Source organism: Panthera leo, chromosome B4, assembly GCF_018350215.1.
Source record: "Panthera leo isolate Ple1 chromosome B4, P.leo_Ple1_pat1.1, whole genome shotgun sequence".
In the NCBI taxonomy this organism is placed as follows: Eukaryota; Metazoa; Chordata; class Mammalia; order Carnivora; family Felidae; genus Panthera; species Panthera leo.
The window spans coordinates 42,322,783-42,378,221 of record NC_056685.1 but is presented as its reverse complement, the minus strand read 5'-3'; the positions used below and the strand labels follow the sequence as shown (position 1 = coordinate 42,378,221).

The window sequence follows — 55,439 nt, the reverse complement described above, 5'->3', positions numbered from 1 at the left end:
GAGAAAATATCTGCTTTAAAAAGAAGAAAAACCACCTCTGATCAAAAGAGCTGGGTCTGAGTTGGTCAGATTTCAAGATATATGTTCGAAAGGATACATTCAGATTTTATTTTGTTTTGTTCTCATTTTCCTTTTTAAAATCCATTCTGTCTCTTCATTCATTATTAACAGAATAGTGGTATGTGATCTGAATTTAGGAACACCCTTACTCAACACACATACTATTGGTAAACGTTAAGCATTACTTTACGATGATGCCATAGTTCTCTGGTACTGACTGGAACCACAATATTCATAGCTTATTTTTTATTTTTTATTTTTGGAAGAGTTCTTTGATGTTGAACACATTCTAGTGGTGAGTCCAGAAAAGTTTTTAAAATTAGATCACTTCTGGGGCGCCTGGGTGGCTCAGTCGGTTAAGTCTCCAACTTCGGCTCAGGTCAATGATCTCACGGCTCATTAGTTCGAGCCCCGAGTCGGGCTCTGTGCTGACGGCTCAGAGTCTGGAGCCTGCTTCGGATTTTGTGTCTCCCTCTCTCTCTTTGCCCCTCCCCTGCTCACACTCTCTGTCTCTCTCAAAAATAAACATTAGGGGCGCCTGGGTGGCTCAGTCGGTTAAACGGCCAACTTCAGCTCAGGTCATGATCTTGCGATCCGTGGGTTCGAGCCCCGCATCAGGTTCTGTGCTGATGGCTCAGAGCCTGGAGCCTGTTTCAGATTCTGTGTCTCCCTCTTTCTCTGACCCTCCCCTGTTCATGCTTTCTCTCTGTGTCTCAAAAATAAATAAATGTTAAAAAAAATTTAAAAAAAATAAAGAAACATTAAATTTTTTTTTAAAAAAGCTGAAAAGATCTGACCCTTCTCTAAAAAGCAAATTAAAAAAAATTAGATCACTTCTCCTATGCAATACTTTGTGCCGTAAATATCACCATGCCCATTATACAGATGTGCACCTGAAGATTAAGTCTTAGAAAACCTGAACGTTTGGGGGTGCCTGGGTGGCTCAGTCTGTTAAGCGTCTGTCTCTTGTTTTCGGCTCAGGTCACGATCTCACGGTTCAGTTTGTGAGATCAAGCCAGGCGTCGGGCTCCACAATGACAGCACAGAGCCTGTTGGGGATTCTCTCTCTTCTGTCTCTGCCCCTCCCTAGCTTGTTCTCTCTCTCTCTCTTTCTCTCTCTCTCAAAATAAATAAATAAATAAACTTAAAAAAAAAGAAAAAGAAAAAGAAAAAAGAAAACTGGAACATGTGCCTTAAGTCACATAGCTAGGAAGTAAAGAAACTAAAACCAGACCTGATTGTTAAAAAAGATTATGCTACACAAATTCATTCTCTGAGACAACCTCTAAAATATGTGTTTGGAAGTCAGGAGATGGGTTGTGCAGACACTATCTTGTCCAGATGGGGTACGTGATACTACACAATCTCATCGCAACTGTTTCTGTGATTAGGAGGCTCTGCTACGAATTCTTCTTCTTGGAAATTAAAAGGGTTTGTCCATTCTTCAGATGCCATCTTCCAGCAGCTGAGAAACGTATCCACCTTTTCTAATCCTGGGACCAAATAGAGAGGGAGTTTCCAGTGATAAGAACCTGGATGATCTGAACGAAAGGGAGGCTTAGAGGGGACTGTGGAGGGAAACAGAATTCCAGAGACAGACTCGGGTAGAGTGTGAGCCAGGAAAGTGATATCTAATACTATTAGAGAGTGCTTCTCAACAAGGGGCAGGTCCCCCCGCCACCCCCCCGCCACCACCCCCCTCCTCCCCCCGCCCCCGGTCATTTGGCAGTGTCTGGAGACATTTGGGGTACATATGGGAATGGGCGTTACTGGTACCTAGTAGGAGAGGAAGGACAGGGACTAGTAAAGGGCAAGACATGTGGAGAAGGCACTTAAAACCTCAGCATTCCAGATAAATGTTTTAAAGGGTTATTTTTAGGTGTGCCTGGCTGGCTCAGTCTGTAGAGTATGCGACTCTTTATATATATATATATATATATATATATATATATATATATATATATGATGTTTATTTTTTTTTTGAGAGAGATAGAGGGCAAGCAGGGGAGGGGCAGAGAGAGGGGGGACAGAGGGTCTGAAGCAGGCTCCCTGCTGACAGCAGAGAGCCCGCTGTGGGGTCTAAACCCACAAACTGGGATCAGGACCCCAGCTGAAGTCAGATGCTTGACCGATGAGCCACCCAGGCACCCCTAGAGCATGCGACTCTGGATCTAAGGGTTGTGAGTTTGAGTCCCATGTTGGGTGTAGAGATTACTTTAAAAAAAATAGAATCTTAAAAAAAATATAAAAATAAAGGGTTATTTTTAAAGATCGAAATTAATGCAAAAATACACGATGATAACAAAATATAAAAATTGTAGATAAAGACAGGATCGGTAACAATGCCGAGCAGAGCCATATTGGAGCCTGCGGCTGAAGGGAAAGTCAAAAATACTGATCCTTTTTTGGGGGAAAATAAGTAGTTATGCACCATACAATGGCTGAAGGGACTAACATAAGCTCTAGTTCCTAGCTTAGAGACTCCTCCTCCGAGTTCTTCTTCCTGCCCGGCTTGCTGTGTGGACCAAATTACTACTAATGCAGAACGCAGAAGTAACAGACTATAAATTGTCCCCCTCGCTTGTGCTCGGGACTCAGACCTCTGGAGAATGACCTCCTCTGAGCCCACTGGTATAAAATAAACCTCCTGCCTTCCAAGATCTCCAAGTGCCCCTTGGTTCTTCTGCCAGCATTCCAGCCTGGTTCCGTAACACTTTCTTTATTTAAGGAATTTTAATTAATTAAGCTTGTAAATAGAGTTAAAGGTTGAGGGAATCTTTAAAGCATATCATTTGAAAGCTAATTAAGCCAAATAAATAAGTGCTAATTAAACATTAGTCAAGGAACAAGGGAAAGTGAATGTTTTAAATTTTATCATAAAAAGTATTAAATTTATAAATATACGATGACAAGGGACGCCTGGGTGGCTCAGTCAGTTAAGCGTCTGCTTTCAGCTCAGGTCATGATCTCACGGTTAGTGAGTTCAAGCCCCGCATGGGGCTCTGTGCTGACAGCTCAGAGCTTTGAGCCTGTTCGGATTCTGTGTCTCCCTCTCTCTCTCTGCCCCTCCCCCACTTGCTCATGCTTTCTCTCTCTCCCTCTCTCTCTCTCAAAAATAAATACACGTTGGGGCGCCTGGGTGGCTTGGTAGGTTAAGCGTCCGACTTCGGCTCAGGTCATGATCTCATGGTCCGTGAGTTCAAGCCCCGCGTCGGGCTCTGTGCTGACAGCTCAGAGCCTGGAGCCTGTTTCAGATTCTGTGTCTCCCTCTCTCTCTCTTCCCCTCCCCTGTTCATGCTCTGTCTCTCTCTGTCATAAAAATAAATAAAAACATTCAAAAAAAATTAAAAAAAAATACAAGAAAAAAAATAAACGTTAAAAAGATTAAAAATAAATAAACAAATACACAAATATAAGATGACTCGTACATTGAGATTCAAGCTGGTTTTTTTAAGTTTATTTATTTATTTTGGCGGGGGAGGGGCAGAGAGAGAGAATCCCAAGCTAAAAATCAAGAGTCAGATGCTTAACTGACTGAGCTACCCAGGCTCCCCTTGAGATTCAAGTTGTAAGAAAACTAAGTTTTAAAAACGTACAACCACAATAAATTGAATATTAATTTAAATGCAAGAAAATGTAAAAGGTTTTTTTTTTTTTTGTTTTTTTTTTAATTTTTGAGAAGCGGGCTCCATGCCAACAGCAGAGAGCCCGATGTGGGGCCCAAACCCACAAACTGGGATTGCAACCCCAGCTGAAGTCAGATGCTTAACCGATGGGCCACCCAGGTGCCCCAAGTGCAAAACTTTTTTCTTTTTTTACTGTTTATTTATTTTTTGAGAGAGAGAGACGGAGTGCGAACAGGAGAGGGAGCCACAGAATCCGAAGCAGGTTCCAGGCTCTAAGCTGTCAGCACAGAGCCCGATGCGGGGCTCGAACTCACGAACCGTGAGATCATGACCTGAGCCGAAGTCAGACGCTCAACTGACTGAGCCACCCAGGCGCCCCCCAAATGTAAAACATTTTAAAGCAAAAAGCCCCACTCTGCCACTAAAAATCAAGTACAGGTTTGAGATGTTCTCTGGCTGGGGAGTCCCAGTACATGTAGGTATAAAGCTTCAAAGGGGACAGGCTCCTCACAGATGGTGGCGTAAGCCGCAGACCGTTATCTGGGCACGACCCGTGCGTCTTCCCTTGTGCTCTTCTGCGAGATGAATGACCGGCTCATAACCAGGTAATTGTAATTGCAGGCGAAGGTGATGGGTTACTGGCTGGTCCTCATGATGCTGTGGCAGTGTGACACGACCTACAGAGAACTCTCTTTCCTGGATGCTGCCAATTCAGGAATTATATTCCTGTTGAAGGTAGGTCTGGTCCAATAAGAGAGAGGGGAAAAAAAAAAAAGGCAAAATTAAAGCAAACTAGAAAAGAGCCAGCAGTTCAAAGAATGGGATACCAACACAATTAAACATGTGAGTTTGGGGATAATTTCTTTGCCAAGGATAGTTTCCCTGGATGGAATCATTCGACTTAGCTAAAATCATTGATCTCTGAAAGGCACTGAAAGCATAAGCCTTCATAACTGGATAGATGATTAATAACCTAAAATAACTCAGGATAGCTTCAGTTGGTGTTTAAAAATACAAAATGTAAGAATCTTGAAACGAAAGATTCCTGAGCATGGGGGTGGCTCAGTCAGTTAAGCATCTGACTCTTGATTTCGGCTCAGGTCATGATCTCGAGGTTTGTGAGTTCAAACCCCACATGAGGCTCTGCGCTAACAGTGTGGAGCCTGCTTGGGATCCTTTCTCTCCTCTCTCTGCCCCTCCCCAGCTCTGCTCTCTCTCTCTCTCAGAATAAACAAGTAAACTTAAAAAAAAAAAAAGAATCTTGGGGCGCCTGGGTGGCTCAGTCAGTTAAGCGTCTGACTTCGGCTCAGGCCATGATGTCGCAGTCCGTGGGTTCGAGCCTCTCATCCGGCTCTGTGCTGACAGCTTGGAGCCTGGAGCCTGCTTTGGAGTCTATGTCTCCCTCTCTCTCTGCCCCTCCCCTGCTCATGCTCTGTCTCTTTCCATCTCTCAAAAATGAATAAACGTTAAAAAGAATTTTTTAAAAAAAGAATCTTAATACGAAAATAGGAATGAAGGATTAATGATGTTCTGATTGCAGAAGTGAGTGGGAAATAGATCTGAGAAATGATCTAGACTTTATTGGCCCTAACTCTCACTCTGGGGGAAAAAAATAACACAATAAAAAAAGTAATATTAAAATAACGAACTTGTTTTGGTATAACATTACCGATCAACTTTATAATCATGTGATTGTGAATTGACTTCTAACAATACGTAAAGCCATTAAGTTAGTCCAATGTATCAGTTTCTAGAAAGCTGATTGATTTGGGAGGAAATTTAATTTATGAGACCATAACTTCATCATTTATTAGTGCTATCAATAGTTTATAAATATTTAGAGAAATACACTCAAACTGTCCCACATGTGGCCAGTGAGAGCCGGTTCAACCTTCATACTCTCTCCTTTTGACATGTGGCCATCATTCTTTGAGTATTTCCTTTTTCCTTACTTTCTGGTACCACTAGATATCCCAGGCTCATCTTGTAACCTATAATTTATGGAATTACAGAAAGTAAATCCATCCATGGTAATTCTTGTTTCAGTACTTTGTTTTCCTGCTGGTGCAGTTAGAAAGCTAGATCACAGGGGCGCCTGGGTGGCTCAGTCGGTTGAGCGGCCGACTTCGGCTCAGGTCACGATCTCGCGGTCCGTGAGTTCGAGCCCGGCGTGGGGCTCTGTGCTGACAGCTCAGAGCCTGGAGCCTGTTTCGGATTCTGTGTCTCCCTCTCTCTGACCCTCCCCCGTTCATGCTCTGTCTCTCTCTGTCTCAAAAAATAAATAAATGTTAAAAATAAATAAATAAATAAATAAATAAAAAAGAAAGCTAGATCACAATAGGATATGCCAAAGGGAATTTATCAGCTACCGGTACCTTTTTTTTTTTTTTTAATATGGAACACTCTACAAATTTGCATATCATCCTTGAGCAGGGGCCACGCTAATCTTCTCTGTATCTTCCCAATTTTAGTGTATGCGCTGCTGAAGCAGGCACAGTACTTTTTACCTTTCCAGAAGATAATTTTAGTCAGTGTCACTCGGCTTTTTCCTATTTTGCTTCCTAACTTAATTCCCTAATTAGTTCTTTTTAATTTTTTTTTCCCATGTATTTATTTTTGAGAGACAGACAGAGCACGAGCAGGGGAGGGGCAGAGAAAGAGGGGGACACAGAATCTGAAGCAGGCTCCAGGCTCCGAGCTGTCAGCCCAGAGCCTGATGCGGGGCTCAAATCTGTGAACCTGTGAGATCATGACCTGAACTGAAGTCGGACCTGTGCTGGAGCCGGACGCTTAACTGACTGAGCCACCTAGGTGCCCCATTCCCTAATTAGTTGTTAATCATTTCTAGCATCTAGGTCATTTTTTAAATCTCCCTGATATTTGAAATGCTTTTTACTGGGGCGCCTGGGTGGCTCAGTCGATTAAGCATCTGACTTCTGTTCAGGTCACGATCTTGCGGTTTGTGGGTTGGAGCCCCACATGGGCCTCCCTGCTGTCCACACGGAGCCTGCTTCGGATCCTCTGTCTCCCCCCCTCCTCCCGCCCCTTTCCCACTCACACACACTCTCTCTCTCTTGCAAAAATAAATAAAAAAATAAGAAGAAGAAATAAAATGCTTTTTACTAAAGTATTGGCTAGCACAAAGAAGAAGCACCCGGACTCATGGAAAACAGGAGTGTCTCAGTATTTTGGAATCAGTGAGGAAACGAAAGGCAATCTCAGAAATGAGAAGCAGAAACTTCCTGTTTGGATTGTGGCTGAAGAGCTTGTGTCAGGCTGACTGTCTGCTGAGAACCTGGAAAGCTAGATAAACATAAAAACAACTACCTGAAGTATCAGAGAGCTTTCTGTTTTACTTTTTGTAAGATTAAAAAAAATATGTTTTGGGCGCCTGGGTGGCTCAGTTGGTTAGGCGACTGACTTCAGCTCAGGTCACGATCTCACAGCTCGTGAGTTCGAGACCCACGTCGGGCTCTGTGCTGACAGCTCGGAGCCTGGAGCCTGCTTCAGATTCTGCGTCTCCCCTCTCTCTACCCCTCCCCTGCTCACGCTCTCTCTGTCTCTCAATAATAAATAAATGTTAAAAAAAAAATTTTTTTTAATGTTTTGTTATTTTAGAGACAGAGACAGTGCACGTGCTCTGGGGAGGAGTAGAGAGAGAGGAAGAGAGAGAATCTTAAGGAGGCAGCGCAGAGCCCAACTCAGGGCTCAATCTCATGACCCTGAGGTCATAACCTGAGCTGAAATCAAGAGTCAGTCCCTTAACGGACTGAGTCACGCAGGCCCCCGCATCAGAGAGCTTTCAATGCAGTGGGGAATTTAAGAGGCCAACATCTCACAGAGAAGGGAAGCTTGGACACATTTGCTGACTCTTAGCAGCGCCTGTAAGACTGGGTCTCAGCTCAGAAAGTGGCAATGGGTGGCTGGTAAGCTCCATAGTTTTAGGAGACTCACAGGGCAAGAGGGGGAAACTGGAGTGTAGGACGGACCCACCCAGAACTGCCCTACGAACGTTGGAGGGCTGAAACGAGACTCTGACCTCACAGGTACAAAAGTAAAGTTTTCTCTGGAAACAGGTAAGACGAGCCAACACGTTTCTACAATTTTTTTTTAAATAAACTTAATTTTTATTTTTTTAATTTTTTTTTTTTTTTAACATTTATTCATTTTTGAAGGTGAGAGAGACAGAGCATGAGTGAGGGAGGGACAGAGAGAGAGGGAGACACAGAATCCGAAACAAACTCCAGGCTCCGAGCTGTCGGCCCAGGGCCTGACATGGGGCTGGAACTCATGGGCCTTGAGATCACGACCTGAGCCGACATCAAGAGTCGGATGCTTAACCGACTGAGCTACCCAGGGTCCCCTAAATAAACTTAATTTTTAGAATAGTTTTAAATTTATATTGAGAAAATAGTACTGAGAGTTCCCTGTCTGTACCACAAACCAGTTTCCCCTCCTATTAACATCTTACGTTAGTATGGTACGTTCGTCACAACGAATGACCCAGTAGTGCTGCATTATCATTATTATTATTTTAAGTAGGCTTCATGCCCAGTGTGGAGCCCAATGAGGGCTCGAATCCACGAGGCTGATATCAAAACCCGAGCTGAGATCAGGAGTCAGACGCTTAACCCACCGAGCCACCCTAGTGCCCCAGTGACACATTATTATTCACTAAAACCTATACCTCATTCAAGTTCTCTTATTTTATAACCTAACGTTCTTTTTTTTGTTCCAGATTTTTGTCCACCTGACACTGTTATCAGGTCTCCTTAAACTTCTTCAGGCGATGACCATCCAGGAATATTGGTCATGTATTTTGGAGAATGTTCCTGTATTGAAATTTGACGTATTTCTCCCGATAAATTGGGTTGCGGGTTTTTTTTGGAGCAAAGCCGGGTGCAAAGTGCCATTTTCATCACATCATATCAAGGGTGCATACCATCAACAAGCCATTGCCGTCACGGCAGACCTTGATCACGGCGCTGAGGTTGTGTTTGTCCGTTCTCTCCACTATAAAGTTACTCTTCTTTCCGCCTTTGTATTGGAAAGAAGTTCCCATTCACAGCCACAGTTAAGGAAGAGGGAGTTAAGTTTTTATACATAATACCTAGTATTCAATGGACAATAATTGGACATACAAAAAAAAAAAGAGTTGACCTAAAACAGAAAATCAAATTAATTAATTAATTAACTAATTAACAAAAAATTAATAAACAATTTTATTAAATTATAAATAATTATTAAATAGTTATAAATATAAATTAATATTTATAAATATAAATTATATTTATAATATATTTATAAATTATATTTATAAATATAAATTAAATAATTATAAATATAAATAATTATTAAATAAATAAATAATTAATTAAATTGATAAAAAATTAATTAAAAAATAAAATAAAATAAAATAAAGCCCAGGTTAATAAAGCTCAGTTAGAGTTTTTAGAATCAGACTTAAAATACCTCTGATTAATATGCTTAAGAATGTAAGTAATAAGGGGCTCATGGGTGGCTCAGTAAGTTAAGTGTCCGACTTCAGCTCAGGTCACGATCTCCTGTTTGTGAGTTCAAGCCCTGCTTTGGGCTCTGTGCTGACAGCTACGAGCCTGGAGCCTGCTTCAGGTTCTGTGTCTCCCTCTCTCTCTGCCCCTCTCCCCCTACTCACACTCTGTCTTTTTTTCTCTCTCTTTCTCTCTCAAAAATAAACATAAAAAAAATTAAGAATATAAGTAATAAGATGAAAATTTTCAGGGCAGCACGGGTGGCTCGGTCGGTTAAGCGTCCGACTTCAGCTCAGGTCATGATCTCATGATCCATCAGTTCAAGCCCTGTGTCAGGCTCTGTGTTGACAGCTCAGAGCCTGGAACCTGCTTCAGATTCTGTGTCTCCTTCTCTGCCCCTCCCCTGCTCATGCTCTGTTTCTCTCTCTCTCTCTCTCTCTCTCTCAAAAATAAAGATTAAAAAAAATTTTTTTTTAAGTTTCAGCAGAGCACTAGAAACTAAAAAAGTTAAATATTTAGAATTGAAAAAAAAAGAACTCTTTCTTTTCTTTTCTTTTTAACTCTGTGCCCAGTGTTGGGGCTTGAACTCATAACCCCAGATCAGGAGTCGAATGCTCTACCGACTGAGCCAGCCAGGCACCCCAACAAATTAAGAACTTAGTAGATGAATTTCACGACAGATTAAACACAGCTGAAGAAGAAATTAATTGGGAGCCTGGCTGACTCAGTCAGTAGAGCATGCGACTCAATCTCCCTGTTGTAAGTTCGAGCCCCACATTGGGCACAGAGCTTCCCAAAAAAAATAAAAAATAAAAAATAAATAAAGGAAATTAGTTCACTGAAAGATAGGTGAGAAGAAAATATCTATAAAGAAGAACAGAAAGACAGACAGAAGGATAGGAGACATTCTAGAGGATCTAGTCTCTTCAGCATTTCAGTGTCATGAAAAAAAGACTGTTCTAGATTAAAAGAGTCTTAAGGGATGTGACAAACAAATGCAATGCATGGTTTTAGATTGGATACTGGGCAGGGTAGTGGAACTACTGGACCAAGGATTCTAAGCAAGGCCAAGCTCTAAGAAACAACCAATCTTCTTCAAGATCAAAGAGTAGTCCGATTTCTCATTCTTTCCTGACTCACTAAAACTAATATTTCAGATGAGTCAGAAACAGTAACTAGAGGGGCGCCTGGGTGGCTCAGTCGGTTAGGAGTCCGCTTCGGCTCGGGTCACGATCTCACGGTTCATGGGTCCAAGCCCTGAACTGAGCTCTGTGCTGGCAGCTCAGAGCCTGGAGCCTGCTTCGGATTCTGTGTCTCCCTCTCTCTCTGCTCCTCCCCCGCACTCTCTCTCTTTCTCTCTCTGTCTCTCAAAAGTGAAGAAACATTTTCTCAAAATTTTAAAAAAAAAAAAAAGTAGAATAGTTATTAAAAAATCATTATATCCTGCAGCTTCCATGAAACACTCCATTTCTTGGGCAAGTGAAATAGACATAGGAGAAACAGTCATCTATTAACCTTTGCAAACCACCCTAGGAGATGGGTAGTTATTCCCCTCTGCAACCCCAGTGGCCACCATCTACTCTGAGATCTTCCTCCCCACCCCACCACCCCCCCCCCCCCACCTCATCTGGTCATCTGTTTCCCTGTATAGATCTTTCTTATTGTACACTTAGGCTTTATGACAGTATATTGTAGTTCATTTTGTTTAGTTTTTCAGCTTCTCATTTTTGAGACTGAATCTTGTTGACCCTCCTCTGGGCCAATCTTAAGAAATATCATTTAACATATCAACAAAGGTCTCTATCTTTTCCTGGAATCATCACGACTTGGATCCTCTTTCTCTAAAAGACATTGCACAGATAGTCAACCACACAGGAAACAGAAAATTCTGTCTACTCCAGTGGTTCTCCTATTTGGCTGCACATTGGTGTCACTGGAAGGAGCTTTAAAAACGTAGTGACTCCTTGGGGCCCTAGCTGGCTCAGTTGGTACAGCATACAACTCTTGATCTCGGGGTCGTGAATTCAAGCCCCACACTGGGCGTAGAGCCCACTTAAAAATATATCGGCCCATGGACTCCACCCACTCCCACAGAGATTGTGATTTAATTGGTTTGGGATGTCCCCTGGACATCAGGACCTCTTAAAGCTCCTCAAGTGATTCCGGTGTTGAGAGCCACTGGTCTAGGTTGGGGCTTTTCAAACTTTTCTGCAGCACATAAGGATCTTGCTAAAAAATGTAGATTCTGCTTCAGTGGCTATTTCACGGGAGCCAATTTTTTTTTTTTTTAACACTGATTTATTTTTGAGACAGGGAGAGACAGAGCATGAACAGGGGAGGGTCAGAGAGAGGGAGACACAGAATCTGAAACAGGCTCCAGGCTCTGAGCTGTCAGCACAGAGCCCGACGCGGGGCTCGAACTCACGGACTGCGAGATCATGACCTGAGCCGAAGTAGGCCGCTCAACCGACTGAGCCACCCAGGCGCCCCGACGGGAGCCAATTTTGAGACCGAGTTTCTTATGAACACAGTTCCATTAAAATTTCAATTCTCAGGGTGCCTGGGTGGCTCAGTCGGTTAAGCATCTGACTCTTGGTTTCAACTCAGGTCCTGATCTCACGGTTTGTGGGTTCGAGTCCCACATCGGGCTCTGCGCTGGCAACGCAAAGCCTGCTTGGGATTCTGTCTCCCTTTCTCTCTGCCCCTTGCTCGCGCATATACTCTCTCTCTCTCTCTCTCTCTCTCTCAAAAATAAATAAATAAACAGCAACAACAACAACAACAAAAAGAATTTCAATGCTCTTGCTTTCTAGAGCCAACGAGAAGTTCTTTACAAATAGATTAAGGAGTTTTAATGACCTATCAGAGATCCCCCAGACGGGTCTAGAATTCTGCATTAGTAGTATGTTTGCAGGCTTGACGGGAAAGATCAAGTACTGAGAGAAAGAGTAATGATGCAATAGAGGGCGGTAAGAATTCCCGGAGTAACAGCTGTGAGCAGTCCAAGAGATGAAATCAAGCACAAAATAGGAGGTACTGGCCTTAGAAAGGAGCAGGGATATTTCAAGCGAGGACAGTTTTACGATGTCAAACGGTAGCAGCTTTTCTTGTAGTTTCAGGGGAAGAAGAATACATTCTTCCATTTCTATTTTCTTTCTTTCTTCTATTTTCCTTCCTAACTTCTTGTTCGGAAGACCTGCGGTCTCCAAGCTGAAGGCAGGAAAAGAAGCAGTTCTGAGACACTCAAAACGGACCAGAGGGAAAAAAAAATTAAAATCGAAGAGAGTGAACAACCGGAACGGAGAAAGAAAATGTTCGTCCTTCGCTGAGAAATGAGAAAATGGTGGTTCTGCGTTTTACACTGAATGCTGAGACGATTTATCGATAATTGAGAAAAAAAGGAAGATTCTGCACCTCCGTGAGCACAATTCTCCTTGGCACTGTGTTGGTGTTCTCTGGGCTGAAACAAGCATCTGGGCAGGGGATCAAACCTCGCTGCTTGGAACTGACGAAGACCTGCAGATCAATTTGCTTGAGGCTTGCTTCTCAGATACATTACTTGCTATTTCTGCTAATGGTATTTCTGGGAAGATAGCTCCAACTTGTGTCCTAAATTCAATTCGTGTCAAGAAATAAAAAAACATGACGTCTTTATGACTATAAAAAAATAAAACAGCAACAGTCAATAATAATCCGTACATCGTGGGGAAGCTTCCTTGAGGTGTGCAAACCTTCTTTCCCAAGTCACCGCGAATGGGTACAGTCTGTTATCTCCTTGAGAGATTCCTCACAAAGCAGTAAATTAACTTTGACAGGTGCACAAACGCAATAGGTCTGAGAAATCCTGCACTAAAAGGAATAGGAGCCATTAAACAGTCTGCTTTTACATATTTTACCTGGTGGGATAAAACAAACGGAAGTGGGTATTTTTGTGTATAAGCAAAATCTATACACTTTTTTTTTTTATCAAATGTATGTGTCTATAACAAGTCATAACTATTAACATTTTTATACTAAATAAAAAGTATATTCTAAATCCTAACTGTATCTAAGGCAATGAATAAAAACAACATTGAGATAACATAACTAATGTGTTTGATAAGTAGCTCTTTTACTTTGTCACTCATTGTTTCAGTGAAGTTGGCCTTCGAAAATGTGATTGAAAGAATGGGTCTTGACCTTTCAAAGAATTAGGTCAGCTTGGGATCTAGGCTTCTGGTCCTGTCTTCTGTGAATTCAAAACTGGGAAAGACAAGGGAGATAGCTCCCCAACCCCCCCCCCCCCTTTATTTTTAAGTAAAAGTGAAGACAGTGTAATCAAAGGGAGGAAATCTACTATCAAAATCAAGTAGGCACAACACCTACTTTTTAAAAACTAAAAAAAAAAAGTGGGGACAGGGGCATCTGGGTGGCTCAGTCTGTAGAGCATCTGACTTTTGATTTCAGCTCAAGTCATGATCCCAGGGTCGTGGGATGGAGCCCCATAGTGGGCTCTTCACTGATCATGGATCTTGCTGAAGATTCTCTCTCTCCCTGCCCCTCTCCCTTACTCATGCTCTCTCTCTCTCTAAAAAATTTAAAAAAAAAAAAAAAACTTTTTTTTAATTAAAAAATAAATAAAAATAAAAAATAAAACTAGGGACAGGGTACGTGACTGGCTCAGTCAGTAGAGCATGTGACTGTTGATCCTAGGGTCTTGAGTTCAAACCTCACATTGGGTGTAAAGCTTACTTTAAAAAAAAAAAACCAAAAAACTTTGAATTTAATTTACTTATTTTGAGAGAGAGCACATGTGCATGGGGAGGGGCAGAGAGAGAGGGACAGAGAAGAGAATCCCAAGCAGGCCCTACACTGTCAGCTCAGAGCCCAATGCAGAGCTCGATCTCACAAACCGTAAGATCATGACCTGAGCTGAAATCAAGAGTCAGACACTTAACTGACTCTTTTTTAAAAAAAAATTTTTTAACGTTTATTTTTATTTTTGAGACAGAGAGAGACAGAGCATGAACAGGGGAGGGGCAGAGAGAGAGGGAGACACAGAATCGGAAGCAGGCTCCAGGCTCTGAGCGGTCAGCACAGAGCTCGACGCGGGGCTCGAACTCACGGGGTGTGAGATCATGACCTGAGCCGAAGTCAGACGCTTAACCGACTGAGCCACCCAGACGCCCCTTAACTGACTCTTAAGTAGCAGACACATAACTGCCACCCAGGGACCCTTGCACTGTTGCTTTTATATTCAGTGTAAAGACACATTTGAGAACAAAAGGACTTTAAAGAACATACTACCTCAAATCTCTCTCTCTCTCTCTTTTTTTAATGTTTTTATTTATTTTTGAGACAGAGAGAGACAGAGCATGAGCAGGGGAGGGGCAGAGAGAGAGGGAAACACAGAATCTGAAACAGGCTCCAGGCTCTGAGCCGTCAGCACAGAGCCTGACGCGGGGCTCAAACTCATGGACCACGAGATCATGACCTGAGCTGAAGGCAGACACTCAACGGACTGAGCCACCCAGGCGCCCCTCAAATCTCTTAATAAACACAAATGTTATTAAGGCCCTAAGGCTTAACTATTGTACTAATGATTTTGAGAGCCACACCAAATATGAAAATGAGATTAAGATTTTTTTTTTAATTATAGATATGAAATTGCTTGCTTCTGCCCCATGACTTTCATCAAGTTATAGAATGAGTAACCAGTGATAATATCTGATATTATCAAGCTCTTATCTGCCATTTTTTCAAAATTTTTTTAATGTTTATTCTATTTTTGAGAGAGAGAGAGAGAGACAGAGCATGAGCAGAGCAGGGGCAGAGAGAGAGGGAGACAGAATCTGAAGCAGGTTTCAGGCTCTCAGCTGCCAGCACAGAGCCCAATGCGGGGCTTGAACTCATGAACCATGTGATCATGACCTGAGCCGAAGTCAGACTTTTAACCAACTGAGCCCCCCAGGGGTCCCTCTGCCATTTTTAACTTATTTCACAGAACACGTCCTCCTTCCTGTGAAGCCCTGCACAACTGTGTCCCCAGTCCTAATCTATCAGGACTAGTCAAGGCCTTCTTCTCAATGAACTGCAGAACCTCACTGCGTGGGCAAACGTTCATTATGACTTATCCTGTCCGAACTACCAGGAATGAGAATCGAGACGACAAAGACACTGCAAAAAGGTTCTAGTACCAAGGATAACCCAGTGGACCGCACCTTCTTGAAGCATAAGGCAGTCATAATCATACAGCCAACACAGGCAGCACTCACAAAGGCCTGTGCACGCTGGTTACCGTGCAATTTCCTGGCATCTGGTTTACACCCGGGCTTTTCTGCGGTTTTCACTTCAGTCCGGGAAACAAGGGTATGCAATGACATGAGCTGTGTATGGAGTGTTCCCGCTCCTGTGTCAGTTTGGACCATGTCTAAGAGAATGTGATGGTTAAGCCCAGGAACGCTGTCAAATCATAGAAAACAGCTCTCATTTGAATTACAGATTCAGATAGTGGTGCCAGGCTGGCTTAATCAGTGGAGTGTGCAACTCTTGATCTTGGGATGGTAGGTTCGAGCACAGGTTGGGTTTAGAGATTACTTAAAAAAAAAAAAAAAAAAAAAATATATATATATATATATATATATATATATATTTAAAAAATGAATTATAGGGGCATCTGGGTGGCTCAGTTGGTTGGGCGTCCGACTTCAGCTCAAGTCATGATCTCATGGTCCATGGGTTCGAGCCCTGCATCGGTCTCTGTGCTGACAGCTTAGAGCCTGGAGCCTGCTTCGGATTCTGTGTCTCCTTCTCTCCCTGCCCCTCCCCCACTCGTGCTCTGTCTCTCTCTATCAAAAAATGAATAAACGTTAAATTTTTTTTTAATTTTTAATGAATTATAAATTCGTATAGTATAGACAGCAATGCATGTGATAGGTAATTATATTGTTTATTAAAAATTGTAGATAACACACATGTCATTATAAGGAACTAATGGATGATGCTAGAGATCTACACAATAAATTATTATGCTCCTATTAAAACTCATATATTTTGAAAAATGTTTAATAGGAAATATACTTGATGTAAGAGGTGAAAAAAAGAGAAAATTGCTAGAGGGTTTAAGAAAGTAAAGAAGTAAGCCCTCAGTAGTATTCCCAAAAAAAGAATTGAAAATTTTCTCAAAAAGCAGTATACAAAAAAGCATATACGTGGTTTTCATAACTTTGCTTATATTGTGCATACCAACGAGTGTATATATATTAAAAATAATATAAAACCCACAAACGTATGGCTAGCTAATTTTTGACAAAGCAGGAAAGAATATCCAATGGAGGGGCGACTGGGTGCCTCAGTCGGTTAAGTGGCTGACTTCGGCTCAGGTCATGATCTCGCAGTTCATGAGTTCAAGACCCGTGTCGGGCCCTGTGCTGACTGCTCAGAGCCTGGAGCCTATTTCAGATTCTGTGTCTCCCTCTCTCTGCCCCTCCCCTGTTCATGCTCTGTCTCCCTCTGTCTCAAAAATAAATAAACATTAAAAAAAAAAAAAGAATATCCAATGGAATGAAAACAGTCTCTTCAGCAAGTGGTGCTGGGAAAACTGGACAGCGACATGCAGAAGAATGAACTTGGACCACTTTCTTACACCACACACAAAAATAAACTCAAAATGGATGAAAGACCTAAATGTAAAACAGGAAGCCATCGAAATCATCGAGGAGAAAGCGGCAAAAACCTCTTTGGTCTTGGCCGCAGCAACTTCTTACTCAACACGTCTCCGGAGGCAAGGGAAACAAAAGCAAAAGTGAACTACTGGGACCTCATCAAAATAAAAAGTCTGCACAGCGAAGGAAACAATCAGCAAAACTAAAAGGCAACCGACAGAATGGGAGAAGATATTTGCAAATGACATATCAGATAAAGGGTTAGTATCCAAAATCTATAAAGAATTTATCAAACTCAACCAACACCCAAAAAACAAATAATCCAGTGAAGAAATGGGCAAAAGACATGAATAGATACTTCTCCAAAGAAGACATCCACATGGCCAAACGACACATGAAAAAATGCTTCACATCACTCATTATCAGGGAAATACAAATCAAAACCTCAATGAGATATCACCTCACACCTGTCAGAATGGCTCGCAGTAACAACTCGGGCAACAACAGATGTTGGCGAGGATGTGGAGAAAGAGGATCTCTTTTGCATTGTTGGTGGGAATGCAAGCTGGTGCAGCCACTCTGGAAGACAGGATGGAGGTTCCTCAAAAACTAAAAATAAAACTGCCCTCTGACCCAGCAATTGCACTACTAGGCATTTATCCACAGGATACAGATGTGCTATTTCGAAGGGGCACATGCACCCCAATGTTTAAAGGTATGGAAAGCCACAATAGCCCACAATAGCCAAGGTATGGAAAGATCCCAATTGTCCATGGGTAGATGAATGGATAAAGAAGATGTGGTCGGGGCGCCTGGGTGGCTCAGTCGGTTAGGCGGCTGACTTCGGCTCAGGTCATGATCTCACAGTCTGTGAGTTCGAGCCCCGCGTCGGGCTCTGTGCTGACAGCTCAGAGCCTGGAGCCTGTTTCAGATTCTGTGTCTCCCTCTCTCTGGCCCTCCCCCGTTCATGCTCTGTCTCTCTCTCAAAAATCAATAAATGTTTAAAAAAAAAAAAAAAGAAGATGTGGTAAATATATACAATGGAGTATTACTCAGCAATCAAAAAGAATGAAATCTTGCCATTTGCAACTACGTGGATGGAACTGGAGGGTATTATGCTAAGTGAAATTAGTCAGAGAAAGACAAATATCATATGACTTCACTCATATGAGGACTTGAAGAGACAAAACAGATGAACATAAGGGAAGGGAAACAAAAATAATATAAAAAACATGGAGGGGGACAAAACATAAGAGACTCATAAACATGGAGAACTATCAGAGGGTTGTGAGAAGGGGGATGGGCTAAATGGGTAAGGGGCACTAAGGAATCTACTCCTGAAATCATTGTTGCACTATACGCTAATTTGGATGTAAATTTTTAAAAAGAAAAAATAAAATTAAAAATAAATAAATAAATAAATAGATAATAAAAACAATGTAAAGAAAGGAACTTCTGAATTAATATTTTTGTATCTGAGTGGGGTAAAGGTGATTACAGAATTTTCTTTTCCTTTTGTTCTCCCCATTTCCAAATCCTATTTCCTTTAATACCCACTTATTATTTTATTAGCCACAAATATGTCACTACTTGTTTTTAGAGCTCTTGTCTGACCTAGACCTGGTCTTTACCTCAAATAATTCCATAACTGAACACACCCCACTTTGCAGTCACAACCTGGGCATATCAGTTCTCAGGCAGTTATTTCTTTCAGTAATTTTTCTAACGAATCAAGGTATGAGAAAACAAATAAAGAGCACAAATTATTTTAAGATGTGCAGTGCAGAGCACCTGGCTGGCTGACTGGGTGGAACACGCCACTCTTAAACTCGGGGTGGGGAGTTCAAGTCCCACGTCGGGCATGGAGCCTAAATCATTCATTCATTCATTCATTCATTCATTGAAAAGAAGATGTGCAGTGCTTTACCTCTGCCTGTCCTCCATTCTTGACGAACTTGTCAATCCCTTCTACCTCCTGGTCTCAGTAAAGCCTCAGTATTACCCTCTAACTGATCTTCTTCAGATCAGGGGTTTCTTCCCCTTGAAGCCAAATCCCTCACTCACCTTTCTAAACTGAATCGAATCTCCCGAGTCTAATAACTGAAAAAGGGGGGCTGAGCGGAAACCACTCCGAGGGGCTGGGCATTGCAAGGAGAAAGTGCTACAGTGCTTTGAGGGAGATGTGTCTTTAAGACAGAATTGCACTTTCAACAGATGAGACATTTGAGCATGTTTAAATACTTGTGGCAATAACCCAATATTGTTGTAAGTTGCCTAAACTCAATGTCCAGTGAAATAAATTGTGGTATGTTGCATTTTCTTATTAGTTCCATAGACTATCACTATCCCAACCCAACCCTAATAGTTACGTTAGAACAAATGTGGGGCACCTGGCTGGCTCAGTCAGTAGAGTGTGACTCTTGATATCTGGCATGAGTTCGAGACGTTGGGTGTAGAGATTATTTTTTTCAAAAAGTGGGGCGCTTGGGTGGCTCAGTCGGTTAAGCGTCTGACTTCAGCTTAGGTCATGATCTCATGGTTGGTGAGTTTGAGCCCCACATCCGGTTTTGTGCTGACAGCTCAGAGCCTGGAGCCCGCTTCCGATTCTGTGCCTCCCTCTCTCTCTGCCCCTCCCCCGTTCACACTCTGTCTCTCTCTCTCTCAAAACTAAATAAACATTAAAAAAAAATTTGTTTTAAAGAACGAAAGAAAGAAAGGAGGGAAGGAGAGCAGAAGGAAAATTTTCACAAGGACTTGAGCACTAGAGCCGCTAAAATCAAAACACCGGTTTCTTGAAAATAGCATTTCCTAAACAAAATTGTTCTCAAGGCTTAAGTCTTAGAACAAATACATGTCTCTGTTATTCACACATGATCACAGTGAAAATGTGTGATAGCTATAAGCAAGAAATAGGCAGGAAAAATGGAAAAGAGCGTTAAATGTTTTCATGATTTCACATTTAAAATGGTGACAGTTTTTTTTTCTTTTAAAGTTTAGTCATTTATTTTGAGAGAGAGAGAGAGAGAGTGAAAAAGCGCCAGTGGGGGAGGGGCAGAGAGGGAGGGAGAGGGAGAATCCCAAGCAGGTTAGCACCCTTAGCGCAGAGCCCCATGTGGGGCTCAAATTCACGAACCTCGAGATCATGACCTGAGCTGAAGTCAGATGCTTAACTGACTAAGCTATCCAGGCACCCCCAGTGCCAGTTTTCTAGAAAAAAAAATCCCACCTATTAATTTAAAAATTACTTAGAAAATTCTCAGGGTGCCTGGGTGGCTCAGTGAGTTAAGCATCGGACTCTTAATATTGGGTCAGGTCGTGACCTCTCAGTCGCAAGATGGAGCCCACATTGGGTTCTGTGCTGAGTAAGGAGCCCGCTTGCGATTCTCTCCCTCTTTCTCTGCCCCTCCCCTGCTTGTGCTCTTTCTCATATATATATATATATATATATATATTTTTTTTTTTTTTTTTTTTTTTTTTTTTTTAATTACTTAGAAACTTCTCACTAATTTCTAAGGGTTAACTATGTTCCTATGCTTGTCATTTCCTGGAGAAAATCTCATAGTCTTGCAAACATCTCCCTTTTCTCAATACAACGTAAGCTCCCCCAGTTCTGTTCCTGGTCTGCTTTGTTCATTAATGTGTCACAAAGCCCTAGATGACCACGGAGCACATAACAGGCCTTCGGGAAGGACTCGATGAATGAATCTCTCAACAATGACTTCCAATGCAACTCTCCCCTTCTTGCAACATTTAGAAATCTGCAAACGTGGCACGATCAACCACTAGGTTTTTCCTGGGACTTTCCTTCACTTTTTAGTGTCAACATCACATACACAAAAGCTCTCTTCTTCCCTTTACTTCTCCTTTTCAGGCTTGGGGAGTCTGGACTAGCTTGTCATTTGGACTTGTCCAACTGAGCTTAGACTAGCAGGTATGCTATATTGAAAAATAGGTGTAGGTGAGGGGCGCCTGGGTGGCTCAGTTGGTTAAGCGTCCGACTTCAGCTCAGGTCATGATCTCATAGTTCGTGGGTTCTAGCCCCGCGTCAGGCTCTGTGCTGACAGCTCAGAGCCTGGAGCCTGCTTCGGATTCTGTGTCTCCTTCTCTCTCTGACCCTCTGTCTCTCAAAAATAAATAAACGTTAAAAAATATTTAAAAAAGAAAAGAAAAATAGGCGAGCTTCCCAGCACAGCAAAGTCCTACACGTGTGTTGCCCAGAAGCCCAACGTCCCCTCCACATACATGTTCATTCTTCTGCTCAGTTTTTGCTGTGCCCATCTTCTACTCGGTGATTTCTTAGGACGGTGAGCCAACCCTACCATCCAGAAAGAGTCCCCACTCCCCCACCCCACCCCCATTACCAAATATACTCTAATAGAAAGTCTTGCCCCCAGCATTTCAGAATGGTAGCTGGAATTGCTGGTACTTTCCCAGCCTGCATCTGCAAGAGGGATGGTGAGAACTGATATAGTGTCCTTCAACTGGGGGCCCTTTCTCAGCTTTTGAAATCCCCAGAATTTCACTACTCCAATGGCAGCCGATTACTTCCTGACACCCTACACTTATGTCCTCTCTGATAGTCTGTTTCCCTCAGGAGTTCCCCCACCCCTTTGGTCGGTTTCAGTTGAGTTTTCACACTGCAACTTGCTTCCTGCCCATCCCTTCTAGTTAGGTTAGAGGAAAAGAATTTCGTCACCTTGCATAGACTCCGTGACACTAAAATGGTGAGTTAGCAGCAGTGGTAACATGCACGAGCTTGTTAGAAATGCAGATTCTTGGGTCCCGCTCAACATTTGCATTTTTTTTTAATGATTATTCATTTTTGAGAGAGAGACAGAGAGAGCATGAGCAGAGGAGGGGCAGAGAGAAAGGGAGACACAGAATCCGAAGGAGACTCCAGGCTCCAAACTGTCAGCACAGAGCCCGACACGGGGCTTGAACTCACGAACCGCGAAATCATGACCTGAGCTGAAGTCCGACACTTAACAAACTGAGCCACCGTGCCCTGAATCAGAATCTGCATCTTAACAAAACCCCTATGTGCCACATAAAAGTTTGAAAAGCACCAAACTGGATCAGTGGCTCTCAACACTGGTATCACTTTGAGGAACCACTTCGAGAAATCCTGATTTGGGACATACCCCAAACCAATTACATCAGAATGTCTGGGGATGGAGTCCAGGGATCAGTATTTTTAAAGCTTCTTCCAGTGACCCCAGTATGTAGCCATGTTTGAGCCACCGGAGTAAAACTTTTTCTTTTCTTATGTGGTTGACTATTCGTGTAATCTCTTTGGACAAAAGGATGATTGAAAGCATGATAACTCCAGGAAAACACAGAGACTTTTTCTGGAATACTGATATCTTATCAGGCACATGCTTTGGCCAGAAAAGACACAATCCTGACTTCCAAAGAATATTTCTGAAGATTGGACCAGGAGGTGGTAATATAGTGTAATGGTTAGATCGGGGTTCAATTTCTCCCCTAGCTATGTGACTTTATCGACACAATTTCCACCTCTGTGAAACAGCGATCATAATATGACCCATCGCAAGCTTTTTATCTTGAATGATCACCTGATTAGTTTTTCTCCAGATTAGGACTCAACATCACAAGCTCATCTAATTTTCTTAAATAAAAAGATTATGAAAACGACAAAGACCAGAGCAGAAATAAATGAAACAGAGCAGAAAAATAAAAATGATTAACAAAATTAAGAACTGTTTTTTTTTTTTTTTTAAAGATTAATAAAACTGATAGACCTTTATTTAGCTAGACTAAGAAAATATGAGAGGGGTGCCTGGCTGACTCAGTTGGTAGAGCATGTGACTCCTTTTTTTTAATGTTTATTTATTTATTTTGAGAGAGAGAGAGAAAACAAGCAGGGGAGAGGCAGAGAGAGAGAGGGAGAGAGAGAATCCCAACCAGGCTCCACACTGTCAGCACAGAGCCCAGGGCAGGGCTCAGTCTCATGAACCATGAGCTCACCACCTGAGCTGAAATCAAGAGTCGGGTGCTTAATGGACTAAGCCACCCAGGCTCCCCTAGAGCATGTGACTCTTGATTTCAGGGTTATGAGTTGGAGCCCCACGTTGGGCGTAGAGATTACTTAAAAATAAAATCTTAAAAAAAAAAAAGGAGACAACTTAAATATATAAAGTCATAAATAAAAGAGGAGATATTAAATTGGAATAAATGATTTTTAGTTGCTCCCCTCCCAAAAAAAAAGGCTGTGGATATTATATTTTCTTTTTTTTTTTTAATTTTTTAACATTTATTCATTTTTGAGAGACAGAGACAGAGTGCGAGTGGGAGAGGGGCAGAGAGAGAGGGAGACACAGAATCCGAAGCAGGCTCCAGGCTCTGAGCTATTAGCACAAAGCCCAACGCAGGGCTCGAACTCACAGACCGCGGGATCATGACCTGAGCTGAAGTCAGACGCTTTACCGACTGAGCCACCCAGGCGTCCCTGGATAGGATATTTTCAAGATAGGCAGTGAGGGGTGGGGGGCACCTGGATGGGTCAGTTAAGCATATAATTCTTGATTTCGGTTCAGGTCAAAATCTCATGAACTGTGAGATTCTCTCTCTCCCTCTCACTCTGCCTCTCCCCCATTCTTTCGCGCGCGCGCTCTCTCTCTCCAAATACATAAATAAACTTAAAAAAAGGTAGGCAGTACTGGGGAAGTGTGTGGCTAACGCCGCATCTCATTCACATGCATGTTATACACCTGCATGTCTGTCGGGTGAGGACATTTCTCTAGCCATAAAGAATTGAAAATATGCTTACTTAATAAAGAGTTTATTGACACTATAAACTGATGCATCCTTGTTTTTAACAAAATACCTTATATGTTTTTCTCTAAACTAAACAAGGATGCTCTGATCAGTTGAACTGGCTACAGTGAGTCTATACGGGAGTGATTTTCCTCTAGGGATAGCATTTATTTCGTTTTCCTTCCATATCACCCACCTAAGAATGTGCATGTGTGAAAGCAGTTGTGAAAACATCTCTTCTTTACATTGTGTATGTGTGTGTGTGTTCCGACTCCTTTGCTGACTCCTTTCCCGCTTGCAGGGAGCTAAAAACTCCTGGTGAAATTTTCTGGGGCGCCTAGCTGGCTCAGTTGGCTGAGCGAGCGTGTGACTCCTGATAGCAGGGTCATAGGTTCAGGCCCCACATTGGGCGTAGAGACTACATAAAAAATAAAGTCTTTAAAAAAAATTCTACTGTTTTTGGTGAATGGATAAAAAAGCGCCCATAAGTCACAGGGTTTAGGAAACAGATGACTTCCTTGCTTCCTTCCTCTCTGGGCCCCACTGACTTTTCTTTTTTTTTCTTTTTAAGATTTTTATTTGTAAGTAATGTCTACAATCAATGTGGGGCTTCAACTTACAACCCCAAGGTCGAGTCGCCTGCTTTACTGGCTAAGCCAGCCAGGCTCCCTTGGACCCCATTTTCTAATAGACTTCTAGCTCTTGTGTGCTATTCACAAAATGTCCCAGTTCACATGTGCCTGTGAGACAGATGTACACAGACGGGAGAAGTCCCATCAGGTCAGATTTCTTTTTCAATGTCTATTTATTTTGAGAGAGAGAAAGAGCAAGAGCAGGGGAGCTGCAGAGAGAGAAAGAGAGAATCCCCAGCAGGCTCCATACATCAGCACAGAGCCCGACTCAGGGCTCAATCCCAAGGACTGTGAGATCATGACCTGAGCTGAGATCAAGAGTCAGATGCTTCCCCGACTGAGCCATCCAGGTGCCCTGAGTCAGATTTCTTGGTAATTTTAAATTTTTTTAGGTTTATTTAGTTTGAGAGAGACAGAGAGACAGAGCATGAGCAGGGGAGAGGCAGAAAGACAGGGAGACACAGAATCCTAAGCAGGCTCCAGGCTCTGAGCTGTCAGCACAGAGCCAGACTCCGGGCTCGAACCCAAGAACTGCGAGATCATGACTTGAGCTGAAGTCAGACGCTCAACCGACTGAGCCACCCAGGTGCCCTCACGGTAATTTTAATCTGTCCTGGAAACTGGCCTGGGTGGAGTTAGCTTTGCCTTCTCTCAAGGCAAGCTCTTCATGTTTCAGTTGCCAGGTTTACTGCTTGGGAATGAGAATCAGCTGAACTATAATGCACTCCGGCTGCAGAAAGAAACAGCATTTATTCAAAAATACCTGCCCCATTCGGCTGCCGTTTACCCAGAAGCCTCTTGAATTGTATAAACGTTATTCGTGGTCAATAGTTTGCTGTTTATGTTCTGGTTAGTTGCTGTTTTAATATTTCCCAGGCCAGGGGCACCTGGGTGGCTCAGTCTGACTCCTGATCTCAGCTCAGGTCATGATCTCACAGTCCATGAGTTCGAGCAGCGCTTGGGAGTCTCTCTCTCCCTCTCTCTCTCTCTCTCTCCTCCCCCACCTCAAAATAAAGAAATAAGCTGAAAAAATATGTTTCTCAGGCAATTTTTAGTACTGAAATCTGGATGGTTATGGGTTCAGAACAATCATGGCAGTAGGGTTCTCTGAAACCTCAGATGCAGTGTGTGTAACATTCCTGGGGGGGGGGGGGGTGAGTGGGAGGGGGCGATTGAATAAACAAGTGAAAGTGATATGGGCTTTTTTGGTTGCGCTGAGACGTGCCAATGTTTATATTTTGTCCAAAGGGTCCTTCCAAATTGCAAAATTTATCAGAAGCAGTGGCACTCCTATCAAACAATAAGTCATAGCCTTAAAAAAAAAACAACAACAGTATTTTCTCTTAACTTTAAAAGTACTACATTTTCATCATGGAGAATTTAAATATCACCAAGAGTGAAAAAAAAATCATCTGTAATTGAATTACTCAGAAAGAACCAGTCTGAACTTTTTATTGCATTTCTTCCCAGTCTTATTACCTATAAATATACAATGTAATGTTTATATCATCATATACTTCTTAGAGCTTTCAAGGGAGGGATGCACTTAGAAATGAGACTGTCCCAGGGGCGCGGAGGTGGCTCAGTCGGTTGAGTCGGGCTTTGGCTCAGGTCGTGACCTCGCGGTTCACGGGTTCGAGCCCCGCGTCGGGCTCTGTGCTGACAGCTCAGAGCCTGGAACCTGCTTCGGATTCTGTGTCTCCCTTTCTCTCTCTCTCTCTCTCTCTGCCCCTCCCCCGTTCATGCTCTGCTTCTCTCTGTATCTCTCAAAAATAAACATTTAAAAAAAAAAGAAAAGAAAAGAAATGAGACTGTCCCAGGCACATCTGTAGAGCTACAGTCCTGATCCGAATAAGCTATTTGTGCTTGAGACAGAAACAGAAAGGTAGAAGCTTCTCCGGCAGGGCCAGTCCCAAGGTGGAAAAGAACATTATATCTGTCCCTGGGGTTTTAAAAAGAACACTGCATTTGACATGCAGATGACAGTCCAGTGTCTTTCATCTAAGAGGATTTTTCTCAAGGAACAAGATGGTGACATTCCAGGCTCCCCGTCCTTTTTGTTTGTTGTGGGGGGGGGGGGGGGAGTTGTTGTTGTTGTTAATCTCAGACGTTAGTATCCTCTATGGCATAGTTTACATCTCCATTAAAAAACAATATTGTAGGGGCACCTGGGTGGCTCAATCGGTTGAGCTTCTGACTTCGGCTCAGGTCAAGATCTCACGGTCTCTGAGTTCGAGCCCCGCGTCGGGCTCTGTGCTGACAGCGTGGAGCCTGGAGCCTGCTTTGGATTCTGTGTCTCCCTCCCTCTCTGACCCTCCCCCATGAATGCTCTGTCTCTCTCTGTCTCAAAAATACATAAACATTAAAAAAAAAACAAACAACAATATTGTAGATCCTTCCCTCCCGGCCCTCCCAAGAAGGCAACCCTTCCATTTTATTCTCCTGGCCTCCAGAACCATATAAGACACAAACTGTTGTGCCTGCCGCCGAGTTTATGATACTCTCTTACAGCAGCCCTGGAAAACTAATACACAAGCCAAGTTTCAGTTTTCAGAAAAGAGATGAAACATACATCTCGTGTCATAAACTACCATCGGTTTTGTCATACTTTGAAAATAAATACAGGTGGCTTGGGTGACTCAACTGCTTGGGCAGTGGAGCATCCGCTATCAGCTCAGGTCATGACCTCGGGGTTCATGAACGAGTTCGAGCCCCGCATCAGGCTCCCCCGGCTGTCGGCGCAGAGTCGGCTTCCGGATCCTCAGTCCCCGGCTCGCTCTGCCTTTCCCCCACCCCGCTCTCTCTCAAAAAATTAATTAAAAAAAAAAAAAAAAAAACATTAAAAAAAAAAGAAAAATAATTGTCCCTCTTAAAAAATATTTTAAAAGCCTTGGATATAAAGACACTGTGAGTGCCTCTCCGCCAATGCATCTCTGGGAATGTATAATTCATGTTTAAAACTTGCCAGCACCTTCCAATTTGCCACTTTTTCCAACTTTTTCCGACTTTCCACTTTTCCAGGTGAAAATAGGCTTACCATTATTATTTGAATTTTTTTTTTTTTTTTTTACACAATACTTTTGCCAGAGTTGGAGTTAATGACAGAACGTGCTCGAAGCAAATTTCCATCAGAAGCATCAGAGGCAGACCACTGCAGTGTTTTCTTCTGATTATCTTACTGTTTAAAGCACTAAGATGTCCATGTGCCTGGGTGGCTCAATCGGTTAACCGGCCGACTTCAGCTCAGGTCATGATCTCACGGTCAGTGAGTTCGAGCCCTGTGTCGGGCTCTGTGCTGACTGCTCAGAGCCTGGAGCCTGTTTCAGATTCTGTGTCTCTCTCTCTCTCTCTCTCTCTCTCTCTGACCCTCCCTTGTTCATGCTCTGTCTCAAAAATAAATAAACTTTAAAAAGTAAATAAATAAATAAAGCTCTGAGGTGTCCAGAAATTTATTTTGTAGAAAATACCTAAACAGCAGCTCTTTATGATTCTTAAGGACATCAGTGTTTAAAAAAAAAAAAAAAAATTTTAACATTTATTCATTTTTAAGAGACAGAGAGAGACACAGCACAAGTGCGGAGGGCAGAGAAAGAGAGGGAGACACAGGATGCGAAGCAGGCTCCAGGCTCTGAGCCGTCAGCACTCAGCCCTACGCAGGACCTGAGTCAAAGTCCTACGCTTAACCAACTGAGCCACCCAGGCGCCCCAGGACATTAGTGTTATGATGCAAGAGAATACTGTCGTAAAAACCTGATGCTTTCAGTTAGTTAAAATTTAAATGAGCTGAATTCTCAGCTATGCATGTAATCCCATTACGTTTCAGCTGCTAGGATTCCAGAACTCATCATTTTTCACTCTCTGTTCTCGGAAGCAAACTGTAGGCAGTCCCTTGTGGCCAGCAGAGAGTCAACTGTCACTCAGGCATTAGCTTGAGGACTGGGACTTCCAATCTGACCCAAGAATCTACCCTTTGCAATATTTCAGCTAAGCATGTGATGTGAAACAAGCCAGAGTAGTGATTCTCCAAGGGTGTTCCCGGAGGAGCCGCTTGGCCTCACCAGTGAGTTTCTCAAACGGGCAAATTTTTGAGCCTCTCCCCTGAGCTACTGAATCAGAAGCTCTGGGGATGGCCCCCAGGGGCCTCGGTTTTAACAAGGACTCCTGGGGATTATTATGCATGCAAAAGTTTGAGACCCACCTGTGGGGTAGAGGTGGAGGGGTAGGCTGGGTGGGGAGGTGATGGAAGTAGGGGGTGGTAGGGAATTTTGCCAAAGGGTTTTGCTAATCTCATTTCGTTTGTCTGTTCCTCTCCAACAGAAGGAGCGTTTGCAAGAAGGAAAAAGTACTAGAACTTCTACACGAAAACTCTGCCTCCCCCCTTTAACCAGGTTGTTGCTAAGCGGACTTGTCCTTTCGATAAATGGGTCCTACAGAGATTTTCGAAGGTTTGCTTATCTGCATTTTGTCTGGAACTGTCCCGGCTCATCTCCTTGTGTCACTTATCGGTCCTGTTCTTTTTCACTCTGGAAATGCAAGCCTTCTGTTAATGTATTAAGTACAGATGGTTATTATTCTCAAGCAGCGAGGTAATCATGGTTCTCAGATACCCTCCCCCCCCCCCCCCCCCCCCCCGCCCCGGGGATGATCCCTTTAGCTTTCCTGGATGACATTATTACTTCTGCAATTTGGAGTCAGATAGCCCTTCTTCCTCTCCAGGCTTTGCCACTTCCTGAACCGTGACCTAAGACAAGCGACTGATGTGCTCTAAGCTTAAGCTTCCTCATTCACAAAATGAGGATTTTCGTAGTTTCTATCTCACAGGGTTATTTGAAGTGTTAAATAAAACCATGTAATATTCTTATTTTAATAGAATATTATTTAAATTTTTTTAATGTTTCCTTATTCTTTTTTTTTTAATATGAAATTGATCGTCAAATTGGTTTCCATACAACACCCAGCGCTCATCCCAACAGGTGGCCTCCTCAATATCCATCACCCACCCTCCCCTCCCTCCCACCCCTCCATCGTTTCCTTATTCTTGAGAGAGAGAAAGAGAGAGAGAGAGAGAGAGAGAGAGAGAGAGAGCATGAGAGGGGGAGGGGCAGAGCCAGAGAGGGATACAGGATCCTAAGCAGGCTCCAGGCTCTGAGCTGTCAGCACAGAGCCCGACGTGGGGCTCCAACTCATGAGCCGTGAGATCATGACCTGAACTGAAGTCAGCCGCTTAACCGACGGAGCCACCCAGGCGCCCCTAATAGCATATTATTAAATAGCCAACATTCAACAGTGTCTGGGTGGTTCAGTTGGTTAAGCCTCCAACTTTGGCTCAGGTCATGATCTCGCAGTTCGTGAGTTCGAGTCCCGCGTCAGGCTCTGTGCTGACAGCTCAGAGCTTGGAACCTGCTTCAGATTCTGTGTCTCCCTCTCTCTCTGCACCTCCCTGCTCACGCGGTCTCTCTCTGTCTCAAAAATAAACATTAAAAAATTAATAAATAGCAAACATTCAATAAACAGTTAATATTGTTATTCATTAATCCTCATGTCACCCATGGAACCCTGCCCCACTTTCTGTAAGCAGATAGCCTCTCTCCTTGCTCATTGACAAAAAATAAGGCCACTAAGTATGACTTTCCTCAACCCACCCACCCCCAACAAAGTTACCTGGTATCTGTCACTTCTGGGGTCTAATATAAAGGCTGAAGGACTCCTCCTTTTCTTCCTTCTGTTCAAGGCCAACCACTCACCTGAGCCCTTAACTTTTATTTTTCCTTGTCCAGAGATGATTTCTGCCTTTTTCTATTTCCTTTAAACTTGCTCTAACTTGCTCTAACAACAGCTTCATCTGTCTCTCTCCTTTTTCCACCCAAACTTCTGACAAGCGTTATCCATATTTCCTTGTCCATTTTCCCCCAATGCCACAGAAGATGTTTACATTAAGGTTGTCAGGTGGATACCGGCTGGCCCGGTTGGAAGAACGTGAGACTCTTTGTCTCAGGGCTGTGAGTTCAAGCCCCATGTTGGGTGCAGGTATTACTTAAATTTAAAAAAAGAAAAAATGAAAGAAAAGACAGTCAGCGATTATCATCATCATACAGATGATTGATTTCTTCCCCTTTAATTCTATTGTTCCCCAAATATCCATCTTCTCAAAAATCAGATTTTCATGGGGGGTTGGGGGGATAAGTTTTGACCTTGAAAAGATAACTGGAAAAAAAAACCCCAAATTCATAGATGGGGGGGGCGGGGAAGAAAAGGAGGGAGACATTCGCTAGTTGAGATGTAGATGGTGATGGATTGTTACTTTTTTCACCCTGAAGTAACTCCAGAAAATCCATTTGCTGTTTTAAGCAGTTCCTGGATGTGTCTCATCCAAACAAGTCATCTCAGTGCCGTGATGATTCAGGCTCCCGCGTTCTCTAGCTCCAACCTTTCCTAAGGCCTTTAAGGTCGAATCTTCAAGTGGCAGTGATAGGTCCTCATTTGTATCTGCAAAATAACTAATTCACACACCTATTTCTCTCCAAAATTTTGTTTCCGCTGGCGGAACCATCCTTCATCAAGCTAGAAGCCAAAGAAATCCAACGTTAGCTCCGCCGCGGTAGGATGATAGGCAAAAAATCAACAGATGTGTCCCTTCTGTGTGTCCCCTCAGTGCCAGTTCATTTACTTAGACTGGCATGGCAAAATCAGACTACAAAAATGTCGAAGCTCTTGGCTTCTAAGTCCACAATGTGCAGCCTGGTTTCAGCTACCAAGGACTATAGGCAAAATGCAATTAAACGGAACTAGCTTTCTTCCCCTCTCCGTTACTGCATGTGGATCAAAGCTGCTTTCAAGTACAGGAAGGAGTTTGCAGTCTGATTTAGAGAATGTAGGGGAGGAAAAAGTTTTCCTTAACTCCCTGGGGTCCCTGGCTGGGTCTGAAGATCAACCTAACAAAGACGGATTAATAGGGAACAAACGCATCCGCATTTAAGTTTTACATGACACTGGCGAGTCCATAAGAAAATGAAGACCCTAAAGAAATAGTTAAACCTGAGTATTTTTATGCCTGGTGTGATGAAAAGTAGACGGTTGAGAAGAAATATGACCTGTCAAAGATTATGAGGTAATTGTAGTAAACTGGGAGAAACTCAGCCAGGCCTGTTTGTTAGGATTCTTTTTGGTGCCTCTTTGTCTCCAGAGATAAGGATGGTTTTTTTTCTTCCCCCTTTGGGTATAGGGAAGGCACCTTTCCCATGAGGGTTTTTTGGTTTGTTTGTTTTTTTTGGCCTATTTCAGGAGAGAAGGAAAGTGGGGGAGGTCAGAGTGACCTTACTGCTTCTGTAGTTTTCTCAAACCAGTTCAGCTTAGAATATTCAATATACCAACATGCCATATTTTGGAGTATAATGTGAGTGAAGGAAACCTTGCATCTATACTCTGCCTTCAGCAAAATCTAACACTTGGGACTATGAGAGAATACCCCTTTTTAAGATATGGAGAATAGAGAGAACCCCATGTCCCACTGTCTAAGTAAGTTCTCCCAAATAACAAACCATTAAGTAGAACTGGGTTTATTCAGTGTCTATACCCTAGAGGGCTAAGATAGTCCCCACAGTTTCCCTAGAAGACAATAGATATTTTAACTTAAATGCATAAAAAAGAACACTCATGATACTGCTCCAGAGTGTCTGATGCTCCCCCTCAGCACAGGTCAGGAAAAAATAAGCATTAGTTCATTGCAAACCTCAGTTCTGTAATTTAACTATGCCTCTAGGATGCCTAGGAGTTCCAAGGGTCTCTAGCCAACTTTCATACTTCAATCACAATAGTTTAGTTTTTACCAGGTTTTCGTGGGAGGTTGGAGGGACAAGTGTTTTGGTTTTTTGTTTCTGTTTTGTTTTGTTTTTAAGTTGGCTTCATACCCAGTGTGGGGCTTGAACTCACCACCCTGAGATTAAAAGTCACATGTTTCACCTACGGAGACAGACACGTGCCCTGGAAGGACAAGTTTGGGCTTGAAAATACAATTTGAGGGGCACTTGGGTGGCTTAGTGGGTTGAGCGTCTCTCTCTCTCTGTTTTTGTTTTTGTTTTTTATGTTTATTTTTGAGAGAGAGAGAGAGACACAGAGTGTGAGCAGGGGAGGGATGGAGAGAGAGGGAGATACAGAAGCTAAAGTAGGTTCCAGGCTCTGAGCTGGACCATGGCTCAGAGCCCGACATGGGGCTTGAACCATCAAACTGTGAGATCATGACATGAGCTTAACCGACTGAGCCACCCATGCACCCCAAGTGTCTGACTCTTGATTTCAGCTCAGGGCCATATCTCACTGTTCGTGGCTTCGATCCCCGTGTCGGACTTCGAACTGATAGCAAGGAGCCTGCTTGGGATTCTCTCTCCCTTTCTCTCTGCCCCTCCCCTACTGTCTCTTTCTCTCTCTCAAAACAGATAAATAAACTTAAAAAAAAAAAAAAAAAAGAAAATATAATTTGAAAAAAGCAACTGACTGGATAGGAAAAAAAAAAAAAACAGGAACTCATTGGCTAGTTGAGGTAGAGATGATGATGATTCATTACTTTTTTCACCTGGAAGTAACTCCTGAAAATCCAGAATTTCTATTGGCTTTTACAAGTTTGTCACTATACAAGTTTCAGCGTAATTAACAAAGCGTCAAATTTGTGAAGTTAGTTGATTCCTTAATCTTACCATGCAGCATAGATGACTGTTGGAAGATCGCAAGCATAGGCACAGGACCAGAAAAGGAAACTATCTCCAAGTATGTTATCTAGTTGTATCCTCAAAGATTTTGGACCTCAAAGTTTGTACTTTCATGTAATTTTTTTTTTAGTTTGTTTATTTATTTATTTATTTATTTATTTATTTATTTATTTTTAGAGAGACTGAGACAGTGTGAGCAGGGGAGAGGCAGAGAGAGAGAATCCCAAGCGAGCTCTGCACTGTCAGCACAGAGCCCAACGCGGAACTAGAACCCACGAAGCTGAGCTGAAACTAAGAGTCGGACACTTGACTGACTGAGACACCTAGGTGGTCCCAGGAACTGCCATTTAAATTAGTGACTTAAGGGGCGCCTGGGTGGCTCGGTCAGTTGAGCATCCAACTTCGGCTCAGGTCATGATCTCACGGTTCGTGAGTTCGGGCTCTGTGCTGACGGCTCAGAGCCTGGAGCCTGTTTCAGATTCTGTGTCTCCCTCTCTCTCTGATCCTCCCGCATTCATGCTCTGTCTCTCTCTGTCTCAAAAATAAATAAATGTTAAAAAAAAATTAAATTAGTGACAAGATTGTCAGAAGAGTTATTTGTCTAGGATTTAACATGTTCTTCAAATAACAGATTGCTCAGCCATGGAGTGAAGCTCCTTCTCTAATCAAAAACAATTTCAAATATATCACTGAAATGGTTAAAAACCTCATGAGAGTGCTTGCACATCCCCAGCCTGACAGGGTCTGACTCAGCTAGATGACAGGCAGGTTAAAGAAAAAGGACAAAGTCCTCCATTACTGGTATGATGGCAACAATGCCAAATGTGCCTTCCAGGCAAGGCAGAGATCATACTTCTGGATTGTTTTCCCAAGACATTTTCTGTTGTTGTTGTGGTTTTTTTTTTTTTTAATGTTTATTTGTTTTTGAGAGCGAGAGAGTACAAGCAAAAGAGCAGCAGAGAGAGAGGGGGAAGCAGGCTGCACTGGCAGCAAAAAGCCCGATGCAGGGCTCAAATTCATGAACCATGAGATCATGAGCTGAGCCACCCAAGCGCCCCTCTGTTGGTTTTTACAGTCTCTCTCCCTGAGTGCCTTTTCCATGATTTTTCTTAAGGAGGGCTACACTTCTTACACCTGTCCCGTGGGACTCCCTCCTCTGCACCAGTCTTCTGGTAGTCGGTGTCCCTTTCAAGACTGCTAGGATAGGTGACCTGGGAAGCCATAAGAAGTGACCCTGCATGATAGACCAAATCCAGACTCTGTCAGATGTTATTTTTATGGCTTACATACTCCTGAGCTGCTTGTTAGTGAAGGCTCTACCCGTAAAACCTTCTGACCACCATGGACAGCTCCCAATTGTGCCTCTCACATTTAGACATTCCCAAGCTGGAGTCAGGTGCAAGTCCCTGTGTATTGACAAAAGTCAAGCTCTGTGAATGACTCTGAGAAATTCTCTTCACTTGACTGAGACTGACAAAGTGGCAACCATTTCTTCCACCAGAAAGTGAGGCTGGAGTGTGGGACAGAGAAGACTACCATGGCCGATCACCAACTCTCTTTAGAGAAATTTGATTATCTCTCTTGATCATTTTCCTTGCCTCAGAAACACTTCAGGTGGGTGATAAGCCACTAATAGCAAAATCTGTTTCATAATCTCTTAGCATGTTTTATACAGAGCATCTTGTTCATAACTTTGGGGACCTCTAACAAAACTCAAAAAGAGAGAGAGAGGGAGAGAGGAACATCAAATTTCTATCTGATTACAATGTATTTAGTGTTATACCTTTAAACTTGACATCTGAAAGGCACCGGTGTGGCTCAGTCAGTTGAACATCTGAGTCTTGATTTTGGCTCAGGTCATGATCCCGGAGTCGTGGGATCGAGCTCCGTGTTGGGCCCCATGCTGAGCATGGAGCCTATTTAAGATTCTCCCTCTCTCGGGGCACGTGGGTGGCTCAGTTGGTTAAGCATCTGACTTCAACTCCGGTCATGGTCTCACTGTTAGTGGGTTCCAGTCCCACATTGTCTGTTATTGACGCAGAGCCAGCTTCAGAACCTCTCTCTCTCTCTCTCTCTCTCTCTCTCTGCCCCTCTCCATGTGCACTCTCTCTCTCGAAAATAAACAGGATAAAAAAATGTGTAAAACAAAATTCTCTCTCTCTCTGCTTCCCTCCCCCACTCATACTCTCTCTCCCTCTCTCTCTTTAAAATAAAAAAATAAAGGGGCGCCTGGGTGGCTCAGTCGGTTAAGTGTCCAACTTCAGCTCAGGTCATGATCTCACGGTCCGTGAGTTCCAGCCCCACATCGGGCTCTGGGCTGATGGCTCAGAGCCTGGAGCCTGTTTCAGATTCTGTGTCTCCCTCTCTCTCTGCCCCATCCCTACTCATGCTCTGTCTCTCTCTGTCTCAAACATAAATAAACGTTAAAAAAAATTTTTTTTAATAAATAAATTAAAAATTAAAAAAAAAAAAACTTTAAACTTGCCACCTGAGAATGTTCTCACAAAATCTATCGCGCAGTCGACAAGTTTAAATTCCCTCTGGTTTCATGTGTACAAATGAGTACACAGAATTAACATTAAACACTAAAAATGCATACATAGTACAATTCTGACACCAGTTCTGAAGGGCGAGGTTTCTTCCCCCACACCAAGCAAGTCTCTGAACATCAGCTAGTTATCTTATAATTCAACTCAGTTCTTTTTTTTTAAATTTTTTTAATGTTTATTTATTTTTGAGAGAGAGAGAAACACAGTGGGAGTGGAAGAAGGGCAGAGAGAGAGCAAGACACAGAACTTGAAGCAGTCTCCAAGAGCTCTGTACCGTCAACTCAGAGCCCTACGTGGGGCTCGAACTCACAAACTGTGAGATCATGACCTGAGCGAAAGTTGGATGCTTCACCGACTGAGCCACGCAGGCGCCCCTCAACTCAGTTCTGATACCAGCTACCCAGACATAGCATCTGATTCTACAAGTACAGGACTCAGTCCCATAAGACTGCTCCTCTTTCGAGTACCAATCACAAATCCAGGTTGTTACTTGTGCTTCTGACCAGCTGGCTACAAATAGGAGGCTCCCATGACCCCCTTTTTGGCTTCGATTAATTTGCTAGAGTTGCTTACAAAACTTAGGAAACCAGTTTATTTATTAGATTGCCGACTTATTATAAAGGATATTAAAGGGGGCACCTGGGTGGCTCAGTCGGTTGAGTGTCCGACTTCAGCTCAGGTCACGATCTCACAGTCCGTGAGTTCGAGCCCCGCGTCGGGCTCTGGGCTGATGGCTCAGAGCCTGGAGCCTGCTTCCGATTCTGTGTCTCCCTCTCTCTCTGCCCCTCCCCCGTTCATGCTCTGTCTCTCTCTGTCCCAAAAATAAATAAACGTTAAAAAATTTTTTTTTTTTAAAAATAAAGGATATTAAAGGATACAAATCAGCAGCCAGATGAAGAGATACAGATGGCGAGACCCCAGACAAAGGGGGCCATTACTTGCATCATACTGCAAATAATATTCTTCATGTTTATATATATATGTCTCATTATTTAAGATTTTGTTTCTTTGCATCTTGATCAAATTGAACATTTTTCTTTTTTTTTTTTTTTTTCAACTTTTTTTTTTTTTTTAATTTATTTTTGGGACAGAAAGAGACAGAGCATGAACGGGGGAGGGGCAGAGAGAGAGGGAGACACAGAATCGGAAACAGGCTCCAGGCTCCGAGCCGTCAGCCCAGAGCCTGACTCGGGGCTCGAACTCACGGACCGCGAGATCATGACCTGGCTGAAGTCGGACGCTTAACCGACTGCGCCACCCAGGCGCCCCTAACATTTTTCATATACCTATTGGCCATGCATCCTTTCTTTAACTTGTTTATATATTTTGCCTACTCTGTCCCAGTTGGTTTGGAGCCCAACAGGGTGGCACATGTTGGGCCTCTGGTTCTGGTTCACCAACCCCGAAGCTCTCCAAACCCCGTCCTCTAAGGTTTTGATGGAGGCTTCATCCCATAGGCATGATTTATCAAATCATTGGCTATTGATAACCGAGGTGATTTGCCAGTCCCTCTCTCTTCCCTGGAGGTCAGTCAGGGGTTGGGACTGGAAGTTTCAACCCTCTAAATCACGTGGTTGGCTCCCCTGGCAACCAGCCCTATCCTCCGGTTACTTAGAGACATTCCAAGTCACCTCTTTACCACAACAGAAGACACCTTTGAATCTCTCACCAGGAAATTACAAGGTTTTTTTAGGAGCTCTGGGCCTGGAACAGGATGAAGACCAAATACACATTTTTTATTATAAATCACAACATCACAAGTAGTTTTCTGTGAGTCCAGAGCACAAGTCGCAAAAGTGTCTGGCTCTTTCCAGCAAACACCAGCGAAAGCCCGCATTCACCACATTGTCCAGTAGAGCGCGAGGCAGTCATGCCAGAAGGGCGTTCTGGGAAGACTGCCTACAGACATACTCAGATGTTTTGCTTTAGCTCACAGTCCGTGCCTCTTCAATGCCTTTAGGAGTAACAGAAAGAAATGCATTTGGTAAATCTCCCAGCCTGTTCCACCAGCCTCCTCTTTCAGCAATTGCCCATGGAAGTGGGTAGCATTTTCTAAATTATTTTTCTACAGAAATGTGCCGCTTCCCTTCTGTCTTCCAAACGGTGGCACAGGTGAAACAAGACGCAGAGAAATGTTTCATAGCTTCCGTGGTGCACACGGCCTTGTTAAAAGCAAGCAGTTTTTGCCTACTGAAACATCCCTTCAAAGACCCCACCTGAATTGGCTGTACTCTTGTCTGATTTGAAAACTCATGGTTATTACCAATTCAAAGTTTAAGCCTGAAATTTTCAGACTCGCTTTGGAAAGATTGGCATCAGGTGACATATTGCCACCGTTGTAGGTAAAATTGATCAATGTGCAGTATTTTGGGGTTTTTTAATTTATTTTTAATTTTTTTAATGTTTTATTTATTTTTGAGACAGAGAGAGAGAGAGCATGAACAGGGGGAGGGTCAGAGAGAGAGGGAGACATAGAATCCGAAGCAGGCTCCAGGCTCTGAGCTGTCGGCACAGAGCCCGACGCGGGGCTCGAACTCACGGACCGAGAGATCATGACCTGAGCCGAAGTCGGATGCTTAACCGACTGAGCCAGCCAGGCGCCCCAATGCGCAGTATTTTGGTTGACATTGCCTTATTATAGTTTCCAAATGTTCTCTTTTTTTTACTTTTTAATGTTTATTTATTTATTTTGAGAGAGGGAGCGTGTGAGTGCTTGCACGGGAGCTGGGGAGGGGCAGAGAGAGAGAGAGAGAGAGAGTCCCAAGCAGTCTGCGCTGTGAGCGCAGAGCCCAACGTGGGGGTCCATCTCACCAACCGTGAGATCATGACCTGAGCTGAAATCAAGAGTCGGTCGCTTTACCGACTAAGCCAGAGATCGAATCAGAGACCATTTCCATACCACTCAAAACAACTTAATTATACCCTTTGTTTGCTGGGAAACTAACTACGTAGCTAAAAAGAAAAAAATCTAATTCGTTCCTTCCCTTGAAACTCTCCAAGAGTGGACAAGCGGGTACACTGAATGCATAGTCAACTTTTTTCTATTTATTTTTATTATACCAGTGGTCTTGCACATTGCAGAAATTTTATTTATTTATTTTTTAAGTTTATCTATTTATTTTGAGGGAGAGAGAGAGAGAGAGTGAGCAGGGGAGGGGCAGAGGGAAAGAGACAGAGAGAATCCCAAGTAGGCACCACACTGTCACTGCAGAGCCTGATGCAAGGCTCCAACTCACCAACTGTGAGATCATGACCTAAAACAAAATCAAGAGTCACAACCCTAACTGAGTGAGCCACCCAGGCACCCCACAGAAATTTTAATAAATAGAAACAAGCAAAACACTAAAAATATTAAAAGAATCATTTCCATTCTCATCTTCCAGAAAAAAACAAAACAAAACTACTTTAACATTTTGGCACATATTCTAGATTGCTCATACACATATTTGCCATCTACGGGGCTAGTGCTGAATAAATATTTATATTCACAAAATTTCAACAAAACTTGCATCATACTGCAAATAATATCTTTCACATCTATATGCATAAATCTCATTGTTTAAGATTTAGTTTCTTTGCATCTTGATTAAATCGAACATTTTTCATATACCTATTGGAAATGCATGCTTTCTTCTTTTTTTTTAAATGTTTATTTATTTCTGAGAGAGAAAGACAGAGACAGTGTGAGCAGGGGAGGGGCAGAGAGAAAGGGAGACACAGAATCTGAAGCAGGCTCCAGGATCGAGCTGTCAGCACAGAGACCAGCGCGGGGCTTGAACCCAAGAACTGTGAGATTGTGACTTGAGCCGAAGTTGGACGCTTAACCGACTGAGCCACCCAGGCACCCCTTCATTCTTTCTTTAACTTGTTTAAATACTTTGCCTCCTTTATCACTGGCTGTTCCTTCTAATGGCCTATTGACGTCCAAGATACAGATGACACCTACCTTAGTTCTGGTCACCATTATCACTGTAATCTCTACTACTAGGGAATAGTCTCTAATAGTCCTTATTCCAAACTTATTTACTCTGTAGTTTCTTTCATCATTTACAACCCTTCAATGGCGTTCGGTAATCTTAACTATTTAGCACAAAATCCTTGGCCTGAGTTGGAAAAGCCTTCTGACAGGTCTCCAGTTTGGAACATCTGTAATCAATTTCCCAATTTAAATTTTACTTGATCACAACTCAGATTAAAACTCCCCAGTAGTTTCCACTTATCAAATACTGACTCAAATCTCATGTCTGGTCACCGCCTCCCCAGTAAATGCACTTGGAGGGTAAACTGAAGGGAGGAGAATAAGTTGTGCTTTTTTTCTGGAGAAATACCTTTCTAGGCAGAGGAAATAGCACATTTGGAGGCTAAACTGGGACTGTGCTTGGCTTGTTTACTAAAAAGCATGGCAACCAAAGGGAATGGAGCAAAGAGAGTGAAGGGAAGGGTTACTAGAAATCTAAAAGGTAGCAAGAGATCAAATCTTATAGGATTTTATAAGCCGTTATAAAGTCTTCGGCTTTTACTCTGAAAGAAATAGAAAGGCATTGTCAAGTTTTGAGTAATGAAATGGTATTGTCTAATTTATATTTTACTTTTTAAAAAAATGTATGTTTTACTTTTATTTTGAGACCGAGAGAGAACACGAGCACAAGCATACTCGAGGGAGGGGCTCCAGGAGGGAGAGAGAATCCCAGGCAGGATCTACACTGCCAGTACAGAGCCTGACCTGGGCCTCGAACTCACAAATTGTGAGATCATGATCTGAGCAGAAACCAAGAGTCAGATGCTTAACCGACTGAGCCACCCAGGCACCCCGAGTCTGGGAATTTTAGGTTTGACTTAAGCTACCTAGTAGACATCCAGGCAGAAATACTGAATTAAGAGTTGGGTATATGAGCCTAGAGATAATCTGGCAGTGATTAGCATTTGGGTGGATAATCCTTGAGATTGGATTACCGAGGCTAGGACCCTCGGTATATATATAGGAGAGAAGAGATTGAGGGATTTAATCTTGAGTGATTCGACAGGACCAAGCCTGGGGAGAGGTGGGAGGAAAGAGAAGGAACAAAGAAAACTTTGAAGGAGCAGCCGTGGATATAGAAGGAAACTCAGGAAACGATGGTGTCCTGGAAACTATGAGAAGAAAGCTTTTTCAAAGTAGGGAAGACTCCTGATACTTCAAAATCTCCTGATACTTCAAGTAAGATGGGGATTGGGAATGGATCATTAGATTTTGGCAATGTTAGCATTATTAACTCATGACTTTGACAAGAGGAATATCTGTGGAGGTTGGATGGGAAAGCCTGATTGGAGTAAATTCAAGAGAGAAAGAGGAGGAAAAAAATCACCAGCATGCAAACAGCAAACATAGAGAACTTTTTAAAAGAGTTTTGCGGGGCGCCTGGGTGGCTCAGTCGGTTAAGCGGCCGACTTCGGCTCAGGTCACGATCTCGCAGTCCGTGAGTTCGAGCTCCGCCTCAGGCTCTGTGCTGAGAGCCTGGAGCCCGTTTCGGATTCTGTGTCTCCCTCTCTCTGACCCTCCCCTGTTCATGCTCTGTCTCTCCCTGTCTCAAAAATAAATAAAATGTTAAAAAAAATTAAAAAAAAAAAAGTTTTGCTATAGGGGCGCCTGGGTGGCTCAGTCAGTTAAGCTCAGGTCATGATCTCAGGGTTCATGGGTTTGAGCCCTGTGTCGGGCTCTGTGCTGACAGCTCAGAGCCTGGAGCCTGCTTCAGATTCTTTGTCTCCCTCTCTCTTTCCCCTCCCCCGCTCACACTCTGCCTCTCTCCCTCTCTCTCTCTCAAAAATAAACATTTGGGGCGCCTGGGTGGCTCAGTCGGTTAAGCGGCCGACTTCGGCTCAGGTCATGATCTCGCAGTCTGTGAGTTCGAGCCCCGTGTCGGGCTCTGTGCTGATAGCTCAGAGCCTGGAGCCTGTTTCGGATTCTGTGTCTCCCTCTCTCTGACCCTCCCCCTGTTCATGCTCTGTCTCTCTCTGTCTCAAAAATAAATAAACGTTAAAAAAATTAAAAAAATATATTTAAAAAAATTAAAGAGAAAATACAGAAATGGGACAGAAGCATTAGAGGGATGTGTGTTTTTGTTTTTCTAACCTGATAATAATTACAGCATGTTTATATTGTGGGTGGAAGTGATGGGGAAAATGATGTAACTACTGATGTGAATCCCACAAATTTGAAGTTGCAAGTTTTAAAAGAGTTAGTACATTGAATTTCAATTTCAGTTATTTTTTTAAGCATCTAAGCCATTTAGCTATAGTATGGTCTAAAATCCTATGTGAGTGCTTTTAAAAATTGAGATATGACTTACAAACCATAGAATTCATTCTTTTAAAGTGTAAAATTCAGTGGTTTCTTAGTACATTCACGATGTTGTACAACCATCACCACTATTTAATCCCAGAACATTTTTATCACCTTAAAAAGAAGCCTGTTAGAGGCACCCGGGTGGCTCAGTCGGTTCAGCATCCGACTCTTGGTTTTGGCTCAGGTCATGATCTCACGGATTGGGAGTTTGAGCCCGATGTCGGGCTTTGCACTGACAGTGTGAAGCCTGCTTGGGATTTTCTGCCTCCTTCTCTCTCTGCCCTTCCCCTACTCATGCTGTCTCTGTCTCTCTCAAAGTAAATAAACCAAATTTAAAAAAAAAAGGGAGGGGAGGGGAGATGATGGGCATTGAAGAGGGCATCTTTTGGGACGAGCACTGGGTGTTGTATGGAAACCAATTTGACAATAAATTTCATATATTAAAAAAATAAAAAATTAAAATTAAACAAAATTTTTTTAAAAAGCCTATTATCAGACATTTCCCATTCTGCCCTACTTTAGTTCCTGACAACCACTAATCTATTTTCCGCCTCTGTAAATTTGCCTGTACTTGATATTTCATATACATAGAATCGTATAGTATATGACCTTTTTTGTCTGGCTTCTTTCAGCATATTTTCAAGATCCATTCACCCTGAGCATGAATTAATAGTTTATCCTTCAATTGTGGCTAGATAATATTCCATTGTATGGATACACTATATTTCACTTATTCACCAGTTGGTGGACATTTCAATTGTTTCTACTCGTTGGCTATTATAAGCATTGTTGCTATGAACATTCACATAACAAATTTTTGTGTGGGCATATGTTTTCATATCTCTTGCATATAGTACCTAAGAGAAAAATTGCTGGGTCATCTGGTGACTGTACGTTTAACTTTTAGAGAAAGTTTTTCCTGCCTCTATTGAGATGTTCATATGGTTTTTTCCCTCTATTCTACTGAGGCATTACACTGATGGATTTTCGCAGTATGGAACCAACCTCACATTTCTGCCATAAATCCTACTTGGTCACAGTGTATAATCCTTTTTATACATTGCTGGCTTTGAATCGCCAGTATTTTGTTGAAGATTTTTGCGTCTGCTATTCATAAAGTTTGTTAGTCAATCGTTTTCTTTTCTTGATATCCCTGTCTGGTTTTGGCATAAAGGTGTGATGGTCAGTTTTCTGTGCAACATGCCTAGGCTACAAACCCCGGTTACCCAATCAAACACTAATGTAGGGATTGCTGGTATTTTTAAGGTATCTTTTAGATGCAGTTAAAATCTCTCATCAGTTGACTTAAAGTAGGGAAGATTATCCTACCATAACCTTAGGCCTGAGTACACCTAATTCAGCCTAATCCAATCAATTAAGGTGTGTGGCTTTTGTTTTTTGGGTTTTTTTGTTTTTGTTTTTATTTTTTTAGTGTTTACCTAGAGAGGAAGGGGAGCCGAAAGAGGAGAGAGAGAATCCTGACACAGGGCTCAATCTCACGAACTGAGAGATCACTACCCGAGCCCAAATCAAGAGTCGGTTGCTCAACCGACTGAACCACCCAAGGGCCCCCATCAGTTAAGGCTTTAAGAGTACAGCTGAAGCTTCCCTGAAGAGAACAAATTCTGCCTGTGGACAGCAGCTTCTGACGGCTGTTCTGACAACTGCCCAAAGGATTTCAGACTTACCTGGACAGTTCCCACCATCATGTGAGTCAACTCCTTATAATAAGTTTCTTGATATAGATCCCCTCCTGGTTCTGTTTCTCTGGCTAAACCCTGACTGATAACACAGGGTAATTAATACTGGCCTCATAGAATGAGTTGGGAAGTGTTCCTTTCTCTTCGGTTTTTTGGGGACGAGTTTGCAAGTATTCAATTATTATTTAAATGTTGGTATTTCCCTGGTGAAGCCCTTTGGTTATGTGCACATGTATAAGATTTGTTTTTCTCTCCAAGAAATCTGTTCTACTTTATGTGTTCATTTGAAGTGGTTCTTTTATTTCAAATATACCTGGAACATCTTTCCATGTTAGTCTTTATTGATCTACTTAATACTTTTTCATTGGTGCATGATATTCCATAGTATAATACATGAAGTGTTTTGGTTGTGTGTGTTTTTTTTTTAGCTTGGCAGATCAGAGTTTAAATCCTAACTACAAATCTTACCAGTAGTGCAAGTTTGGACTGCTCCTATCTATCTATCATCTATCGATTGATCTATTGATCTATTGCTCTAGCGATCTATCATCTAGCGATCTATCATCTATCAATTTATCGATCTATCTATAGATGTATTGATCTATCATCTATCTATCATCTGTCTACCGATCTATCATCCATCTATCTATCATCTGTCGGGGACTAGGATAGAACTGTGGATAAAAGCTAGGATCTATGTGCTTGCATTCTTTCAGTGGCGCTCTCTGTTCTCCAACATCTGATCCGCGCCCCCTTGCATGTTCTCAAGTCCTCTGTTTTTGTTTTCTTTGTTCCACCCCCCTTAGATAAACCTTGATTTTGGAATTTTGTGGAGGAAAAGCAAGTGAAAACAAAACCAAACATAAATCTCCAAGATTCTACTAGCCTGACAGTGGTATTCCCTATTGCAGCCATTTGTAGCCAGAGATCCTCAGTGAAAAGCGAAATTTTTCAAATAGTTGTGGATTTTAGGTGCTCTTGGCTGGCTCAGTCAGTAAAGCATGTGACTCTCGATCTCAGGATCATGAGTTCAAGCGCCACCTTAAGCATGGAGCCTGCTTTAAAAAATCAAAATAGTTATGGGTTTTAGTAATAACAGAGTGTAAGTTTGACCACAGCAGAGCTGAACAGTTAAATGGGAAGAGCGGTTTTATTATATAAAAATATATGATCTTCTGAGTCAGAAATGGAGAACGAGTGTATGTGTTATTTTTTTCTTTTTTTTCTGCCTGCCAGTGGTTGGCAGGTGAAATTAAGCAGGTGGTGTGGACTCCAGTTAATTAGAGAAAGCAGAATCCATCTAAAGAGGACAAGATACAGCCAATTGTTGATGACATGAAAATTTAGGACCACTGATTTCAGATTTTTTTTAATCTAGAAATTTAAATTTTGATGTTGAATCTCTTGTTGTTGTTGTTGTTTAAAGATTTTATTTTTAAGTAATCACTATACCCAGCACGGGGCTTGAACTCACAACCTCAAGATCAAGAGTCACATACTCTACCAACTGAGCCAGCCGGGCACCCCAAATCTCTTGATTTTTTTAAATGGTGGCCATACAATCAAAATTTTGTTTAAAAAGGACTTCACAGGGTATGTGGCTGGCTGAGTCAGTACAGCGTACGACACTTGATCTTGGGGTCGTGAGTGGGGGCCCCACATTGGGGACAGAGTTTACTTAAAAAAAATAAAGAGGGCATTAAAAAAAATAAGAGTGTTCATCTAGATAAGACTTTATAAGATCATGTGATCCAGTAGATCTGGCATAGAGCCTAGGGAATCTGGATTCATTGCTTCCTTATATGTAAGAGTTATCTACAAATACCCAGTTGAAAAAAAGTATGTGGACCAGTAAGACCATTGCATAAACGAGGGGCGCCTGGGTGGCTCAGTCGGCTAAGCATCCGACTGTGGCTCCAGTCATGATCTCACAGTCTATGAGTTTGAGCCCCACATTGGGCTCTGTGCTGAAGGCTCGGAGCCTGGAGCCTGCTTCAGATCCTGTGTCTCCCTCTCTCTCTGCCCTCCCCCCCAGCTCATGCTCTGTCTCTCTCGAAAATAAATAAACATCAAAAAAATTGTTTTAAAAAGACTTGCATAAATGAAAAAATCTCACAATAAGAGAAATTTTTTTAAGTTTATTTTTTTTTTTAGTAATCTCTATACCCAATGTGAGGCTTAAACTCACAACCCAGAGATCAAGAGTCACATGCTCTTTGGGCTGAGCCAACCAGGCACCCTAGGAGAAATTTCAGCATGTAAAATTTAATAAGAAGGAAAATTATTAAATGAGTCCCCAGAAAATCTATTTTTTTTGCGGCTTGGTAAATGACATACGTCTTATCCCTAAACTTGAACCTTCTCTCCAGATGTAGTTTTTCTCATTAATGATTCTATTTTGCTAGCGTTATAACCCTATTCCTAAATTTTCTTTGCACATTTTTTTTAGAGATAGTGCCCTTTATTTATTTTTTATTTTTAAGTTTATTTACTTATTTTGAGAGACAGAGAGAGAGAGAGAGACCAAGGGGCAAAGATGGAGAGAGAGAAAGAATCCCAGGCAGGCTCTGCACTGTGAGCACAGAGCCCAATGCGGGGCTCAAACCCACGATCCGTGAAATCATGACCTGAGCCGAAACCACGAGTCACACAGTCAACTGACTGAGCCACTCAGGCACCCCTGCACATTTCTTTTTCTAACTAAAGTGGTTAAGTTTCTATATATGAAAGCCGGTGTTTGGGAAGAAAAAGGGCAAAAGGTAGCCTACGATACCAGAAACGGAAGATGCCAAGAGCAGGAATGATCCAGGGCACCTGGCAATGGCAGGTACCACCAAGTTACACACACTGCATCAGTATCACCCAAGCACCAGAGACCTGTAAAGATCTATCGCTTTCAACAATAAAAGCAAGAGTTTATTGAATTCTGAGCATTGGTCCTGTTTTTAGCACTCTTGGACCTCACAACAATCGTATGGGGCCGATTTTCAGCCAAGGAGACTAAACACAGAGAGGGATAGTAAATTGCCCACAGTCACAAGAGCATTAATTGCAAAAACTAAAGCAAAATAAGGTCTGGGTTTGAACAGTGCCCTCCAGGATGGATACAGGGTTGTTTGGAAACTGGGAGGCCTGGGGGAATGGGAAACGCAAATGTTGAAACAGGTGTCAGAGGCTGCTGGGAGAAAAATAATAAAAGTTTAGTTTGCTAAATTATAATGGTGCCCAAAATCTTCAAGGAGATATTCACTGTCTCTTGTGAATTATCAGAAGATAACATTTTACGTTTGCTTGAGAGATCAAAACGTGGGAAAACAACGCTTTCAGATATATTGAAATTAGGAGTCATTGCAACCAATCCCGTACTAGTGGTCACTCAAATTTTAGGCATAAAAAAAATTCTCTGTATTTTATTTATTGGTTTATTTTCGTAGCAAGCATGCTACTTGGACATATTTTTATTCTCTAATAATTCTTTTTTGTTTTCTGTATTTTGAACAAAAACAGAGCAATGAGGTTCAAGCTGTGAACTTCGTAAGTTTAATGATTTTTTTTTTTCAAATTAAAAACATGCTGGGGGCACCTGGGTGGCTCAGCTGGCTAAGCGTCCAACTTTGGCTCAGGTCAAGATCTCACCGTTCGTGAGTTGGAGCCCCCCGCGTTGGGCTCTGTGCTGATGGCTCAGAGCCTGGAGTCTGCTTCCGATTGTGTGTCTCTCTCCCTCTCTGCCCCTCCCCACCTCATGCTCTATGTCTCTCTCTCAAGAATAAATAAACATTAAAAAAAAATTTTTTTTAGAAACATTCTGAAAAATAGCAAATGCAGTCATTTATTTATAAGAGCTTTTGAGTGTGTTCCTACAACAATACACTTTTTTATCTCTTTCAGGACTTCTCTTAGATAAAATTGTCTGGGGCTGAGAATTGTTTTATCTCTAAACATCAAGCAGAGCATCTAGGAGACAAACAAAACAATCATGAGCCTACATCAGCGAGGGCTGGAAGCTGGTGACAACTTCACAAAATCACCAAGTTGGAGTAAGTACAAATTAAGTAGAAATCAAATAATAAGCAAATCGTTCCTTATCATTTATTCCATTCTTAATCATTCTTGTGCCTATAAGCAAATCATAGAAAGTCATTACTGGGGCGCCAGGATGGCTCAGTCGGTTAAACATCAGACTCTTGATTTCAGCTCAGGTCGTGATCTCGCGGTTCGTGGGTTTGAGCCCTGTACCGGGCTGTGCACTGACAGTGCGGAGCCTGCTTGGGATTGTCTCTTTCTCCCTCTCTGTCCCTCCTCTGTTTGTGCTCCCTCTCTCTTTCTTTCTCTCAAAATAAATAAATAAACAAACAAAAAAAACCTTCAGCATTCGTCCATTGATGAACATTAGTTTAAAAAAAATTACATGGGGCGCCTGGGTGGCTCAGTCGGTTGAGCGTCCGACTTCAGCTCAGGTCACGATCTCGCGGTCCGTGAGTTGGAGCCCCGCGTCGGGCTCTGGGTTGATGGCTCAGAGCCTGGAGCCTGCTTCCGATTCTGTGTCTCCCTCTCTCTCTGCCCCTCCCCCGTTCATGCTCTGTCTCTCTCTGTCTCTCAAAAATAAATAAATGTTAAAAAAGAAAAAATTAAAAAATAAAATAAAATAAAATAAATTACATTACTGGGGCACCCAGCTGGCTCAGTCAGTGGAGAATGGGACTCATGATCTTGGGATTGTGAGTGTGAGCCCTACTTTGGATGGAAAGATTACTCAAAAATTTTAAAATCATTAAAAAAAATAACATTACCTATAATAAACAATCCTTTTACCATAAGGATGTTACAATAAACATCTTTTTACATACAATTTTATGCTAAGGAGCAAGTACTTCTTGAATTTGCTGGATCAAAGTCTGTACATTTTACACCTTGTCAGGTACTTCCAAATTCCTTTCAAAAAGATTTTTACTGGTTTGGACTCTCACCAACAGGGTATAAAGAGATGTCATTTGAATATATGTTTTTCTCACGTAGTTTTAGGAAGAACTTAAATCCAACCAAAGTAAAAGAGATGAGCCTATGATTAATGATTGATTTAGGTTTTTAACTATTACCGTATAAAAAAGGAGGCTAAGGGGCACCTGGGTGGCTCAGTTAGTTGAGCGTCCAGCTTTGGTTTAGGTCGTGATCTTGTGGTTTGTGAGTTCGAGCTCCACATCAGGCTCACTGCCGGGAGCCTGCTTTGGATCCTCTGTCTCCCTCTTTCCCTGTCCCTCCCCTACTTGTGCTCTCTCTTTCTCTCTCTCTCTCTCTCTCAAAAATAAATAAAACATTAAAAAATATGTAATGCTTGAAATATGCAAAAACATATTTGATATATACTTAATTTATAAGGAAATTAATGACATGAACACGAAAGGACCAACCAACAAAAAACAATATATTTTATAAAACTGTATATTAATATATACTATGTATTAAATAATATAGTAATATAACATTTACCAATATAAGTATAGCATTACCCCTACATTTCATCTACTTATATGTATATCTCCTCTATCCTATGCTGTTTTTCCAACCATCTTCCTGAATTATATTATTGCCTTAGTTTTATAATTTTTATCACATATTTATGCACCCTTCAATAATATTACGTGTTTTTTGATCTTTAAAAAAATATTAATTACTATGTACTTTTGACTTGTTGTTTTACTCAAAATTATGTTTCTAAAATTAGTTGGATGTAGCTTTAATTCATTAACTTCATTCTGACAATGGACACTGGATTATTTCCACTTCTGGTTTTTTTTTTTTTTTTTTTTCACTTCTGTTTTTTAAGTCAATGCTATTACATTATTTTTTTAAATTTTTTTTTTACATTTATTCATTTTTGAGAGACAGAGACAGAGCACAAGCAGGGGAGGGGCAGAGAGAGAGGGAGACACAGAATCCGAAGCAGGCTGCAGGCTCTGAGCGGTCAGCACAGAGCCTTATGTGGGGCTTGAACTCCCCAACTGCGAGATCATGACCTGAGCCGAAGTTAGACAGTCAACTGACTGAGCCACTCAGGTGCCCTGAGAATGTATACTTTTCTAAAAATGTGTTAAATTGTTTCCTAAGCAACTTGGATTTATACACTTTCACCCAAAATATACAAATGTTCCTTTAAAAAAAAGTTTTCGGGAGCACCTGGTGGCTCAGTTGGTTAAGCACCGACTTTGGTTCAGGTCATGATCTCACGGTCTGTGAGTTCGAGCCCCGCATCAGGCTCTGTGCTGACAGCTCAGAGCCTGGAACCTGCTTCCGATTCTGTGTCTCCCTTTCTCTCTGCCCCTCCCCTGCTTGCTCTGTTTCTCTCTCTCTCAAAAATGACTAAACATTAAAAAATTTTTTTTAAGTTTTGTCAATCCACCACTAACACTTGGTATTATTAGATTTCTTCATTTCTGCCTCTCATGTGGGTACAAAATGACATTTCATTCTTATCTTCATCTTGACTATTATTGAGGTTAAAATTCTTTCTAAAATAGTGGCCATTTAGAGCTATTCTGACACTTGCCCCCACTCTACTTTTTTTTTTTTCTGTTGGATTGCTTTTCTTTTACTTATTAATTAATGGGAATTCTTAGTACATTGTAGATACCAATAATTTGTCAGTTATCTGTTACAAAAAATTTCCCTAGATTTATGGCTTTCCATGTTATTTCTAAGATCTTTGGTGAATAGCAGTTTCTTATAATTTTTTTTTAATGTTTATTTATTTTGAGGGAGGGAAAGATAGAGGGCGAGCAGGGGAGGGGCAGAGAGAGGGCGATACAGAATCCGAAGAAGGCTGGAGGCTCTGAGCTGTCAGCACAGAGCCTGATATGGGGCTCGAACTCACGAACCGCGAGATCATGACCTGAGCCAAAGTTGGATGCTGAACTGACTGAGCCACCCAGGTGCCCCAGCAGTTACAATTTTTAATATAAATTTTATCAATCTTTTCTAGCAGTATTTATTAAATAGCTTATTACTGACCTATAGTTCTCCTCTATCATATATCAACTTTTGATTATATCCATGGATCTGTTTCTAGACTCCCTTTCAGTTCCAGGAGTTAATTGGTCCATCTGTACAATAATACTTTACTGTCTTAATTACTATTGCTTTCTGTTGTGTTTCTAATTATGTTCTTTTTCTTATGTGTCTTTGTTATTTTTTTAAGTTTACCTATTTATCTGAGAGAGAGAGTGAGAAAGAGAATGCGTAAGGGGGGGGGGGGCAGAGAGAGAGTAGAGAGAGAGAACCCCAAGCAAGCTCCATCCTACCAGTGCAGAGCCCAATCCGGGGCTCGAACTCATGAACCATGAGATCATGACCTGAGTCAAAATCAATAGTCGAACACTTAACCTACTATGCCACCCAGGCACCCCCAGAAAATACAATTCTTGATCACAGGGTTGGGAGTTCAAGCCCCACATTGAGTGTAGAGCTTACTTAAAATAATCATAATCATAATCATTATCAATAATAACAATCCTAGGGGGGCACCTGTGTGGCTCAGTCGGTTAAGCGTCCAGCTTCGGCTCAGGTCATGATCTCATGGTTCATGAGTTTGAGCCCCGCATCTGGTTCTCTGCTGACAGCTCAGAGCCTGGAGCCTGCTTCAAATTCTGTGTCTCCTCCCCCTCTCTCTGCCCCTCCCCTGCTTGTGCTCTGTCTCACTCTCTCTCTGTCAAGAATAAATAAACATTAAAAATTTTTTTAAAAATAATAATAATAACAATCCTAGGAAAACCAAAACATAATGAACAAATTTCTAAAGATTGTATATTTTACCAAAACTCTCATAAGAGGAAAAAAAAAAAACCTGAATAGTTCTTTAAATAAGGTCATTCGTAACTTATTTATATCAAGATAACTTATTTTTTAACATAACAAAGGGATTGTTAATTTCAATACATAGCCCCTTTCCGTACTCAGTGTATATTTAAATCCAAAAGGATATTATTAAAAAATTTTTTTAATGTTTATTCATTTTTGAAAGAGAGAGCATGAGTGGGGGAGGGACAGAGAGAGAGACACACACAGAATCTGAAGCAGGCTCCAGGCTCTGAGCTGCCAGCACAGAGCCCGACGCAGGGCTCGAACTCATGGACCCTGAGATCATGATATGAGCCAAAGTCGGACACTTAACCAACTGAGCCACCCAGGCACCGCCAAAAGTAAATCATTTTTAAAATGATATTTTTATGAAATTCTTCACTGATTTTCATAACTTGACTTTTTCTTTTCTCTCTTTTTTCCAACAATGTACAACACTCATATTTTATGAAAATCAAATATATAGTCTCACACTGAAGAATGTTGACTATGATCTAAAAGTCAAATTTAGCTGCAGTTTGATTTTATTTCACAGATTTTGCTATACAGAAAGAACCAGATGTGCTTTGCGATCAAAACCCAGAACAATCAAATAGGAACCATAGTGATGATGAACGAAAGGGAAAGAAAAAATGGAAAGAAAGAGAAAGGGAAGAAAAAAAGGAGGAACTAGAAGAGAAACTGGAAGAAGAACAAGAAATGGAAGAAGAAAATGAAGAACAACATCCCCAGGAAAGATTAGTCAGTAAGCCCCTCATGGACACTCTCTGGGCAACATTTAAGTTAAACAAATGCCCCACAACGGGAGATAGCCGATCACTTGCATTTGAATTTAATATGACAGTAAAACAGGTATGACAACATATTTCTTCCTTGACGGAGTCACCTGTGGAGTATTTTTACCCAGACAGGCCAATACCTTATTCCTTGATTCATCACCTCCCCACCTTATTTTTTTGCAGATAAAGCAGTGGTTTCATAAAAGGAGGAAGAAATACAATAAAGTGATGTACAAGAGGAAACATAAGAAGAGACCTAAGAGGTAAGAATGTGTTATATGTAGAATACTTGGTTGTAAGGAAGTAAAAAAAAGGAATTTATTGACTTTTAGAGACAGATTGTGTTTCCATAGTTATTGGATTTCCCATAAACTTTTCATGTTCCACCATTCCCACTTGGTTCCGACTACAGGGTTGAATACTGGATGTCGTGAGAGGTCAGATTGCCGTCAGATATGGCCCAAGGACATGATCATAGTAAACTAGAACTTCCAGATTATAAATAATGGAAGATAAAAGGGACACTATTAGAAACGGTCCAAAACAAGCTGGCAGAACAAGGGCTAAGGGAGCCATTGGGCTGCAATGAAACTTGGAGATACATGAGTGGCTTTGCAAACAATGTTTCCTTTGCTGGTGCATTATTACAAGGATTCAAATAGGGATTTGCTGCATTTGTGGTAGCTGTAGGGCTGAATATGACCTGGAGTCCCAGAATAAAGATAAGAAGCATTACTGAAGATAATACCTGGAAGCATCTTAAAGGCTTCTTATCCCTGTTATAAAAATAAGATTTCTTGGGGCACCTGGGTGGCTCAGTCGGTTAAGCGTCCGACTTCAGCTCAGGTCACGATCTCACAATTCATGAGTTCGAGCCCCTCGTCGGGCTCTGGGCTGATGGCTCAGAGCCTGGAGCCTGCTTCCGATTCTGTGTCTCCCTCTCTCTCTGCCCCTCCCCCATTCATGCTCTGTCTCTCTCTGTCTCAAAAATAAATTAAAAAATAAAAAAAATAAAAAAAACGTTAAAAAAAATAAGATTTCTTCAATGTAGCCTACTCATTTGTGTGTTTTTCATTAAAGAATACTAGTAAGATTTAATAAAGTAAGAATACATGTTAAAAAAAAAAAAAAAAGCGGAGGAGGGGAGAGTGCCTGGGTGGCTTAGTTGGTTAAGCATCTAATTCTCGGTTTCAGCTCAGGTCATGATATCAGGTTTCCTGAGATCCTGCCCTGAGTCGGGCTCCATGCTAACAACATGGAGCCTGCTTGGGATTTCTCTCCCCTCCTCCTGCCTCCTCCCCCATCTCTGCCCCTCCCCTGCTGGTGCTCTCTAGTTCTCTCTCTCAACATAAATAAACTTAAAAAAAAATAAATAAAACTTTTCACGTTCCAGCCAGTGACACAGAGAATCATTGATTGTCCTTGTCCTATTTGTTATTCTGCTCAACACACAAAAATCCATATTGCAATGACTGCATTTGCAATGGAGTCATATTATCAAATATATAACTATAGCCATTAAACGTTTATTAATCGCACTATAGAATTAATAATTTTATCTTTTTTTGTTCCTTAGATGCTGAATATTTAGGGTGCTTGTCTTTTCTGTGTTACCTATTGGCAGAACGTCATGAGTGGAAAAACTTAAGAACAACATCAACATTTTTCAAAGTATTAGACTAGCTTGTATATAGAATTTTTATGTATTATTTATGTAGATGTATGTAGACAATTTTTAATGTATTACCTCACTTGATCATCACCCTACACCATAAATGAGCAATCTGAATTGCTGGGAAATAGTGTGATTTTATCGAGGCGCCTGGGTGGCTCAGTCGGTTGAATGTCTGACTTCCGGCTCCGATCATCATGTCACAGTCTGTGAGTTCGAGCCCCGCGTCGGGCTCTGTGCTGACAGCTCAGAGCCTGGATCCTGCTTCAGATTCTGTGCCTCCTTCTCTCTTCCCCTCCCCCACTCCCAGTCTGTCTCTCTCTCTCTCAAAAATAAACATTAAAAAAAAAATTAATGCGATTTTATCAACAAGTACCAGTTTCTCTCTTTTTTTTCAGCCCACCTCTGAAGTTGCTATGGGCCACTGCTCCGCCCAGTGTTACTGATATTGTAAGAACAAGTCATGTTTAGGGGCGCCTGGGTGGCTCAGTTGGTTAAGCGTCTGACTTCGGCTCAGGTCATGATCTCACAGTTCGTGAGTTCGAGCCCCGCATCAGGCTCTGTGCTGACAGCTCAGAGCCTGGAGCCTGCTTCAGATTCTGTGTCTCCCTCTCTCTGCCCCTCCCCTGCTCATGCTCTGTCTCTCTCTGTCTCAAAAATAAATAAACATTAAAAAAAAAAAAAAAAAAAGAACAAGTCGTGTTTAAAGTCCCCTTTCTGCAGAGGCGCCCAATGCCAAAATCCAAATCTTTGACCGGAAGTGGAAGAGACAAAAGTGGATGAGTTCCCACTGTAAGGCCGCATGGGGTCAGATGAATACGAGAAGCTCTCCTCTGCAGCCCTGGAGGCTGCCCTTATTTGTGCCAACAGGTACATGGTGAAAAGCCAACACATCCACGTTTGACTCTGCTCTTCTCCATCATCCCCATCAACACGATGTTTCCTGTGTTGGGGCTGACAAACTCCAGACGGGTATGTTGGGTACTTTTGGGCAGCCCCAGGGCACGGTGGCCAGGGTCCACACTGGCCAAGTCATCGTGTCCATCTGTACCAAGTTGCAGAACAAGAAGCATGTGATTGAGGTCCTAGAAAGGGCCAAGTTCAAGTCTCCAGGCCGCCAGAAGATCCACATTTCCAAGAAGTGGGGCTTTCCTAAGTTTAATGTGGATGAATTTGAAGACATGGGGGCTTAAAAGTGGCTCATCCCAGATGGCTGCGGGGTCACACGCATCCCTAATCGTGGTTCCCTGAACAAATGGTGAGCTCGGCACTCGTGAGAACCCCAACAGCCCTACCCCCTCCTTATTCATGCCCATCAATAAATCCTACTTCCCGTAAGAAAAAAAAAAGAGGGGGGGGGGGGGCCTGGGTGGCTCAGTCAGTTAAGTGTCAGACTCTTGATTTTGGCTCAGGTCCTGATCTCACAGGTTCATGAGTTCAAGCCCTGCATCGGGCTCTGTGCTTGACAGTATAGAGCCTGCCTGGGATTCTCTCTCCCTCTCTCTCTGCCCTTCCCCCGCACTCTCTCTCTCTCCCTCTCAAAATAAATAAACTTAAAAAAAAACACATTTTTTTTTAAGAAAAAAGTACCAGTCCCTAAACATCTAACCCTCAAT

At 42.2% G+C, this 55,439-nt stretch overlaps 1 protein-coding gene, 1 non-coding gene and 1 pseudogene across 2 annotated transcripts; 2 read left to right on the top strand and 1 right to left on the bottom strand.

Annotated features, from left to right (window-relative positions):
* The first annotated feature begins 4,316 nt into the window (after window positions 1-4,316).
* Window positions 4,317-53,734, top strand: NANOGNB (NANOG neighbor homeobox). The gene is made up of 5 exons (XM_042948272.1): window positions 4,317-4,421; window positions 8,425-8,500; window positions 51,908-52,224; window positions 52,335-52,414; window positions 53,728-53,734. Exons 1-5 carry the CDS (start codon window positions 4,317-4,319, stop codon window positions 53,732-53,734), a joined length of 585 nt encoding a protein of 194 aa, XP_042804206.1.
* LOC122225684 lies at window positions 6,075-6,179 on the bottom strand. Its single transcript, XR_006205298.1, has one exon. It is a non-coding gene; the product is annotated as a U6 spliceosomal RNA (small nuclear RNA).
* A 286-nt stretch (window positions 53,735-54,020) lies between the features above and the next one.
* Window positions 54,021-55,085, top strand: LOC122225334 (annotated as a pseudogene).
* Window positions 55,086-55,439: the final 354 nt, after the last annotated feature.

Excerpts from the sequence above, each read along its gene's own strand:
- NANOGNB (XM_042948272.1), top strand. The coding sequence starts at position 4,317 with ATGGGTTACTGGCTGGTCCTCATGATGCTGTGGCAGTGTGACACGACC. Across the intron at positions 4,422-8,424 it reads GAATTATATTCCTGTTGAAG|ATTTTTGTCCACCTGACACT; the intron begins GTAGGTCTGGTC and ends TTTTTGTTCCAG. Across the intron at positions 52,225-52,334 it reads TTAATATGACAGTAAAACAG|ATAAAGCAGTGGTTTCATAA; the intron begins GTATGACAACAT and ends ATTTTTTTGCAG.